The sequence below is a fragment of the Eretmochelys imbricata genome, chromosome 8 (assembly GCF_965152235.1).
Source record: "Eretmochelys imbricata isolate rEreImb1 chromosome 8, rEreImb1.hap1, whole genome shotgun sequence".
NCBI classification, from domain to species: Eukaryota; Metazoa; Chordata; order Testudines; family Cheloniidae; genus Eretmochelys; species Eretmochelys imbricata.
This window is the reverse complement of record NC_135579.1, coordinates 71,548,692-71,620,780: the sequence shown is the minus strand read 5'-3', so window position 1 is coordinate 71,620,780 and position 72,089 is coordinate 71,548,692. Positions and strand designations below refer to the sequence as shown.

Genomic DNA, 72,089 nt, shown 5'->3' with positions numbered 1-72,089 from the left:
TAGCCATTGTATGCATAGCTGTCATGCAAACAGGGCTCTCTAAGGTCTGCTGATATCTGGTCCAAATACCGAGTCTTAGTTGTTCCACCCATGATCATTGCAAAACCACGCTACAAATATAGCTCTTGGCTTTTTGATATGGTTTGAGCTGCAAATATCACAAGTAGGTAAAGAGGTCTGTAACATAGAACAGACCTGAAACACTAAAGAAATCTCCCATGTAAACTTGGAATGAATCCATTGAAGTAAATGGAGTTACACCAGTGTAAAACCTGGGTGAAATAAAAATCAAGCCATAAAATCCACTCTGAACTATTGTCTTGACCAGTTTCCTTTTTTGCCATACTCCATAAAGGTTAAAGCCCACAGCCTTGCGCAACTCTGTCTTCCTCTTCTTTGTAGCTGTCTTTTACACAAACCCAGTCCATATTTGTACCTGTAGCACAAATGTCATATCCAAAAATCTAGGATCTGCTTAAGGTACTTTGTTGATATTTTAACCTTATCAGTTGTACAGAAAATTCTCCCCTGTTGACTGGTGTATACGATATTCTCTAAAACTTCATTTATATAAGGTTTTCTGCTTTGATTATCCACTTGGAATTTATTATAAAAATTTGCTTAATTTTGTATTGCTTCTTTTGAGTGTCACCGTCTTCTTTTGTTCTACCCCTCTAAGAAAATGAAAAGAAATGTCTTCATAACTTTCTACTTCCATATTTGCTTAGAGAATGAACATTTTGAAAATGTATTTTTCTGTTGACAAAGATATGAGCCCCAGGTACATTTGCTGGTCGTTACATAATGTGACACAGCAATATGTAATATCTGATGAGAAAGGCATGCAGCTGTCAGAAGCAAAGGGTGGGGGAGGGGAACCATGAATACAAAGTACAGTTCAAAGGTGTTGATATATTAAAATGGGAGAGAGGAAGATGAAAGTTCTGTAAGTGTTTCCTTTTTTATTGGTATGTATATTCCTCTAAAATGTTGTTTATACTGAAACTACAGACTTGGTAGGGTGAACATATTAGGTGAAAATCACCCAGTTCAGATGGCCAGCATAGAGCCTTAAGGACCACTGAAACCTTGTCTTACGTAACCTCGTACAAACATAAGAACGGCCATACTGAGTCAGCCCAATGGTTCATCTAGCCCAGTATCCTGTCTTCCAACACTGGTCAGTGGCAGATGCTTCAAAGGGAATGAAGACAACAGGGCAATTTATCAAGTGATCCATCTCCTGTTGTCTAGTCCCAGCATCTGGCAATCACTGGTTAAGAGAAAACCAGAGCATGAAGTTGCATCCCTGACCATCTTGTCCAAGAGCCATTGATGGACCTATCCTCCATGAATGTAGCTAAGTCTTCTCTGAACCCAGTTATGCTTTTGGCCTTCACAACATCCCCAGGCAATGAGTTCCACAGGTTGACTATGCATTGTGTGAAGAAGTAGTTCTTTGTTTGTTTTAAACCTGCTGCCTATTAATTTCATTGGGTGACCTGTGGTTCTTGTGTTCTGTGAAGGGGTAAATAACACTTCCCATGCTTTGTTTCCTTGTAGTAGCTTGTCCAGAGAGGTTTGAATCTCTAAGCTCATGGAGATGGCCCTTTTAGCTTAAGCTGTTGAGGCTCATGATTTTTTATCCTGAGATCCTTGCAAACAATCTGGCCAGCTGCATTATTACAAGTGCATAGCAGTTCACATCCCCACATAGAGCACCCCTTGTAATGAAGTCCATGGTTGGAATTGAACTTTGGCTCTAAAAGCATGAGCATCAGCTGCTTGGAGACCGTAGCAGTTTCTTCAGCTTCTATCCATGGCTTGGTCACTGGAAGGGGACAAAGGACCACACTGGGTTAGAATGGGTACACTTTACATTAAAGTTTAAGTGTAGCTTTTGGGACTTGTTCAGGTCCTGTGCACTGGGCTCAATTTCACCCATTGACCATAACAAGTAAGTGAGTTCAGCTTGAGTTCCCCTGGTGATCATACTGCTTTCCTTTCTCGTGAGTCACGCAGAGAGAGCATTCTAATAGGACTTCAGCTGTGCTTGACTATAGCAGCAGATATGGAGTCTGCATCCGGCCAAGGCCCAAACGTGAGACACAATGAGTGACACAGACCTAAAATGAGGGAAATACCAAAAAATCCCAGTTGAGTAGACTTAAAATGCTGTTGGATTCCTCCTGCTAGTGTAAATAACTCTAACTGCATCTTCTTTATTTAAATAGTGTACAGTGAAAGAAAGAAAAGGAGTACTTGTGGCACCTTAGAGACTAACCAATTTATTTGAGCATGAGCTTTCGTGAGCTACAGCTCACTTCATCGGATGCATACCGTGGAAACTGCAGCAGACTTTATATATACACAGAGAATATGAAACAATACCTCCTCCCACCCCACTGTCCTGCTGGTAATAGCTTATCTAAAGTGATCATCAGGTTAGGCCATTTCCAGCACAAATCCAGGTTTTCTCACCCTCCACCTCCCCACACAAATTCACTCTCCTGCTGGTGATCGCCCATCCAAAGTGACAACTCTTTACACAATGTGCATGATAATCAAGTTAGGCCATTTCCTGCACAAATCCAGGTTCTCTCACTCCCTCACCCCCCTCCAAAAACCCACCCCCATACACACACAAACTCACTCTCCTGCTGGTAATAGCTCATCCAAACTGACCACTCTCCAAGTTTAAATCCAAGTTAAACCAGAACATCTGGGGGGGGGGGGCGGGTAGGAAAAAACAAGAGGAAATAGGCTACCTTGCATAATGACTTAGCCACTCCCAGTCTCTATTTAAGCCTAAATTAATAGTATCCAATTTGCAAATGAATTCCAATTCAGCAGTTTCTCACTGGAGTCTGGATTTGAAGTTTTTTTGTTTTAAGATAGCGACCTTCATGTCTGTGATTGCGTGACCAGAGAGATTGAAGTGTTCTCCGACTGGTTTATGAATGTTATAATTCTTGACATCTGATTTGTGTCCATTTATTCTTTTACGTAGAGACTGTCCAGTTTGACCAATGTACATGGCAGAGGGGCATTGTTGGCACATGATGGCATATATCACATTGGTGGATGTGCAGGTGAACGAGCCTCTGATAGTGTGGCTGATGTTATTAGGCCCTGTGATGGTGTCCCCTGAATAGATATGTGGGCACAATTGGCAACGGGCTTTGTTGCAAGGATAAGTTCCTGGGTTAGTGGTTCTGTTGTGTGGTATGTGGTTGTTGGTGAGTATTTGCTTCAGGTTGCGGGGCTGTCTGTAGGCAAGGACTGGCCTGTCTCCCAAGATTTGTGAGAGTGTTGGGTCATCCTTTAGGATAGGTTGTAGATCCTTAATAATGCGTTGGAGGGGTTTTAGTTGGGGGCTGAAGGTGACGGCTAGTGGCGTTCTGTTATTTTCTTTGTTAGGCCTGTCCTGTAGTAGGTAACTTCTGGGAACTCTTCTGGCTCTATCAATCTGTTTCTTTACTTCTGCAGGTGGGTATTGTAGTTGTAAGAAAGCTTGACAGATCTTGTAGGTGTTTGTCTCTGTCTGAGGGGTTGGAGCAAATGCGGTTGTATCGCAGAGCTTGGCTGTAGACGATGGATCGTGTGGTGTGGTCAGGGTGAAAGCTGGAGGCATGCAGGTAGGAATAGCGGTCAGTAGGTTTCCGGTATAGGGTGGTGTTTATGTGACCATTGTTTATTAGCACTGTAGTGTCCAGGAAGTGGATCTCTTGTGTGGACTGGACCAGGCTGAGGTTGGTGGTGGGATGATGATCACTTTAGATAAGCTATTACCAGCAGGACAGTGGGGTGGGAGGAGGTATTGTTTCATATTCTCTGTGTATATATAAAGTCTGCTGCAGTTTCCACGGTATGCATCCGATGAAGTGAGCTGTAGCTCACGAAAGCTCATGCTCAAATAAATTGGTTAGCCTCTAAGGTGCCACAAGTACTCCTTTTCTTTTTGCGAATACAGACTAACACGGCTGTTACTCTGAAACCAGTGAAAGAAAGAGGTCCCCAAATTTTGTGGGAATGTAGGTAACTCAGACTAAAATGAGTGACATCCCTCAAAATGAGCTTTACTTAAGAGAAAGTTTTTCATCTCTTCATATGAAAAGCCCTTGGTCTTCATGAACAGACTGAAGTAATAATTAATAGTAAAATTATGCAGATTTTAGCTTTCAGCATTGCTTCAGAAGTTATACAATTAAAATGTTGGGTGTTTACCTGTTATTACAATGTGAGCAGCTGACAGCAATCTTATTAATGCCAGATTCCTGGATAGGAAGGTTACCTCCAATTTTGGAGTACATAAATAAATAATGCTAGCAGACTACAGTGTCCAATCCCAATGGCATATATATCTGACAAGCTGACAAGGAATTATAGATCAAACATATTGTTTGTCTTTTTTCCCCCCAAGTAAAATGTGAAATGCCTGAAATGTATTTATTGTAAGTAAAACAACCTGTCATCCCCAGGTTTGCTGTGGGAGTGTTGTCAGAAAGACAGTTACAGAACCTTCTAATACGAAGTACTTGTACTGATTCCCAAAACAAGACCTACAATCCTTGCCCTTCTCCCTAAAACAGTGCAAAATGAGAAAGCTCTTACATAGTTCTCTCCACTGGCAGAGTACGAGTAGTCTAGGGTCTTAAAATTCTCTCTCTCCTGTGAGAATAAAACTGTATATCTATTTTAAAAGGACACACTCTTACTGCAAGAAGAGAAGAACAGCATATCTCCAAGCCTGTATACTTCTGTTTTTGCTAATTGCCCCCCCAAAAATTGGCTAGTCACCAACACGATCTGTAAAAATCCATCACATCCTACTTACAGCAGTACAGCAGACTGACAAATTGTGAAGTCTTGTTTTATACGTAGTGTTTCCCAGCAGGATTATAGTCAAGCCTTCTGTCTCAAATAGGAGCAAAAGGCATTTGTGGTTTTGTTTTGCTAAAATGAGCATGTTGCTCTCATCGCACCAGGCCTATTTTTAGAAGGTTTGAGTCTGAAATCTTTAAGTTGTCAGCTGGCACTGTGCAGATACAGTGCTAAGAAAGCAACTGTCACTGCTTCTTTAAGCAACAGTAGCGGCATAGGATGTAACAGCAGACAATTTAGCAGCAGAACAGCTTGCTAATAGAAGCAATTCTCTTCTTCTGATGCAATTTCAAGACTAAAGAAATGTTTTCTGCCAAACTATTGGCTTTCTATGCTGTATTAGATAAAGTACAGCAAAGTCTCTCTGAAGTTAGTGCATTTAGTTCTCGCAGTTCCTATGGTCTTGTGAATGTTGTGAATTTCTCATCTCTCACTCTCATTTTGATAATGTCTCTTCATGGCTTCAGTTTTCCTTTTATAATAAAATCACAGAAATGCCTGCTTTCATTTTCAGGATATCTGTTTCCCTGCGTCACTTCTAAGGTGCCTGGCATCTGGGTATCTCAATGGAAACACAGTTATGTTAAAAGTAACCAACAATACACTAGGTGTTGTTCTTCCCTCTCCCTCTCTGTCTCTCCATAATTGTTATTTGGGGAGGCTTTATCAAAGAACAAGGTTATATATTTAGAGCTGAACATTGTCAGGTTAGGGATCAGTCTGAATCTCCTCTTACAAAGAGTCCCACCATCAGGATGATGCCTCTGAGAACTCTCTGACCCTGGACTCAGAAGTTTTAATTTGGTCCTCCTCTACTTCCTCATCTATCTCAATGGATCATAGATGGTGAAGGCCGTTGGAGGCAACCAGCTCCCTGCCAGTGGTGTAGATTGAGACCAATTCTTTGAATTCAGACCAGTTGGAGTCATTAGAGTTTGTTAGAACTTGGGTGTAATTATTTTATTGACTTGGTTGCTTAGGAGGCAGGCTGCTAGGTGCTGCCAGAAAGAAGTGACTCTGTGCAACAAACATTTTGCAGTTGTCCAACTCCATTCAGGAGGTGATGAAAGCATGGATCGATTAATAGTTTCTCATTTGGGACTACCCATGGGCAACCCTAAATCGTATCTGCACAAACCATGGCAGATGCGGATACTTGCTGCACAAATGGAAAATTAAAGACCCTCCATTATGTGACTGTGGTCACCGAGAACAGACCATGGAACTAGGGCTGTTGATTAATCGCAGTTAACTCACGCAATTAACTTTAAAAAATTAATCACGATTAAAAAACTTGATTAATCACACTGTTAAACAATCGAATATCATTTGAAATTTATTAAATATTTTGGATGTTTTTCTACATTTTCAAGTAATTGATTTCAGTTACAACACAGAATAAAAAGTGTACAGTGCTCACTTTATATTTTTATTACAAATATTTGCACTGTAAAAATGTTAAAAGAAATAGTATTTTTCAATTCACCTCATACACGTACTGTAGTGCAATCTCTTTATCAGTAAAGCGTAACTTACAAATGTAGATTTTTTGTCTCATAACTACACTCAAAAACAAAACAATGTAAAACTTTGGAGGCTATAAGTCCACACAGTCCTACTTCTTGTTCAGCCAAACACTAAGAGAAAAAGTTTATTTACATTTATGGGAGATAATGCTGCCTGCTTCTTATTTACAATGTCACCTGAAAGTGTAAACAAGTGTTCGCATGACACTTTTGTAGCTGGTGTTGCAAGGTATTTACATGCCAGATATGGTAAACATTTGTATGCCTTCATGCTTTGGCTACCATTCCAGAGGACATGCTTCCATGCTCGTTAAAAAAACAATGCATTAATTAGATTTGTGACTGAACTCCTTGTGGCAGAATTGTATGTCTCCTGTTCTGTTTTACCCACATTCTGCCATATAGTTCATGTTATAGCAGTCTCGGATGATGACCCAGCACATTTGTTTTAAGAACACTTTCACTGCAGATTTTACAAAACGCAAAAGAAGGTACCAATGTGAGATTTCTAAAAATAGCTACAGCACTTGACCCAAGGTTTAAGAATCTGAAGTGCCTTCCAAAATCTGAGACAGACAAGGTGTGGAACATGCTTTCAGAAGTCTTAAAAGAGCAAAACTCTGATGCGGAAACTACAGAACCTGAACCACCAAAAAACCACTTCTGCTGGTGGCATCTGACTTGGAAGATGAAAGTGAACATGTCAGTCCACACTGCTTTTGATAGTTATCGAGCAGAACCCATCATCAACATGGACACCTGTCCATGGCATGGTGGTTGAAGATGAAGGGACATATAAATCTTTAGTGCATCTTGCACGTAAATATCTTGTGACACCGGTTACAACAGTGCCATACGAATGCCTGTTCTCACTTTCAGGTGACATTGTAAAGAAGACATGGGCAGCATTATCTCCTGCAAATTATAACCAAACTTGTTTGTCTGAGCAATTGGCTGAAGTAGGACTGAGTGGACTTATAGGCTCTAAAGTTTTACATTGTTTTATTTTTGAATGCAGTTTTTTTTGTACATCATTCTACATTTGTAAGTTCAACTTTTATGATGAAGAGATAGCACTACAATACTTGTATGAGGTGAATTGAAAACTACTATTTCTTTTGTTTTTTACAGTGCAAATATTTGTAATAAAAAATAAATATAAAGTTAGCACTGTACACTTTGTATTCTGTGTTGTAACTGAAATCAATATATTTGAAAATGTAGAAAACATCCAAAAATTTTAAGTAAATGGTATTCTATTATTGTTTAACAGTGCGATTAATCGTGATTCATTTTTTTGATCGCTTGGCAGCCCTACATGGAACATATAACAACTCAATGCCCGATTCACAAATAAAAAGGAGGCATCACAGAAATACAGTCTGCTATTCCAGAAGCAATTATCTGGCTTAACCATTCAAATGTAAAATTATAGTTGTTGCACTACAGTTACATCGGCCATATGAAAAAGAAAATGATTTGGGAGTAGAGGGCTTTGCTTCTGGCCAACCAAAGATGGAAAGCAGCATTCCTTATTACTGATGTAGTGTGTGTCTGTGAGTAATGGGACATGATGCCACACTGAGGCTTTGCTCTGCTTTCACTATCCACGGTCCAACACCTTCAGTCAATGGAGGTGATAGATTATTGGCAATGTCTTTAAAATATTTGTTCTCTTCCCAAAAGCATCACTTCTGCTTTTTCTGGAGCATGTTTCAGCTGGCTGCTGTTCTGCATCTACTTAGCTATTCCAGGCTGTGGAACATTTTAGTGATAGTAAAGGTTTCACGGGACGAGTAAGACTTACACTTGAGCATCAGCCACATACTGATGGCAATGGAATCTCAAGCTGCTCACCGTTTGTCCCAGGAGGTCGGTGATAGACTATTGAAGTGGAGGATTGACAGTAATAACCTCAGGAGACGCCACATGTGTGGGGCCTGGGTAAGGATGTTCAGGTGCCATCATGAACCTCTAGTGACCTTTATGGCAGAAAGAGTGGCTGTCTGTGGTGTCATCAGCGTCACATAGCCGACAGTATCAAAGGCCGCTGAGTGATCTAGCAGTATGGCCCTAGAGGTTGTCTCTGTGCCATGTCTTGGTCTGAAAAATGAATGGCGGAGATCCAAGTAATGGAATGTGATATCTAAACTCCAGTAACAACCATCATATCACCACTGTCTCAGGGACCTGGCTGAGAAAAAAAGAAGTTGGAAACTGGGCACTAGTTGACAACTTTGTTAGCACCTAGTGTGGTCTCCTTCAAATCTGTCTGGACTATTGCATTCTTTGAAAGCATTGATGATTTCAGCTGCTGTTGGGGCCAAGTACTCGGGATTAGTTGACCCCAGCTAAGACACTGATTTCAAAAGTGGTATGCTGGAGTGTTCTAGGGCAGGGGTCCCGACCCCCAGTTTGAGAACCTCTCAGGGGGTCGCGAGGTTATTACGTGGGGGGTCGTGAGCTGTCAGCCTCCACCCCAAGCCCGCCTTCGATTCCATCATTTATAATGGTGTTAAATATATTAAAAAAGCATCTTTAATTTATAAGGGGGGGGGGGGGGTTGCACTCAGAGGCTTGCTATGAGAAAGGGGTACACAAGTTTGAGAACCACTGATCTAGGGCTTCCAGGCAGGTGCTTGGCCCAAGCTCTGATAAGGCAATAGTGAGGTATGCATTGAATCCTGTGTACTGGAACCTGGATATTACTATATATGAAAGCTTGATGATGTGGGGATCATAAGGAGTTTGGTGTCAAAGGCAAAAGAAAAGGAGGCACTGGCCTGAAAAAAAATTATGAGAATCATGATAAATTATTTTATTTCCTAAAAAATACAGTACACAGCAGTGTGTCTCTTTTCATTATTGTTTTTCCACTGAAGAAAGCCAGGGAATGAAGCAGACTGCAGCTGTAATGGTGGGCCAACTTGGGCTCCTCCCACCAGGCTCGGGTGCTGGTATAAGTGTTTATCATATGCCTAAATAAATCCATCTGTATCTTTAAGTAGTAAGTCTGATTTTCCTTTCCTCCATCTTCACTGGTGCCTCCCACAGCATCTAGGTCAACATTTTCTCATTCCTCTTGATTATACTAATGGAGGTGGGCATTATCTGTCCATAAAATGTATTGCCCCTGCTTTCCGCTGACAGGCCACAGGAATACCAAAATCAAATACTTTCTAGATTGCAGAAAGCTCCCTGCTAGCAGAACATGACAATAGACTGCCAAATGCATTGCGGCCCTTGCAAGGATCCAAGAAAGCAGTAGAATTAGGAAGAAGTAACAAATAGCAAAGCAAATTGCAGCTGAAAAATAGTAACATTATTCCCTTTTAATATATATTGTTAAAAATGAACATTTTTACAAGCTGAATAGATGAGAGTCCAGATGCTGTCTCCGTATGTCTTACGCATTTCATGATTACAAACAAAGTGCAGAATCCATATCAAGCCATCTAAAATGGTCTGGATATGAGCCCAGATGGTGTCCCCATATGCCTTATGAATTGCACTGTGTAGGGACACAGCAGAGCATATATAAGCTTGGCAGAATTTGATTTTTTTAAATATAATTTTGAAAGATGTTTATTTTTAAGCATTTTTTACATTTTGATTTATTTAAGTTTCCATATTTGGGGAAAATTGAGGGCTGGGGGTGTTACCAGACAATTATTTAATGATAGATGTTGAGATTCAAAAAGTTTAGGTTTATAACTACTAAAGCACAAAATTATCACATATGAGAACATACAAATAATGTTCCTTAAATTAAATGCTAAGTTCTCCAGCGGTGTCTTTCTTCCTTTGCATAGCTGTAAATTTTGATTATGGATTGAGACATTTTTCCATTGGTTTGTATGTGTTTGGTGAAATCAATGTTTGCTGACATTTTCTGATAAAAATCTAATTAAGTATAGTATCAGAGCTGGTTTCTGCATCGTAGGCGTCTTCTTTAAAACATACAAGTTGGGTTGTTGCACTGAAGTTTTCTGCACCATGATCAAAACAGGCCCATCAAGAGTTCATGAAAATAGTTGCATTTGAAAATAATTGACATTTTACAGTCATCCAGTATATTTTAGTAGGAACAACACTGCCCTAGCTAATAGATTTTCTAGGAGGGTCATGACGGCTACTCAAAATGGAATCGTCAATCCTGCATGGTACCATGTACGTCTAAAAAAAAGCCCTCAGGGTAAACAAACAGATAAATGACATGGTAAAAGTGGTTAGTGGGCAAGTTTACCGACTGCTACCTGAAGTGCAATAAGACCAGCCCCTCTGCTGTACACAGTAGATGAAGACTAGTTAAATACTGTAGAGGTACATCATGGAATTCTAGTGCATCCTATAATAATGAAAACAGTCAGTCAGCATCAACTTTTAAATTACTCAGTCTACAAGTAAATAAGATGAACAATCAACTGACTACTGGCCCTGATCACTTGTCTAAAAAAATACTGTACCTATAAATGAAAAAAAAGTTATTTAAAAATACAGTACACAGGAAAGTGTCGCTTTTCGTTTATCCACTGTCAGTTCACAACAAAAACATCTGATCAATTTAACCCAAATGCTTGACTGGCCTAGATCCCTGAGAGGGGGAGAGAGAGACCAGTTACAAGCTGAATGTACACAGTATGCTGAAAAAAATCTCAACATAAAAGAGCCTCTTGATAATAATATATAAAATCTGCAGGATCACCGCCATGCAAAAAAAAAGTGAAGATTTCACTTTAAGCTGCACATAGAGCAATTTGTAGTGGGTTGGTTCCTAAACAGCTAGAGGAAGAAGGGTAAATGTATTTAGCAGGGTGGCACACACATTTGAAAAATACTACAATTTTTTAAACAATTGATATTTTAATGAACATTGTTGTCAATTGTTTAAGTAGCATTGTGGTGGTGAAGGGCTCTATTCTTGCTTTTTTCACATACATGCATCTTTATTCTGGATTTTCAGTTTAGCTGGATAAGTGTATGATCCGTTCTCTGTTCTACTCAAACAATGTTCACACTGGTGATCCTGCTCTGTCCTCCAGGCAGTGTTTAGGTTATTAGAGATTAAATGGGCATTTCCTTTATTGACCAAATGAAGGGAAAGTATAGAGTTAAACATTTCATATACACTTGACATCACAGGGTCTTGTTTTTTTATATTGGTTGGGCAGCCTCCACCACTGGTTAGTGCATGGAAAACGTGAGGCTTGGCATGCTCTGCTTGTCTCAACAGATCTACCACCACTGCTGTTCTTGATGTGTGACGAGCTGTAGCATTAGATCTGCAGTTGCCAAAGCTAAGTCTCCAGAGATAGGTCAGACATTCACTCTATCAAACAGTTGCAAACTCTTTTGGGCTCTCCACCTCTATAAAATTACTCTATATGGGCCAACTTCAGCATTAACGGAGAGCTGGATTGCCTTTCCAATGGGTAGGTTTGATCGTGAACAATGAGTGAAAAAGAAGATATGAATGCATGAAGTTAAAGACAAGTCAGGTTCTTACTTACACACTACAAAAATGGTTGGAAAATGCATTAATTTGAAATATGTCCCCTATTATGCTCCCAAGGTCAGTAAGACCCCCTTGTGCTTGATTATATAAGTTCTGGTCATGTTAGCCAAAGAGATCGGATGTTTACAAGGTATTTAGGTGCTACACTCAGCATTGTAACACCTAACTAATTTAGGAGCCTAAATCTCATTTTCAAAAGGGATTTAGGCACATAGGAGCCAAAAGGTTACTGACCACCCTGAACTCAGCAGTGCCTAAATATCTTTAGCAATTTGGGCCAAGATATCTGTGATACCTCTTACATTTACACAGCCACGTTTCCCACAAATTCCCTGAAACAAAAACATAGGGTATAGAAATATGTAAATTGCTTGTTAGGCTAGTTCCCTCCTCTAACCCCCATTCACCTTGACACATGCACTTCCAGCATGTCAGTTGAGTGCCCTGAGATGCATAACACATATTCAGAAGGAGAATATAGACTCCATGTAGTTTCAGTGATCTGCAATAGCTGTACTTCTGATGTTAGTTACAGAAAGAAGCTATCCTGGGACTAAGAATGGAGCCCTTAACTCAGAGTGAGAAATCATTACTAAAAAAGGATATATACCAATGGCCAGAATTTCTATATTTTATCATGTCCTTTATCCTAGCTACAATGTACATCATCCAAGACATTCAGGAACTACATATCAACCACTTGACTACACTTAAGTCAGGAAAATATCCAAATAAACTTTTAATTATGATACAATACTTATTACAGTAAAAATTGGCATTTTTTCTCTTCAAAAGCAGAAGCACCAGTCTTACATGTAACATATGGTATGAATGATATCTTAAGTGAAATACAGCATAATATAATGAGCAAATAGCATTTTAGTACAGAACATAATTTTTAAAAAAATTTTCATACACTGAAATCTGCTCAAATGGAAACAATGTCATGCTGAATTAAAAACTCAGATTTTAAAAATCCAAATCAATCAGAAAATGATGTACTGCTGAATAGATATATGAATAATTAAAATGATAAATAGCCAAAAAAAGGCTAGAGAGGGCATTGTCATACAAACATGACTAGTGTTCAGATTCCCTCCCACCCCCACCCCCATAAATAAATACATAAATAATGGTGCAATGCTTTTGTTGGAAAGTAAAGTGACCTTTTAATATTTAAGAAGTATTTTTCAAATGATGTAGTTTTAATGTTGTAAAAATCAAGTTATAAATCAGACAATTTTTACTGTCTTATTTTCAACACACTTCCGTTATTATGAGTGGACTGTGAAAAGAGATGATGTCCAGTGTAGTGAATATACATCAGCTTCATCATCATGTGATTTCTGCAAAGGCCGTGATGTGGTTCTAGAAATTAAAAAAAAAAAAAGCACACAGTTAGCTATGTATAATCATCATAACAAAGATTATTCCTATTTTTGGCTTTTGAAACATTCTTATGCTTGGAGAGTTTTGTAGTATAATGTAAATAAAAATGTTCCTAATTGCAGTGCTGTCCATCCCTTGCCATAGCAAATCTTTTTTTAAATATTGCAAAAATTGCATACATAAGTACAGTGACCAAAGTAACTCAGTGATATAGTTCTACAACATTTTAGCTTGTAATGTATTTTTCATTTAATAATTTGAATACTTAAATTAGTAGTTTTATCGCTGTCTTATTTATAATTAAAAGCTACATTTCTGGGAATGCAAACTGCTGCCTGACAGCTGATAGTATTCTGTTTTAGTGTTAATTACAATTTTAATGTTGTGTTTCTTTTTAAGTTTAATTGCTCCCTGTGAGCCAGATGGCATGGAATGAAGTAGTGAAATGCTAGAATTCACTAGTTGATAGAACATATTAAAAATTGCATCATTTGCAATGTTCTTCTGTTGCTTCCTTCAACAAGTGTATTCTTTAAGCGTGTGTGTATGTATATGTAACAGGTTTTACTTCACTTTTTACTTAAAACACAAAACAGTAAAAAACTGTAGTGTCCAGCATAATTATGTGGTCCATTGTCATGCTCCAGTCTGAAACTACTTATGCAGGTGGGTAACTTGACTACACTTTCCACAGCATACATCCGATGAAGTGAGCTGTAGCTCACGAAAGCTTATGCTCAGATAAATTGGTTAGTCTCTAAGGTGTCACAAGTACTCCTTTTCTTTTTAACTCACATGAGTCTCATTCACATACCTGCTGAAGTGTTTGCATTGGTCCCTAGTGGTGGGATTCTGCAAGGCACTGACAGCCTATTCTGTGGTACCACCTGTTCTCAACTCCTATTGTCTTCAACATACAATCTCTTTTCTAAGGAATTGTTTAAGCCACCACCATGAAACATGTTTTAAACAGACAAAATGAAACACAGTCCTATTGATATAGGTCCCTATGCATCTCCTCCCATGTGAAAATGCATGGAGGAAAATTTAATCTGGAAGTACTGCAGATTTTGGTGTACTGCTGTAGGATCACATCTTTTCTCTTGCCACCTTCTCATATTCCACAGCAGTAGGACCCCAAGTAACGTGGAGACAGTGCAAGGCAAGAAAAATGGGTAAAGGATATGAAAGAAACTCTGTACATGCCTTATCCTACTGTCACTTAGTTTGACTCTCCTAGGTGCTCCTTCCATCATCATCTCTCTTTGCCAGTAACACTCCTAACTGTGTTCTCAATTTCTCTCAGGCTGTGGGCTGGTTTTGTGACTCATGTGATGGGTTTCAGAGCTCACATAAGGGTCATTCATATTGCACCATCCTTACTTTTTAGGAGGAATTTAATCTGTGCAGGAGAGGAAAGGTGCTGTTTAAAGTGCAAATTTCTTAGCTCTTCCTTTAGACCAGTCTCCTATGGGGATAGGGGCATTTTATGGAAGGGAATGTAGTAGTTACCCATCGGAGGTGGAGAGATGGAACATCCTACCATTACACCCTAGGTCCCTCTACCTCTAACCCCAGTCATGCTGGTGACTTTGTTCCTGGCCTCGCAGCAAAGGGACATAACTATGTTTTATTTAGTGAGGTAGAGGGAGGGGAAATAACCTATGTTTTCTATTATGGATTTTTAAAAAAATACTGGAATAAAAAAGAAAAGCTTTTGGATTTCTGTAAAGTCTCTGTTTTAATGTTACTCAAAAAGATAACAAAAATGCTTTAAACAAATGACAGTTGATTAAATGGCTAGCAAATTACTTTCTCTAATGATCATTTTGGATTATGACAGAACTTGATGTGAAGAAGTTTTCAGAGTTTAACAGTGTTAATACTTGGCAGAGGTTTCTGGACTGTCATCAATAAAACAGAAATAAAATTAGATTTCTGAAATGGAAAACAACATATTCAGATGAAGCTCAGGGAACTATTTACGTACTGGGCCAAATTCTGCTCTCAGTTATGCTTGTGCCACCCCACTGAACCCAAAGCAGTTGTAGGGAATTATGACATTTGGCCTAATGTATTTATATTTGACACCTATTTAGACCTGAAAAATGATACTGTCAACTTAATCTGATTGTTATAACAATAGATAAACTATGTTTAGACAGCAAACGCCTCATTGAAAGAGATTAGAGAAAAAAATTTTACTCTTTTCTTTAAGTAACATTTTCAGAAAATGGGACTTAGGTAATTTTGAACATTTTACCCTTTGCGTACTTGATGATACTTTACATTAATATTCAGTTTCTCCTGTTGTTTTATGTGGATTTTTCACATCGCAACAGAGAAAAGGAAACATATGCTGGCAGGTACCCCTGGTGTAGAAGGTGTAGAACTGAAACTGCTTAGTTCATTGTTTTGAAATGGGCTAGATTTTCACTCTAGAGATACAGTGCTCTTCCACAGAAGTATCCAATGGAGGGGTTAGTGGAACCCGACTGGTGGACAACACTGAGTTTCATGGACATCTTTTCCCTTGGGGGTGCGAAGGAAGCAGGAGTTATGGCCTTCCAAAACCACAGATCCTTGGGATCCCCATGAAAGGGAACACAGTCCTGCAGATAATTGAGCCACCTGCACTTCTCTGGTAGCACACCTACTGTGCATAATCCCCCTGAGGGAGTGAGAGAGAGGGAGAGAGAATGCACAGAGTCCAAGTTTAATGCTGTTTCAGCTGACATTACTTTAGGAGTGGATACCTACTGCTTAAGGAAAAGAGAATGCCAATGACAGTAGCTTCATCCTCCTACCTCTAAAAACGAGCTGGTCACCAAACCCCTAGCTCACACACACAGGTGCCTCTGTGTAGGCTCAGGGCAAAGGGTATCCTACTGAAGAGGAATTCCTGCACAAGATCCTCAGCAAGATCTGCTAACTTAGGATCCCTTCCAGTTATGGAGAGGTTGATCGTGTGAACATCCTTAAAACTTGCCCAGTTATTTTTAATGGATTTTGCAAGATGCCATTTTAAATAGATCAAAAGTAATGACTTTCTTGTGCCAAGACTGATTAGTACTGATGCATGCAACTGTGGCACTGTTCGTGCTTTCAGATATAGCCTTCTCAGACATAGATTCTGAGGAAGGATGATATTTAGAGAAAAAATAGACTCCCTCTAGAATAAGTGACTCTTCAGTTGCTTTACCATGCCCTTTTACTTCAGTTTAGCTTTATTATGACAGAGAATTCAGTGTATGAAATTTGCAACAATACCAGCAGTTAAGGCGCACACAGATGCAACAGACAAACAAAAACACATGCATGAGAGCTCAAATCCTCAAACTCCATGGGAAACAGTTATACCACTCAGTGCTCAAAAGAATTAGGATACAGTTGGGTTCTGTTAAATTTTAGCAGTTTTACACATTGGTACACTGTTTTGTGTTATTTTAAATTGACAGTGTGAAGTTTGTGGAAGCAGAAAGAGAAGATTTTAAACACTTCATGCTTTGTAATTATTCCTTCAAACCAATAAAAACTAGAAAAGTGAAATGCTAAAAGTTAAACCTTGAGTGCAGGTTTCTGGGGAAAAATCCCACGTTTTGTAGCATGTTTTTTATGTATTTAATTTTGATTTATAACCTGCTACAGACTGTAAAGTGCATGTTGTACATGAAAAATTCCACATCCTCTTACTTATGTTTTGTATTTTCCTTTACACAGATTTCACATTTTTAGAGTAGGACATACTCTTTTCTGTTCTATAAAAACAGTCTTTACTATAGCTGGGAATTTTAAAAAAAGCCATTTATGCAACAAAATTTCTTTTTTCAAGACACTTTAAAAAAAGTTCCCACGCTGCCTAGAATGGTGGAGTTTAATTTAAAGTTAATAGAAAAATTAAAAAGAAGCAATTCAGAAAAATTCTGTAGTCGCAGAAAATTAGCTCTCTCATATTTAAGTCCCAACACACAAGAATATCTCCTGGTTCTACAGGAAAGAGATGCATTTTTAGAGAACACAGCAAGTAATCCTTCAGTGAAATGTCACTTCTTGCGAAGTTCTCAACCTGCACAGAAGGCTAACATACGTTATATCTGCCTTTGCTTTAAAGCCACACTTCAACACACTAGTGCGCTTCTGCGCACATACGTTTATTGCCTTATGTGAAGATGTTTGAAACGGTTCATTCGTGTTATCCAGGAGAAGAACCTAATGATGTGTGCTTTGAAGGAGTTTTGTTGTAAAGGATCTTCTTGTTTGTTATCAATATCTGGATTCTGTAATACCTACAATATGTATTTTTACAGAAATCACATTAAACATATTTTCAAATTTCTTTTGTTCAACTGCTATTTCACTGTACTACTTACTGAAACTCAGATGCTGTGATCACGTAATTTGCATTTGAAATAAAACTTTCACATAAACATCTACTTCGAGGCTACTGTAGTGTAACAATGGGAAAGGGATGATGAGAACATACATTCAGATGCTTGATTTCAGTAAAATTTGGAGCTAAACTGCTTTCTATCCTTTTTTGAATGTGCTCTCTCCTGTGTTTACTATACATATTGTTGACATACTGAGTGATCAAGATATAGCCATATGGCCACAAAAGGTCAGCAAAATTTCTCATAAGAAATTTAAACCCATGGATACTGGTTAGGTGGCATGCAAGTGAGAGCAGATCAACCCACAGATTCAAATATGCATGTATGGCTACCTCAGTACTTACCTGGACCTCATCTCCACAGCAATTGAGCACCTCCGAATTAAATAGTAATAAAAACACTCCATCTTAGCATTCTAAGGATAAATGTACTCAGCCCTAAAACAGCAGTTTTGCATTGCTGAGCCAGTACTGGCAATGATCCTTCGTGGGGAGACACAGCACCCACAGCTCACACTCACAAAGACCGGATATCTTTCTTTCAGCACTGCTTAATCACCTCCATGCATCCCAATTAAACAGACTTGCTCGCTAATTAATAACCACTCCTTGCCATTAAGTGGTATTAGGCTCAATTCAGCTTGCTAAGAAAAATTCCAGTTAAGTGTATAATGTCTCCAATAGGTGCACACACAAGGAAGCTTGCTCGTTGTTAAGTCATATAAGGGAGCAATACAAGTTCCCCTGTGCAGCTGGCCATCTCTGCCAGCTGGCATGGAGCTGTGGGGAGTGGCAGAGATATGGTTCTCCTTTCTCTCATTCCCCTTTCTGTGCCCCTGGTGATGGCAATCGGGAGCATTCACTGTGGTCACGAGAGCGCATGGACTGGAAGCGTACTGGTCCTAGCACAAGCGGTTGCAGTGGAGAAGGCTCTGTGCACTCACCTCCATTGGCCGCCCAGGAATGTGCTGGGCGCCATCTAGCCTTATGTGAGGAGTATTGCACCCCGGATATAGGTATTGGGCCTGGTAGCAGAACGTCGGGCAGTTTCCAGGCATAGGAAGTGACAGTATATTGTCTTCATTTATGGGAAGAGATTAATATACAATTCTAGGATGGATGAGCAAACACCCCTTCCACTGGGGCAACAAGTGAAGTCAGTTTTAAGCAAGAGAGTGGCTCCATTTTAGGTTTTTGTTTTGTTTTTTTTTATTGACGAGAAACAGAATAATTGAAATGTTTCTCCCCAGCACTGCCTTGGTCCATGGCAACATGATCCTGTCAGAGTTCTAGTCAGGCACAGTAGTGATTTGCTGTCATTAAGTTATCCTGACTACTGCTACAGCAGCATGTAAACTGATAATAAGGAAAAGAGATACTCCAATATTCCAATACACGCAAAGTCAGGATTTCGATTTAGGATAGTCACATTTGGTATATGCTTATCAACAGGTGAGGGAAGGAAAAAGCGTCGTGCATGCCAGCTTTCAAGCTTGCCTTTGTCTCCAGAGAAGACCATATTATAAGAGGTTAGCTAGAAAACAAAAAAATGAGTCGATAATAAAAGCATCTAGCAAGAGATTGGAGTTTGAACTAATTTAGCCATAAATTAGATTAATTTTACACATCTCTCTACTATTTATTATTAATTATGAATTACTATTTGACTGTTTCTCTGGATCCTATCCAGAACTGTAGGGTGCTCCAAAAATTTAAATCACACCACTGAAAATTTAAAAAATTTCAATACAAGACTTTAGTTCATCAATTATTTTCCAATGATAAATCTTCCAGTTAACTTATTTTCTGAAAAAAAGAAAGATGATTTTCCCACTGCTTAAATCATCCTTCAGTCTTCAGCCTCTCTACCTCGGGACCCCTAACGTGCCTAAGAATCTGAAAGACAAGGTGGACTTTGCAGCAAACCCTGGGCTTGGGCTGAGCCGGGAGGGAAATGAATTACAGTGCTGAGGACTCTCATGGAAAATACCTGCTGCTATCCCGCAAACTGAGAATGCACCACAGATCTCAGCTGAGGGAATATGAGTTGGAGAGACAGGCAGTCTCCAAACCACTCACAAATGGTGGACACATTCTCTCAGGCAGAATGAAGGTATTACGCTCGCAAACTCATCCAGTGGCTTCACCCAATCCACCATTACATAAATCTTGCCTGAATTAAGCCTCAGACAGATATTATTGGATGAGATGGAAGAGGGACAGCGAGGAAGAAAACAGTAGCTTCTATGAAATCCTCACCCCAGAACAGCCAGGAGAGAAAGGTTTTAGTGGCCTGACTGGATTTCGATTAATAGGTCAGCTCTGTGCAGAGTTAAAATGTGTGACCTATGATGGCTCCTGCCCTGCCTCACTGGCTTTTAGCCTAGGATAACACAGCACAAAAATAAGGGATGTTTTCTTTTACTAACACAGTCTGTTTTAGGCTAGCTAACATCTTGTTTTGTTTTGACACCCTATAGAGAATTTACTGAATGGAGTATTTTGAAGGTATATATTCATCAGCTAAATGCAAATGAGACTGTGACCTCCTTATAACAGAAACTCAACACAACTGACCTAGACATATGTGGTTATAAAAGGCATGTTACATAATTCTGAAAAGATATCTGCTTTCTCTTCCAAGGAAATGAACCAGAAACTAGGGTCTCATTCAGCAATCCTTACTTGGGGGGGGGGGGGGGGGGCGGAAATCTCATTTTCAAGTGATGGGCATGTGATGTGAATTGGTTTTAAAAAAATGCATTTTTTTCTTATGCTTAATACAAAGAAGTACATTAATAGTAATTTGTACTAAAGTGAACTCCAATGTTTGTAAATGTAAAACTTTGTTTAAGTGTCCTGCAGGATATGAATTTGTTTACCATCTTCAAATGAGAAGAGAAAATATTTTAACAAGTAATGACAGAAAAGCTCATTATAAAAATTAGATTTACTTTAAAATTTGCATTAGTAGTTCAAACTTTCCTTTAGGTAAATATGTCTGGAGTATTGTCGTTCCTTAGTTATGTTATCTGTTTCAATGCCTGCTCGCTAACAGAATTGTTCTGGCATAGCCATACCTAACATTTATATAACAGAACAGCATCTTTGCAAAAGCAAAATTTTTAGTACAGCAAGATAACATTAATTTTAAATACAATGCAATAGTTAATCATGCCAAGCATTCTGCTGTACGCAAGGATCCTGTCACTAGTACGTGCTAATCTAAAATCTGATTTGTTTTGGCAAAAGACCACAGCTTTTCTCCAGTTACTGTGCCACTGGTGTATAATGCATTTTATCCTACATCATCATCACTCTCATTTAGGAGGTATACCTAGTCCTTCCTGAAGCAAAGATATCATTGAACCTGGTCTGCAAAGTTAACATACCCAGAACTTTCACTTACTTGAATGGGAGTTCTGTACATGGGGTGAAAGTTGTCCGAGTATACAAGACCAGTGCTACACCCCCTTGCACCTTTTCAGCCCTACACAGGGATCCATTGGCTGCGCACTCCTATATGTCACAGAAAAGGTCACTGCACTGACCCCACTTAGACTTGTGCTTTTATGTATATAAGTAGCCCCCGCACTGTATGCAGCTGGCTTGAAGCAACTGCATAGCAACCCTACATGTAACCTGGGGCTTGGGTCACAGATTTCATGACTCCAGCTGCTCCGTGTTCCACACAATCTCAGCCTGAATACTCAGTGCCGGTGTCTATTAAAGGATCAATTAGCATAGTTAAGGAAGTCACTGAAATCTTCACCCTCAAATCTCCTTACCTGAAAGTCTTTCGCTGTCAGCATCCTAACACCAGCACTCAGCCCTAAATCTGTGGGATGTTAATTCAACACCCAGTTGACCTGAACTGATGAGATGGAACATGAGAAGTGGATTGGTTTCCGATGTAACCAAACCATAAAGGGCATGAATGGAAAATGCAAGTAGCACGTGCTCCCGCCTTTGCCCATTTACTCAGGGGTGTTTCACAGTCACATTGTACATGACCTGATGTGTCTGCAGCATTACTAGGCATGGCTGTGAGAAGGACACATTGCCGTAATCGTGTCTAGGGGCTGGCAGACTTCGCATCATTCCCAAAACACAATTGCTAGAAGGGTCTCACAGGGGAAGCCTCATGTTCTTTTCCCTGCTTCTAAAACAAACACTCTTTAATGGTAGCATTTCCTGCTACCACTCTACTGAGGCAGTTTGGGATACAGGATACAAGCATCAATGTTCAGTCAATCCAGAAAAGTTAGCAAAATCACCACCACATTTTGGTATTTAAAATGAAACCGTCTGGATAGACGTTACCTTTTCTAAAGGACTTTCTACTCGTGGGATGCTGATCATTGGCATCTGGGCCAGATTATCCATATGAGAATTTTCATGTTCTGGTTGTCTTCCTCTAAAATTATTTACCACACATACAACCTAAAAAGGTCAGAAGGTAGTTAGAATAATGAACAAGCGTTTTACTTATTTGAGCCTGATCCTGAACTCCTTACTCAGGAAAAACTCCTACTGACTTCAGTAAGAGATTACTGTAGGAGAACAGAAATATCAATGAAATAAAATAAAGATACCCACTTTGTCCTCCTGTACCTAACCCTCTAAATACCAATTATTTTTAAACTATCCTGAGTTCAATGAACATTTTACCACAGTGGAAAAGTCAGGAGTGGACCCACTCTCACCAGAAGCAACGGCACAGTAATTCTCGTGAAGGTAACATAGTAAATGTGACTAAATGAACGAGATTGACTGAAAGAATCATGTGAGCATGTTAGTCAGATTCATGTTGACAAAAAGTCTTTAATATTTCAAGAGGATATTATTTTAAACAATATATTGTCCCATGCATTATCATAGTACAAGCGACCTTCCTAAAAGAAGATCTGTTGCTGATGTGGAAAAATAATAGTAATTTAAATCTCAAACTAAGTATATGTTTAAATCAAGTTTTATCAAATAAATGCACAGAAAGCACAGCAACAACACTGAACTCCTATAAAGATTAATAAATATTGAAGTCCATGATAGTGTTTCTCACACAGTATAATTTAAATGCTTATCATTTGGCACTATCCTGACACCAAGATGAGCATTCACAAACACTTCCTCTAGAAATGGGTATAAAAATCAGTTGTTTTATTTTATTAATTGTTTGTATAGTATGTTCTCAACTTGTTCACTCACTAGGCTTTTCAAAATGGACGGCTGGACTTCTGCAGAGTGGAAATTGATTTTAGTGACAATGGACTAGTTTGAAAGACATTTTTCAAAATGTTAAACAATTTGTCCTGCAAGTTATCGGAGTATAAATTAAATGTCTTGATCAAAATTTATTTATATTCCCTTTCCAAAAGCTAATTAATAAAAATGCACTGCACTTTTTTCACATTTATTGTAGAGTGTCATTTATTTTTTTAAATAAATACTTAATCAAATGGAGGGATTTCTACCATGAATGTCTGAATAGAAGGATGATATTCACACAAGTTTGTGTGGCTTGTTTTCCCTTCCCCGAAACAGCTAATGAATAGTCAAACATTTAAACATCACAATTTTTTATTGTTCCTTCTAAGACGTCATTGTAGGCTGGGGGTTTTACCACTGAACCTCCTCCAAAATCTAATTAAATCTAATGTCCCTACCAGTTTTATAAGGACTCATGCTGTATGGCAATAGCAATGAAATATGTAAAACAAGTACATGTTCCTTGTGGTGCTACAGTGGTGCTAGCTGAATAGAGAGCTAGCTTAAACAGCAGGCAAGGAATTCTCTTAGAGTAGAGGATTTCCCATGTGATAGCTCAAAGCCACCTGTTCCTGACTCTCTTGGGTAGGAAGTATATGTGGCCAAGTGTCTTACACTCCCTCCCTTGATCCTGAGCCAACAGGACCACCCCTGAAAGGGTTGGAAGTGAGGGGGAACAGCATTTTAGAGATGCCCCAAGGCTGCTCTCAAATGTATCTCCAGGATCAGGAAGGTTGAAGGTGGGGTGATGGCTTTACACTCTTTGGGTTCTGAGCCCAGCGTAGCTTGGTCATACCCAAGGATTACATCCAGAGTGTTTCTTAGGGGAAAATATATATAAACTTTTGGGAGGATGAATTTAGTATGAGTGAAAGGTGTCAGAGAGACAGACCTATAGGGAATTTGAGTGTAGATCAGCATCTGTGCTCTTTCACAAACTTCAATTCTCTATTGCGATTGTCAATAAAAGTGTTCAAGAGTGGTGGTGGTGTTGTGATATGGACATTTGTCCACATTAACTGAGACCGGAGATCTGGGTACCATAATAAAGTTGCATCCAATTCCAAAAATCTCTCCAAAAGAGAAAGGGCACCTTTTTATATGCAATATACAAACCAGATACCAATTGCAGCATCACTAATGGCTACACTTGCAACAACAGAAAACCATACATTAAATCACTCTGTCGGCTTCTATAGGATTTAAAGCTAAATTAAGTCTTTTATTCTGGTAAACCACATAATTTTCAATTAAATATAAATGAATACAAAGTAAATTTACCAGATTGTTGTTTTGTTTCATTTAGCCACGAAGAGCAGCATTATCAATCAGTTAATACAGCACTTTAATGTTGTATAATGAAAATCAAGATTGGATGTCATTCTAAAAGAAATGCCCTAGCTCAACAAGTCACAGGCTTGATGTATGAACTATGGCATGAAATTTTATGCCCTCTGTTCTAAAATCTATGCATCTATGAAAACTGGCATTTTAGTTAGAAAACTGAGGCCCGCCTCGAAGTCTGGCATTTTAGTTTCCTGTAAAAGAATCTGAGGCATCAATACTCCCATTAACAGCATAAAATTACACATGGAATTCTTTAATGTGATGTAGACATTTGTCCATGTGAACTGAGGCCATGGATCTGGGTCTCAGAATATAGGGGCATCCAGTCCCACAAGAAAAATGGCATCTTTTTATATGCAATATACAAACCAGACACCTGAACTGCAACATCACTAAGGTAAGAAATCAGGGACCCAATGAAGTAGAGGAGAGTTTTGCCATTGACTTCAATGGGGCTAAGATTTTACCTTTTGTCTCTCTCTCACCCACATCCAAACACACACGCACACACACACATATATATGTGCACTTACCAAAAACACTGCTATTGATATTCCAATTATAAATCCTGCTATCACATCTGACCAGTGATTTCGATACTCGGCTACTCTGTTGATACCAGTAAGAAATGCCAAACACATTAAGCCTAAGCACAGAACAGGTTTTGCAAGCCTTGTTCCTCTGGCTTTTATTGTGTTGGTAATATACATCTGAAAATTAGAAAAAATGAAGCATAAGACTATAACCTCTAAGGGAAATCTTTGTCGTTTGGTTGGAAAAGACAACTATGCATACTTTGATTTTTGTATAGAAAAAAAAGTAGGGCTCATTATGCAGTACATACCAGTTTCATTCTCTTTGTACCCAGAGATTAGATGGGTGCATTCTTTACATAGGATTCCACATTACAGACATTAAAAATAAGAGTGGCACATGATATGGCTATTAAAAATCGTACATAGCTGTCAAATGTACATTTTCCTTATTGGTTTCCCTATGTAGTTTACATTCTCATTGCTTTACATTCTCTCTCTCTCTTTTTATTTTATTTTGATAACTCTTAAAATACAGTTAAATGGAAACGTACCAATCTCCAGTTATTTTAAAAACAAAAACTGGTCTTGCAGTGTTATAGCAAAATCTTCAGATTTCATATTGTGAAATAGGGTGGCAGCATTTTAACAATATGCAAGTCCCCTCCCATACCGTGCAGCATATTAAATATACAATATATAGCAAAACCTCAGGGATTATGATTCAAGGCCCAGTACAAGTGCAAAATCCTACCCACAAGACACCTGATGTTCAGAGTTTAGCCTTGCCCAGCAAAGAAATCCCCTTCCAGCTACTGGCATGAACTAGCTCTAAACTCTGTGCATAGCAATAGTGAGGAGGAAGAGAGGGTCTCCTGAGAGTCTGGCCTGGGTGTTAAGAAGACTGGGAATGAGGCTCTGGCTGCAGGGTTGTTAAAGTTAAAGCTGAGCAGGTGAGAGCTCAGGGATTTTGCAGGTCACTCACATCTCCAGAGCTCCAATGCTATATGAGGAGGACCTGGCTTTCCCACCCCAAGAGCCAGCCCTAGCTTTACTTTAGTGAAGCTTCAAAAGCATGCAAAAGAGAACCATTCTCTTGTGCATCTTAGGAGTCAGCGTAGCCAAGTCATGTGATTTTATTGCAAGTCTTGTGATACGTGATGTTCATGGGGTCCTAGGGTTATGCTAGACTCTCAACCTCCATTAAAAATAATGGCAAGTATTTAGTTCTCATGATTGTGGAAACAATCTGAAAACATGACTCTTTAAAGGCTGAAAACCCAGAAGGCAAATAAAAAAAAAAGAACCCCAAATGTATCATTTTTAAATCTCATGATTTTATGCCAGTCTCATGCTTTTTCTTGGGCAGCTGACTCATGATTTTTGAACGCTTGGTGTTGCCAGTACTGGAGACAATGCTTGTCCTGCAAAGCTCCTGACCTCTCAAGGCAATTGCCTGTCCCTCACACACCTGCATGTGAGCAGCTTTAAAGAGGGAGACTTGTCCATTTGCCTGTTGCATAATCTGACGGTACATGGGGATTTACCAACATCGAGAATTATACCACCACCACGACTACATTTTGAAAAAAGAAAGTGTGGCAATTTCTGAAATCCTGGCTGGACAGTATACCTGCACTCCTCAGATGTACACTGAAGGCAATTAGTGACAATAAATCTCATTGGGTGAATAGACCTAGAAGCTGAAGCTTTTGTATTTAACAGCAACTTTGCATGCCAAATTCTCCTAAACTATTTCCACCTCCGATCACCTAATTGTCTCTATATAACATTATCAGTGCTATCACCATTGCAGTGATTTCTGAGGGTGCAGCATGTCTGCACTAGTGGTTTGTAATGATGCAGCTACATCTGTGTAGCTACACTGCTTACAATCCTGATATATACAAGGTTTCAGGCTTCAATAGACCCACAGAAGTAAATTCCAGAGCTGTAAGCTCTCCGCTGAGAAGGCCATGTTTTCAGTCCTCCCCCAGCTGTTTAATGTAGGTTCTATGACTGATTGAAAGCTTTTCATCCATGCTATTCATTGGAAAATTGGGGTTTTGACAAAACAATTTTTTTCAATAAAAGTATTTGCTTTCTGAAGAAAATGTTGATTTTTTGTCTAAAATCTGAAAAACTCCAAACCACAAAACTTTTTCATTTTTGACAAAAAGGTTTTTTTTTTCCTGTGTAGAATTAAAAATAAAATAAACATTTCTAGAGATCTAAGCCATATAAAGCTTCATGGATGAAAGCCAAAACCTTGAATTACACAAGGAAACAGGTAGGCAGAACTGGAGAACTGATGCTTTATATTTCCTATGAATGACAAATGGCTAGCCCCATTCTGTACTACCTGACGCTTCCAACTGATTTTCAGGTGTAGCCTATCACACAGCACTGCAAGAGTCTAGTCAGAAGATAAGACAAGTATTTTATGAGTCTATCATTATGGGAGCAATGGTGAGCCATGACTTCTAAGCATAGGAGATAATAGTCAGACTTTGCCAAAGGCACATCCCCACTCCCATTATCTTGAATCCCAGCCCCAAACCAAGAGCTAGAATGTGCTCACTAAAGACAGAAATCACCAGACACAAAGGACATGTGAGTTTGCCACTATAGATCCATAGAATATGATAAATGCCAAGTACTTTGCTTAGAACATGAGAGGGAGAAACATAATATAGAGAAAAAAATCAACCACCAAATTAGGAAACTTAAAATCATGGCAGTACACACACAACATACTTTACATGCTGCTTAAACTTGCTCATCACTGACCTGTAGCATAAACTGTATGATGTACAGCAAGAAATCATCATACATATAGTTATTGCAGGCATAGAACTGACCACGAGAATAAGCATTTTAGGCTGTATTCCCAACCCCCATTCCTCCTCCCTTTCTCCCTCACTCATTTTAGGAAACTTGTTTTTCCCTTTACTTAATCTTGTTTTATCTTCACTTCTCATATTTCTGTGTGCTACGGTACTGAAGTCAAATATCGATGAGACGATGATTTAAACTTCCAGCAGTCTTTTGTCAGCTATTTTTTTCAGGTACTGAATATCCAAACCCACTTCAAGTACAATGTAGTCTGGGTTACCCAGTGACCCTCTATTTTAGTTCCCCAGACTAACTGGGCATTTTAGTACTTTACAGTCACTGCGAGCCACACCATGTAACACAGGACTCCATTCACCCTGGGATCAGGGAAAATATAGCAATATCTTAAGTGCACAGCAGGACCACAAGAATTCAAACATAGTTTAGATAGTTTTGACAAGAGAGCTGGCAGCAGGTTACCCTGGTTCAACTCTGCACCATGGGGTATTAAGTCAAAATTACTACTTCTAAGCAAATATCAACTAAATATAAGACTTTTCCAAAGGCAAGTGACGGTGATGCAGATCAATTGTCGATGCTCTATTCTCATCGCTCCAGAAAACAATCTTAACTTTAACTCAGGTGTCAAGAACATTACAATCTAAGGGGCCAATTCTGTTGTGGGCCAAGGCCCCTGAAATCCTTTCTGGATTCAACACTTTGCAGGAGGTGTTCAGCAGCACTTTGCACTCCTGAACTCCTTAGTCAGGCAAAACACCCACTTGAACAAAATGAGAGTGTTGCCTGAGTCAGAAAGTGCTGCAGGATCAGGCCCTATAGGCATCCTTGTCCTCCTTGGATAACTAATGATAAGTTCCACCTTCCGGGTCCACTGATAATTACAGTCAAAATGGTAATGCCCCTGGCATTCTTCAAAATGGTAACCTGAGAATTTTGCCAATACGGTCACCATTTTTACCTTATCTTTATACCACAGGCACAACTGATTTTACAGAGGATGAATCGGGGGAAATAGGAACCTGTCTTTAGACACTCCCTTCTGCCATTGGGCATTTCAAATTTGCAATGTTCTCTGTAGACATTACAAACTAGGAATCACAGCCATCCGTTTCTAACATTGATTTCCTACAGTTTTGGAGGAATATAGTCTGATATTTAACTTAGTCGAAAATTAGCTTTGCAATATATTTATATATAATTAAATATGTTTTCTATTCCTTGTCCTGAAGCAAAGTAGCATTAAACAGAGTAAACAAATCGTTTACACGATAAACATGCTGAGTTATTTTGCTATGGTGAATAAAAATGTTAATTTTCATAAATATTAAATTCATCTCAACAAAGGGAAAACAGCTCAGTGAATTAAACCCATGCTCTCATTAGTGAGGCTGAATGATGTTGGATGAATAAAGCTACTTACTGAAAATGTTTTTCAGTTTATTTCAAGGACCAAAAGTGTGGGAAAATTAAAAACAACAAAACCAAACTTTGTAAAGTAATCAGCTTAGCAAAAGGGCCAATAAACAAATTAGTTTATACTTGTAATATCAAGGATAAGTGTCCTGAGATGACCCACAAAAGAACTATCACAGACCGCACTCTTCTCTCTCTCTTTCTGTATCAGTTCCTTGTTAAATCCTGATCAGCTGTACTGCTATTGCTAATCTTGCTTTTTCCTGAACATGGGTCTAGCTGTGTCAGGATAAGATGTTACTTTGCACACGGGGACATGGAGTCTGTAAGAAAGTGACTAGTCATGTGGTGATTTTGTAGACAACCGTTTACTAGACATTCAGTAAAACACTCATGTTGCTTTCAGTCCTCAAGGTATTGGAATTCAGGTTGCCAAAGCCGCTTCATAAACTGAAAGAACTATCTAGAGCCAAGTGTTTCCAAAAATAAATATTTGCTAGTTCATTTTCTTTTGAGTACATTGAAACAAAATGCTGGCATCATAAGCTGTATGGGAGATTGTACTTTTGATACCTATATTCTCAGAACCTGCCAATAGTGTACTATATTGGTAACCTCTCTCCAGAAAAAAAAAAAAAAAACTCCACTTACTTTCAATGAACCAGATTTTTAAAGGTATGTAGGCACCGAAAGATATGGGCCTTAGGTATCTAGGAACTTCTGAAAATCCCAATCCCAAAAATGAAAATGTAGACGCCTTGTTTTTAATCAAGATTCTACCAAGAAAGCTATTTTGCCTTGCATGCTTATATTTTCCAATGGTTATGTCAAAACCTATCAAGTGTTTTGTGACAATCTAAGTATAGCATATTCGTTACTTTTCCCTTGGTCTCATGGGACTGTAATGGTTTTGAGACACACCGGCAAGTTATAGAATGAAGACCTGCCTCTTATAAATCCATAATGCCTTTCTGTAGTCTAATTGTGATTAATATGCATATTTCTTTTAAAAAGAACTTTGTATAATATTCTTTTCCCCCCAAACATAATATATTACACATTTGTTATTTTCAAAAATTAAGAATTGGTTGTAACCATCAGTACTGGTTGGTTATTGAAAATTGGTTGTAACCAGCAATTCATGCTACTGCCACTAGAGGTCAGAATGATCATCATCATTATACCCAATAAAAAGAAAATTGTTAAATGTAATCCTCTGTTAGGGCTGTGTCTTTAAAGATCTAACCAGGAGAAGAATGACCATATATATTGTACATGTTAAGATTTTAACAGGAAAGTTTCCAGCCAACCCTGCCCAATATGTAACAAAATGCTGGTTTTATATATCCTGTACACACACATTATGGGGTAAATGAAACAATCCAGAAACATACGAATGAAGAATAAAAGATAAACCATGTGTCAAACACAGGACAGATGACCTGCAGGGTTACAGTAAGAGCTTTCTCTACGCTTTTTCTTTCAATGATACTACATCCTATTCTCCTTTACCCTCCACACACACACACACACTGGATCAAGATATCCCATGGTTTGGAGTCTCCTCACAGTTGAGATGGTCCTAGACTGTAAGTCAAGCCCTGTGAGGGTGCACAGCCTAAGGGAGAGAAGTACTCTTACATTCTCTTACATTCCTGAGCGACTTCCCCAGATCCTACAGCCAGGTGTGCCGCGGGAAGGATGCGCTGTCTGCCGGCTTATTCCCTCCCACTCCCTCCAGTGCTGAAGCAGATGGTGCCAAGCAACGGTGTGCAGGGAAGGATAGTCATTGGTATGGACCAGTGGGAAATTACTGCCCCCATGAAGCAAGGGTGAAAAGGAAGGGAATCAATGTGCTGTCACTTACTCTGGGCAGAGTTCAAAAGCACAGTCTAGCCCAAGACTGTTTAACATACTGTGTAGAAACAGGCAACTCCTGGACTGTACAGATAAAAGAGATCATATCTGCACCATCTGTGGGACATGCAACCACCATATAGGTTGAATTTGCAAGGAGTAGGATACTCAGATGAAAGAAAACAATAAAAAGGAATGCAAAAGTTTTGTAGGTAAGTAAATGGACTAATGAGCACCATACTGCAGGTTCAGAGAACCCTATTCCTGTTCTGATATTCTTTTGGAAGCTGTCTCCAACTTCTTGGTCTACACAATAATCACTGGGCCAAATTCAGTCCTGGAGTAACTCCATGGCCATGTCCTTAGGGCAAATAGAAAAGATGTCTGTTTTCCAATATTCTGAGTCTTGCCGCAAACAAAAGAGTTGCAAGACCTACAGAAAATTCCTCAGGTCTTCTGTTATGATACTCAAACCTGCACTTCTTACATAGCATTGAAAATATAAGGTGTTATTAGAAATCTTATTTGTCCACTTTAGAGATGCTCAGAGTGTAAGTTCTGGGAACTTTTCTGAGGAAGGCATTAAGTAAAATAATGTAAAATTTCCTAGAACTTGTGCTAATCAATTATTCAGAACCACAGGATTTAGGGTTCAGGATTTTCTGACACACATAGCACTCAAATTACTAATTCTCAGTTTAGTCTCCAGTGTTTTAATTACTGAGTCATGAGATTTATAAAATGTGCTTTTCAGACTTCTAAGACTACAAGCAATACTGAAATACATTAGTGAAATAAACAAACATTAACATGGACTCTAACATCACAGTTCCAAAGAACCACCTCAGCTTCCTCCAGTCCTCCCTTCAGGCAAAAACTTGTGCAGGTAGGTATGCCTTCCAATATGCCTTGAACACCCACAAAGTCAGGCTCTTGTGTCAAAGGGGAGAGCAAGTTCCAGGGTTGTGGGCCCTTCAGAGAAAATGCTCTGCTACAAGCCTTCAGGCAAGTAAATCTGCGGGCTGGTCTACCTCATCTGATCTCAACAGGTGGGGAATAATACAAGGAGAGAGGTGGCCTGTTATGTAGCCAGGACCACAGCCTTTATAGATCTGAACTAACATCTTGAAGTCCACGCAAAATCAACTGAAAGCTAATTCAGACAATGGAGCACAGGTGTCACGTGTTCAGTGTGAGACACACCAGTAATAAGTTGGCAGCCACACTGGACATTAGAAGAAGACTCCAAGTGGTCTTCAGGTGTAGTCCCAACCCCAGATAAACTACCATTGAAGTCATTCAGCCTGAAGGTGATAGAGGCATCTAATATCTGAGGCAAGATCAGTATCAGAGAGGAAAGGTTTTAATCTTCATGCCCATTGTTGGAAACAAATCCCATTTGTGGATACTGCTGCAACTTGACTTCCAAGAGCAGCCAAAGTTTCAAAAGGACCCTTGTGTTGTACACCTTACTAACAAAAGATGGACAGCCCTATCTCTCTCTCTCTCAGTCCTGTGAATACTAATGCCACCATCGTATCTAGATGTTTCCCATAGCTATCACCATTCTTCCATCTTGTCTGGATTGAGCTTCAGACAGCTACCTATTATCCAGACCCCATTAATCAGACAGGGAAAGCTGAGAGACTGCACCATCTGGATCCGATAAGAGATGCACTGAGGTGACTGTTACCATCATATTGATGGCAATGGAACCCAAACTCCCTCACTGTCTCCTCCCACAGCCTTATACATGCATTAAACAGGAAGGATGATGACACTCTCTCAGGACAGAACATCAAGTGCCCAACATTAGGATTTCAGAGAAAAAATGGAGCCACTTTACACCAAATTCAATCCCTGCCTAGAGCACAGCCATGTCAACACTTCACAATCAATGATATCAAATGTAAGCAATGGATCAAAAAGTTTTTCCAGCATCAAGAAGTCAAATAAAATGTCCTGAGATGATTCCTTACCATATCCAGTCTAGATCCAATTAGAAAGGGATCTAGGAGATCTTAACACTCTAGATATTACTGTAATCTTAAAAACTGAATTTGCCTAATGGCCTTCACCAATGCAATAAAAAAAATACAGAACAAAAACCGAACATGGACTGAATATTTTTCAGATGTGTAAGTCCAAAACATTTTAATCTCCCAAATGGAACTAAAATCTCTCCCAAGTTGCAACTTGCAAAGATCAGCCCCTACATTTTCAAAGCAGAGCGACAGTTGTTAGCCACATGACTCTTTAAAGTCTAGGAGAGATCCCAATACACTGTTTTGAAATTTTACCCAAAAGACTCATGACTTCTTATTCATGTGTTCGGTTATGCATATATTTATGTTTTTTCATAACTGATGCATTTTAATATGCCCCCAACTTAATGAGACCAGACAAAATTTCAGCTTATTCTACTAGGTTTTGCTATTTGTTTGCATGTCAAAATTCTGGTGATATTATTTTGTTCTGTTTAACAGACTGACAGTGGTTACCTGACACATCCAACAGTGTTAGCAGGGTTGATCCTGTTGGGAAAGGGTTCTGATGATTTACAGTAGAACCTCAGAGTTACGAACACCTCGGAAACAAAATGTTATGGTTGTTCTTTCAAACATACAGCTGAATACTAACTTACTGCAGCTTTGGAACTTCACTATGCAGAAGAAAAATGCTGCTCTCTTTTTTTTTAGTAGTTTATGTTTAATACAGTTCAGTGCTGTATTAGCTTTTGAGAGGGGGTGGGCAGGTGGGGCATGTCTCTGCTGCTGCCTGATTGTGTACTTCCGGTTCCAAATGAGCTGTGTGGTTGATCAGTCAGTTCATAACTCTGGTGTTCTTAACTCTGAGGTTCTACTGTACTGAGGCAGGTGACTCATTACCACAACTGGATATTAGGGATGGGGAGTGACTCTCTGGAAAAAGAAGGATCTAGTCTCTGGGCTGAGCAATCTTTAAAGAGGAGCCCCAGGCGTAGCCAAGCCTGGATGGAAGGTTTGGATTGGATTTTGTGTTGTTTCATTTTGAGTTTTGTTTTGGGTTTTGTTGTGGGGGGAAAACTCTAGGAAAAAGGGTAAGTTTTGAATCACTGCAATCATCTGTGTTTGGAGAAGGCAGGGAAGCCATCAGGCCACATTGCTATAGTCCAACATTTCAGTTGCTAAGGCCATCTGGAGAAGTCCCTAGTAAAGGAAAGTTCAAATATTAGAAATAAAATTGTTTGAGAAGGCTGCGCTTTCAGCAGGAGGGAATTCAGAGTTGCCATAGCAGCCACCCACGTGCAAAAACAAAACAAAAAACAAAAAAACACACCGCAAAGGAGTTAGCCAAAAAAAGAAGCTATTGTTAACAAGCCATTCTTCTCAGATACTAGGTGACAGGGGCCATAGATGTTTGTCAATAGACCAAGATAGAAGACAGCACAAGTAGGGTTCCTGAGTTTAGGTTTAAACACATACACACTGATTCGTAAAAATCACACCGAACCTGCTTTGTTTACTCCACCTGCTCTTAGGGTGAAATCACTGAAATAGTTCCTTGCCTGTTTATATCCTAAAGTGTATTTAGTGCATAGCTGGCTGGAATGCAAAGGGAGCGAAACTGGGATGCTGCAACAATTCCCAAACAATACTTCTGGTAACAAACAGAAAGCAGAGGGAAGAGTTCAGCTCAGTACTCCAGTAATGCTAACGGCTCATGTCAGCCTGGCCATTACGTACATACCTGATGCGCATAGCTGATTCTGTGCATCCTCTGACTACCCCTGCTAGCAAGGCTCTCATGGAGCCCCAGACACAAATTAACACTTCCTCCCAGATGAGTAACTCTATGGGAGGTCAGCTGACAAGAAGTGGGTACATATAAATATCAGAACAGCCATCCCAAATCCCAGGACATTGCACTTCTTACCTTTACATGTACTAAACTGGACTTTCTAGCTTTAACAATGCGCACCACAAAGCTTTTATAAAATGAATGATGAAAGCAGGAAATATGAATTAAAAATTTAAAAGGACAAGTTTCTCCCTATGTTGTACCTTGTACTTATATTTGTGTCATGACTTAGGGGGTGAATTGCATCATGATCATTCAATGGATACATATGATCCACCACAAGATAATTCAGAGTTCAATTCATGTCACTGTTTTATAGCACTGTTGTATAATTAACTATACTGATATATATACAATGCAAAGACATATGTAGTCATGATACCCATGGGCTCCATTCATTTCTGAAACCAGAGAGAAAAGCGGAAAACATGAAATAAACCCCATTTATTTGGTTCTCTGACCTTGTCACCTGCATACTTGCACACTAACTGCACCAGAAATACTTCAAGCACTCCAACCTTGTTAATCAGTTTTCCCGCACAGCCACCAGTATCTTCTTAATAAACCCTACAATAAAAATGTTTTCTTCTTTCTCATATCAAATAAGAGTAGGAATTGAAAATGACACAGGTCTGAGGACCAGGACTTGTATTACTCAGGTCTGGACCACTGGGAGTTTGCAAACTGTCAGGGCTACAACAAAATGGAAACATTAGTGATATGTGAAATAAAGCATTTATACTTTGCTCTGATGATTCACTAGATATTGGACCTTAAAATCCTGACAATTTTTTTTTAAGGAAACTTAGTCTAGAATTGTTTGGCTTTTAAAAAATATATTAGTACTATTTCTTTTTCTTTTGCTCTGCAGTGGCTGTAGCAGCTGGTTTTCTTTAGTTACTGTGACTCATGGTTACAGTTTTACAGATGGATAAGACAAATATAGAAGTAAGTTTAAATGAGTGAAATGATGCCTCAGGTATGTCCCCAAAGCAAGAGAGATTGCTGAACATGAGTGTTGCTCTTTCCTATAGTTGAGATGGATGTTTTACTGTTTGCGTCCCTAATTATTTGCAGATAACACTCTCCTTGTTGTAACGTTGATCAATGCTCCTAGAGTACTCAAGGAATTTTTTGTAAATGCTACATTTAGTGCTGGAAACACTAATTTATTGGCCCTAACACAGTTTCTAGAAGCGCAAGAAGGTAGTCTAGGAACGATGTCTCAACGTGCGCTGGGGGTCAGTGGACATAAAGGGATGCCTGCCTGTAGGAATTCAGTTGACAAATATAAATTGTCAGCTCACTAAAGGTTTTCTAAATATAAATAAGTTTAAAAAATAAACATATCCAAAGACTACCCCATTTGAAGGCAATAGTTTATCTAACGATGAAATTATCTATTCAGCCCTGTGAGGACCACAGACCTATACATTGCCTTGGTGCTCAGATGTTATGAGCTTAGATTAGACTAAGAGGCTCTAAATTGAGGCCCTGTAGGTGACTATATTCAGAAGAAAAATGTGGAGTTGGCTATGAATTGAAAATGTGCTCTGTGAGCTACACCCTATGCTTTTTAAACTGTAATGTTTGAATCAGCTCCATTGCTACTTTCTCCTCCACTACCTCCCACCACTTCTTCTACGGCCTCTGCAGCAGCTCTGGTGTGATCCAGGTCTACCCAGAGCAGCTCCTGTCCCTGCCCTGCAACAGATGCTCAGCAGTTCCCCTGCTGGCCACCAGCTGTGTCACAGGAGAGGGAGGAAACAGTAGTTCTGGCTATTTCATTCCCTGCTTCCCTGGCCAAGAGAGCAGGGTAAGGGCTCACCTGGCTTCTCCTGAACCCCAGCAGGGGATTTACAGATGCCTTCCCTTTGGCACAAAAAGAGCAGAACAGGACAGGAAATCTGCTCCAAAATATTGACTATGGCAGCTTTGTCTTTCTGAAAGATGTCTGGTCCTCAGGCTGGACACCACTAGATTAGATGCACACACAAAACTCCATAGTAACTCCACTGAATTCAATGGCGTTACTCATGATTTACACTAACGTGAGTGCAGAATTTCACCCAGAGAGGTTCTCTCTTTGATCACTGTTCTATTCCATTACTTAAGGATGAACAGAACTGCCTTTTAAAAACAAACAAACCTGAAACATATTTTCCTTTTCATAAAACCAATTCCTCCTCAAAATTTTCCTTATTAATCTCCCTACTTCTAGAGCCTATGAGAGTTGTATCCATGTAACCGACAGCAGAATTTGGCCTAAAGATTCAAATTTTCGAAGGAGCCTCATTACTTTCACACAGTATTTCACATCTAAGTTTTAGTGGATGAAAAATCTCAGATATGTGACCTATTATTGATAATGATCTTAAATTCAAAAAGTAATAAAAATATCTCTGATTGCTAATATACAGTCTATGCTCAAAATACAATGAAATTACATGGTATGATGTACTTACAGTCAGATACGTAGCTGTATATACACTGAGAGCTGCTTCTTTGGATGGAAATGTTTTTCTGGCTCTCATAATAAGGTCTGGGTTTCCAGTGCAGGCATGTGCACCACTGATGAACTGTGTGAACTGTTGACATCCAAGTGCTGTATAGTTGGGTTTACAAAGTGCAAGAAAATGTGGTGCAAGATTCCCTGTTACTACTTGTCCAGCATTTACAAAGATATCTGTAGCAAACAGTCCAAATGCATAGATTCCTAAAGAGGAAAACAAAGTTAATTTCCTACTCCAGTACATTATATTGTAGCTCTATTATTTATTATTATATTAATAATACATAAGAACGGCCATATTGGGTCAGACCAATGGTCCATCTAGACCAGTATCCTGTCAGATGTTTCAAAGGGAATGAACAGAACTTGGTAATTATCAAGTGATTCATCCCATCATCCAGACCCAGCATCTGGAAGTCATAGATTTAGGGACACTCAGAGCATGGGGTTGCATCCCTGACCATCACATGTGTTATGTGAAGGGGAAAATAACACTTCCTTATTCACTTTTGCCACACCATTCATGATTTTATAGACCTCTAGCATATTCCACCCCCCCCCCCACACACAGTCACCTCTTTTCCAAGCTGAACGTTTCCAGTCTTTTTTAATCTCCCCTCACATGGAAGCTGTTCCATACCTTTAATAGGCCCTACCATTCAAGACAGCTCAAAGCACCTCACACACATACTAAGGGTCAGAGGGTGGCATTAAGCTCCAGGCTTGTGCTGGAGATGGTCCATACCCACACAGCCTCGCAGGGGCACTGGAAGGCACCCGAAACTCCCAGCACCTTGGAGAAGTTCCAAGCACCTTGGTGCAGTATGCTCTTTCCTTTTGAAGGCTGCCTGCTTCACTAGCTCTTACGGTTGAGAAGAAGATCCTAGCTCTACCTCCTTCTAACCTTTTGGGCTAACTAGTGGTACTGGCACCTAGAGCATGGGGACTGCAACTTGCCTGGCCCCTGGGCAGCAGTGCAAGGGACAGTGGGCAGGCTCTTTCAGCTTTCCATCCAACACACCAGCTCAAGAACCAGGAAAGTCTGACATACTAGGCACCACACATTTTCCGACAAGCATCTCTTTTTCCCCTCAACTGTATAAACAGGCTGAAGTGATGAATTGTTTAATATAGCTGTACACAAGCCATCTTCAACTGTCTACCACTGGGTACCTTTCTGTACATGGCATGTTTATCAAAACATCAGCATAGCATGGTAAAGATCTATATAGGAGAAATTTATGCCAAAGGATTTATCATGAAACACATATCAGTGAAGTATTAGCCTTTTGTGTGCATTGTTTTATTAGTGTGAAAATATATGTATCTGCTTATTCAAAGGAAAGGCAGATTTGCTACTATTTGATGTGCATGTCATGTTTCTTACCATTCCTGCTGGGACCAGTAGCTAGCCCTGGAGGGAAGGACAATCTAGTGATTAGAACACTAGCCTAAGACTTGGCAGAATCTGGCCCAGACAGAGATTTCCTAGGCAAGTCATCTAAGCCTCTCTGTGTCCCAGTTCCCCATGCACAAATGGGGACAATATTACTTCCTTATCTGGCAGAGTGTTGTGACAATAAATGTATTAACAACTGTGAGCCACCTGGATACTACAGAGGAGAGGGTGGCAGAAGTACCTATGCTGCTAATGACCACTTTTCTTTTAGGTTTCAGAGTAGCACTCTTCTTTTAGACATCTCAGAAAAGCTTAGAAGAACCAGAATTATTTTTGAGGTGGCTTCGTACCTCTTAACTTCAGCGACAGTAAGTGGTGATGGTTACTGTTCCATACCAATGATCATTCATTTTGGATGGCTAGAAATCATTAAAAGGTGGATTGTGCCTCTGTGGGTTTGCATGGAAGGACTCCCTCAGTCCCCCAGGGGCACGCTGCCCCCCGATAGGTGGGAAGGTGACGAGAATGCATGGCTTTGGCCCCACCCCCTCACTGGCCTTAAAGAACAGTAAAATTTACTCCTTCCTACTCTCCCTGATTGCTCTTTGCTTCTGTGCACTCGAGGGCTCATTGAATGAGCAGGAGTGCAGGCACAGATTATACATGTCCCTACATAAAGAAACCAAGTAGGGGTAGCTTCCTTTGCACCATCCCTTCCCATCCCCATAGATCCATGCAAAGCCCCGGCACAGTCTGGTCCTTAATGATTTCTACAAGCCCAATATTATTGCTAGTACAAACCCGCTAACCAGCTGGAATGACCGGCTCTGATGTAAGATAGCGATGCCGCAGAAACTTTCAGGCTGTAAAGAATGGCACAGCTGTGCCCTCCCTTTACACATTAGGGCAATAAGGGAGGGATTATGCAACCCTGAGGCTTCACCTCCTGCTCAGGGCTGAGTCTTACAGACCCAACTGAGCCCTGCTATGGCATCTCCATATTTATTCAAAGGTTCCAAAAAGTGACATTTGGAAACTATTTTATGGATATTTTAAGTGGTATTTTTTTCCCCAATGAAAGATTACACTGCACTGAACAGCAGCAGTGAGATCCTGACTCTACTGAAGTCAATGGGAGTTTTGTTATTGACTTCAGTGAAGCCAGAGTTTCACCCTAGGGGTATAAAACTGTAATTCAGGCTTTGACTCAGTGAAGTAACTAAGCATGTGCTTAGCTTTAAGCACATGATTAAGTCCCACTGACTTCAAGTTGAGCATGTGTATATGCTTTGCTGCCAGCCAAGGTGAAGGTCCTAGGAGCTGAGATACCTCTGTACTCCCTGTCTGCAGTGGGCCTGGTCAGGCAATCTACCCTGCTGTAAGTCCGCTGACCATGTCTCTACCCCTCACTTGGCCTGCACCCAGTGCTGAATTTGTAATGAAAGAGGCCTGGGGCTCAAGCATTTAGGTTCCAGGGCTCAAGTAATTTTTTTACATTCATAACTGATGCAGCAAGCCCAGAAGTGCTGGGGCTATGAACTGTCAAGCCGAGAGGTGCCAGGGCTCAGCCCTGGCAAGCCCTGGCATAAATTAAGCACGGCCTGCACCCAATTCTTGCTATCTGTGCTGCTAATAATAACAACTGCTCACCCAAAACTCCCACTGGCTGCCCAAAAGAGCATTGCTAAGTCTACAGAGGAGTGCATACATGGGGAAGAAACCTGTTAGGATTATATGTGAAGCATTTGATGTTACATAAAATTTTTCCTCATTTGAAATCTTATGATGACTATTTGCGTTCATTAAACCATAAAAACATTAACTTAGCCCATACCAAGGAATCGGATGGTTCTGCGCACCAGTGGATTTATATAACAACAGTCTCCAGTTAATATGGTTTTTTCTTGGTTTTCAAAATCCCTTGTAGCTAGCTGTAGACAAAACACTGCAGTTTCTCCAATGATTATCTAAGGAGGGAAACAAAAGGGGAAGACATGGTACATCAGAGTTCAGCAAGCATAAATACGAATGATGTAGAGATGATTGTTTGTTTGGTTTGGGGGAGGGTTACAATAGGACAATACAAAAACAGAAACCCACATAAGTGACTCAAGTCCTGCACAGTTAATCTACTTGTGAAGGAAATATGCCATATAGCTTGTTTTAATTTATTTGCATAAAAATAGAGGTTAACTTTTCATAACAGAGACTTGGCACTTATACCCAGAACCCAGTTTTCAGGAAAAAAAAAATTGTTAGTCAAGAGCCATGAACTACATAATATCTGAAATATGCGTTAAAACATCAGGAGTGAAGGGCTGATGCCATGAGGTGCTGAACACTCAAATCCTATTGATTTCAATGGGCACTCAGCACCCCACAAGACTGGGCCCTAAATCATTTGATCACAGAGGAAACACTCACTCTAAAGCTTCTGTTCACATCAGGAATTGTTTGGCCACAGTAGTTATTTAAGTCTTACTGCCTATTTTGCTAAGTGAGTTTGTCAAGTTCGATATTAATTCAACAAAATGTAATTGCTGATATCTGAACACTCACTGGGTCCTGTTTCACACTTTACAGTCTGTACACGAAAGTGAATTTATATTTGAAATGCTTTTAGATCACACACTTTTCAGCTCTGTCAGTAAAAACTGAAAAACATTCAGAAACACTAACAAATGCCAAGTTGAAATTTAAAATAACCTTCATAAAGTGTACATCATTTTACTGTATGGCTATACACTGCTCTTGATTTGCATGTGTATATACAACTGAAGTTTTGTATACAGAGAACTGAAGTTTTATACCATGTACAGTATTGTGGGGGTAAGGATGGTCTAGTGAATGAAGCATAGGGTTGAGATACTGTAGACCAGTCTGCCAGGGCTCAGTTCACTATGTGATCTTAGGCAAACCATTTGACCTGTTTGCCCTCAGTTAACCCAGCTACATTAAGGGGATATCAATACTTATACCCATTTACACAGCACTTTGAGAACTTCGGATGAAAAGCAGTATACTGAGTGCCTTGCTATTAAATTCTGGAAACACAGCAACCCTTATTCAAAAACAATTCTGTATTATGGCCCAAATTTTTAGAAATCTTCACATAGGAAATAATCTTTTTTAAAATTATTCACAAAAGCATCACACCAGGGTATAAAGAAAACTGCAGGCAAATGCAATGACCGAGTTGAAGCCACAAACTAAATGTCACATTATCTGACTCAGTTATTATTTAGATTCCCTCAGAAAACTTTTGGCTAGAATAGATTGTGACATGGACCACTTACCCACACAGGGTAAGAAATGGCCTGTTTGTAATACTGTAGTCTAAATAACAAACAAACAAACAAACAACTCAGGAAGGCTACATGATTGGAATGGAGTGCAAAATTTGGTCAAATACACTGAACTTTGATTCTCTCTGATTGTAGAATCATAAGCCAGTCCAACTGCATACCTTTTAGATTAAACACAACAAATCCAGTACACAAGCTACCAAACTTCCTTCCTCTCCATTTTGATCTGATCCAAATTTTCTGCATCTGGGAAGTAAATTCCTTTCTATACTCCTTTTATCAAGTTCTGATTCAGAAACAGTGAAGCCCACGTGTGAAGTTTAACTCAACCTTGAAATCTAAGTTCATCAAAACAATGGCAATGATAAGAACTCAGCTTAACTCCTACAGCTTTCATGAAAAAAGCTTTAAATAAGTGGATGTGATGGCTGAAACCTCTTAAGATCTGTTATGTGCTTCACAGGTTTCACCCCACCCCCATGGAGAATAGAATAATCTAGGATTTAATATTAGACAGTTTGAACATATTGTACCAGGTTCTTCCCTCCGTTGTACCTGTGCCAATCCAAAGAGCCTCAGTGGAATTACTCCAAATTTCCACATTGTAACTAAGAGCAGTATCTGGCCCTTAGTATGAATTCCTTACATGTGCATGCCATGAGAAAGAATGCAGAACCTTCCGCTACTGCTTACAATGTCAAAGTTGCTTAGCATCTCCGAATCTGCTAATCCATGGGAGGCATAAATATGGGTTCCCCTTCTTGGTTTACAGGAAAACTGGGGCTTCTCAATGGGACAAACAGGCTTTCCAAGTATCTCATGTTTCTATGTGGGACAGGCGCCCTTGTCCACCACTTGCCAGCTTGCCTCTATTGGTTGTATCTGAGCCCTGACAAGCAGCAGTGATGGTTCTCCTGTTGCACCTCCTATCTCTGTTGGTAGGCCAGACAAAGACAAGTACTACCCATGGCATATTATGCAACAGTGAAATAAGTTATTCTGGTACTTGATGTGCCGTTTCGGGGGTCAGAATGTTTAAGCACTCTGCTGTAAGCAGAGCTGTTGTTGTGCAAGGCCCTGCTCTGTGCCCTCAGATATAACGTACAATGAGTGGAATAAGTCATTGTGCACAACAGGCAACCATGTGTGTTCCTCCAAGGCCTGATGCTGATGGATTTCTCCCAGAGTTTGGTGACAGAGCTCTGCTGGCAGCTCAGATAAGCTGTTCTTCCCTCCCTGCAGCCTTCTACATGGGCACGATTCTGCCCAGAATTCAGCCTCTAGTTGCTGCTAGAAGGTAATTCTCCTCTCAGATTCTCACAGCAGATCCTGGGCCAGATTCTGTTCCCCACTGCATCTTAGTACTGCACACATCCCTCGCCCCTACCATCTCCATGTGGGTAGCATCTCTACAGGGAAGGGGGCAAAGGGCCCATGACCTCACCACCTTCCTGCCTCTTTGGTGTGATTTGAATGCCCAGTACAGACTAAGAAGGAGCAATCACTGCAATCCCCGTAGTACAGAGGCTGCTACAGTGCCTAGCTTTGCATGGAAAAGATGTGTAATGGGAGGGTACGACAGAAGATTATCCCAAGTATATTGAATTAAATGTGATTATCTGTGTACTTTTTTTCCCCCAATAACTCCCCAAACGAAATTATTTTCCCTGATATTGTCCAAAGCCCAAAATGAAAAATTATGTTAAATAAATTAGTAATCCTGCTGTCCATGGGCCATGGTAGCATTGATACACTTATAGGGATACAAACATACTGAGAGTGATGAAAAAAATGACAGAGAAGATAGTAGCAGTATTCATTAGGTTGTTTTGTCTGAGACATGCTTGTTAGCTGGGACCACTAAAGGGAAGAGCACATTCAAGAATTCAGAGGTCAAGGATGGATTCTATAATTATTATAGTTATTGAAGAATGAATCCCAGATTTAGAAGAGACTGTTGAGATAAAATTATAATGTATAAGGTATCAGAAAAACAAGATGTGAATTTTCCAAACATAAGAAATTGTACACTAAATAAAATATTCACCATATATACATCTTTAAAAACCTTTAAGTGAAAATGCGGTTTACCTGGCTGTCTTAGTAGGGTTAGCAGGAGAAGGATGGCGCAAGTGATTAAGGGAACTAGCCTAGAATTTAGGAGACCTATGTTTAAGTCTCTTCTCTGCCGCAGCCTTCCTGTATGATCTTGGGCAAGTCACCCAGACTCTGTGCCTCAGTTTCCTATCTGTAAAACTACTTCTTCAACGCTTAGCCAGACAGTCGGCCATAGCGATTGTTCACCCTTTGGTCCATTACTGAGCAACTGCAAAGGCTTGACGGCCTGAGAATCCAACATTAGAACAGACCTGATGAACCCATGTAATAGTGGATCTGCCTCTGGACTCCCTTCACCCCTCAGTTGGTGGAATTTTATCCCAGATGTTACAAGCCACCCAGAGAACGGCATTTGCTGGAATGTCTTGTGGCATCCTTGTGACATGTCCAAAAACGTAAGGCGCCGCCTGTGGACAACAGCCCCAGTAGTCAGTAGACCAGAATGACCATAAGCTTCTGCATTACAGATGAAGTCATTCTACTTTATGCCCAGTATATGACATTGACATTTTGTATGGAAAGCCTCCAGCTTTGTTCAGTCTGTGTGGTGTACTGTTCATGTTTCGCAGCCGTATAAAAGTATGGGAAGGATACAGCTCGAATAAATCCTGAACTTGGTTGTCATACTAAGATGATGTTGATTCCATATCGGTTGTAAATGGCTCATGGAAGATGCTGTGATGCAAATCCGCGGGGGGAACCTCTATGTGAAAACTGGAGGAGTTGGTAAGTATAGAACCCAGATAGCAAATGCTGGAAACTGATTCAACGATTTCGTTGTTTAAAGAGATTGGAATCACAGGTGGACCTAGTCCTAGATTTTGCAGTATTTTCTTTGACCATGAAACATGGAGACCAATCTTATCTGATTCCTCCTCCATATGCTGGAGTGCCTCACAAAACCTGTTGGGGCTCTGTACTAAGAGAACAACGTCATCAGCGTAGTCAAGGTCTGTGAGCGAGAGATCACCAATCCCAATGCCTATGGACATGAAGGAATGCTGCATTATGAAATCTATTGCCTGACAAAAGAGTGCAGGGGCCAAGATGCAGCCCTGCCTGACACCAGGTACTGATTTAAAAGGTGCTGACATCTGGTTCCTCAGACGAACACGGGCAGTGGTTCCATTATGCAGCTCTCTAATCAAGTCCAGCACAGTGGTAGGGACACCTACACCCTTTAAGGTCTTCCATAACGCGACACGGTCTGCTGAATCAAATGCAGCCTTAAGATCAAGATACATCACGAGTTCAGGAAGCCCCTGCAGGTAGTGTATCTCCAACAACAAGCAAAAGGCCAAAATGGCATCTAATATGGACCTGTTCCTTGTCAAGCCTGACTGTTGGGGATGATGTTTCTGATGTAGCAAAGGCTCCAGGCATGCCAGCAGAACATGTACAAACACCTTCCCTGGAACTGAGAGCAAGGTGATCGGTCCGTAGCTCTTATATTCACTCTGTGGTCCTTTGTCTTTATAGAGTGAGATTACAATACTGTCCTTCCAGGCGATTGGCAGGGTTCCAGTTCTCCACATCAGACAAAAGATGGCCAGAAGTGATTCTGCTATCTGTAAAACTGGGATAGTGAGAGGGTGACCAGATAGCAAGTGTAAAAAATAGGGACAGGGGGTGGGGGGTAATAGGTGTCTGTATAAGAAAAAGCCCCCAAAATCGGGACTGTCCCTATAAAATCGGGACATCTGGTCACTCTAGATAGTGATAATTTCCTACCTCAGCAAAATGTTGTAATTAAAGGATTGTGAGGTACTCAGATACTAACATAATGAGAGTGATATAAAGCTGTAAGATAGATTGCAGAGGATATGTACATTACATGTTATGTTGCAAGCTTCATTATGAATACTAAGATCTCCACAAAGAGAGAGAGGCAGAGATATACATACTCAGGAAAAGAAGAATCAGCCAGAGAAAGGGCACCAGATGCTAACCCACAGGAACTTTGGAACAACCCACAAAGTTTCCTGCGGTGTGACCCATACTACGTCCAGTTCTTTAAATTGAGAGGAGGGAAGTCTAACAATATTACTTTCATTTAATATAACTTAATACCTTGTCTGTTTTCATGGCTGTTATGCACTGGTCCCACAGATTCAATAGTGTTCTACAATGTAAGTCCCTTTTCTGTTCACTTTTCAGGATGATTGTAGCATTTAACACATATTTCCTAGACTGGCTCCCACTGCCAAAATTATTTCCATTTTTTCTGCAGTAGTCATCTTCTGATACTATCTCCTAAACAATCCAAATCTTCTCAAGTCAGGTTGCACTGGTGCTCATCTGTCTTTCAGTTTTAGCATCATGTGTACATTTAGATATCTATTTTCTGTATCACCTTACCATTCATATGGTATATTCCGAACAGAGGTCCAAAATTCTGAACCCCTTTCTAACTTGGAAATATCACAATACACCTAGCTCACTCCAATTATTAGATCTAGACAGCTGTGACCTCGCTGGTTCTTCAATGTATTGGATAAAGAAGTAACCTTCTGCTAACTCCATAAACACTCACCCTTCTTTAGCATCCTCTACTGTTTACAACCTTGTAGATGAATTACTCTAGCACTAGGCTCCTGACATTCTAACAGACAGATTTTTCATGGACCACCTCCCCTCTCATTCACAGTTATTTGGTACAATCTCCTCTCTCATTCACGATTGCATAACACCCCTGGTTATACTTAGCAGGATTAAAAGAAGATTGAACATGTATGCAGATAAGAATATCTAATTATAATATTAGGAGATTAGAAGGAAATGGTTCTAGGAACAGAGTCTCCTGTCACTGCGTACTTTAGGATTTACTGAACCTCCCAATAAAGCATCACACAGTACCCAGTGTATGTGACAGGACACTAGACTACACAGACCAATGTTTTGATCCACCATGTCAATTCTTATGTTTATGTTCCAATTACAGCAATTGCTCACATGAAAAAATAATTCTGGGAAAATATTTATGTAGGTGACACGTTCTTTAATGTGCTAAATGTTTTGTCCTTCCTGAAAATATGCTGTCTACTTCTGCTCCTCATTTCATTCCTCTCTCCTACCAGTTCTGTTTGTCTCAGCTGGAAACAATGGGCCTGATTCAAAACCCAGTGAAGTCACTAGGAGCCTTTTCATTGACTTCAACAGGAGTGTACCTAATGACAGACAGCACCACATGGTCCACTAAGAGCTGCTTGCCCACCTGAAAGAGTTCCCCAAATCAACCTGGTCCAGAGACCAGCGCACAAGAACCTCATGCCTGAATTCACAAGTCCTGCTTTTCTTCCAGAAAGAATTAATTTGTGAGAGGAAAAAGCCCAAGATAAAAAGTTTAAGTGAAGATGGATGAGAGGAATGTTTCTCTCTAGTATGTTTTTTGTGGGAGAAATAACTTCAGCAAAATGTGAGTCTTATTGAAACCAATGTGAGGGCCTGCAAGATAAGAGTTTTTCACAGAAAGGGCTGCAGGACTGAGGGGTTTGTCTTGTTGCTGATCTGCCTTCAGATTTGTTTCCTTAAAATAAAACAAGATGGTGTTGCATTTCTGGCCAGCATTCACCTCCAAGTGACATCAACATCCTATAGAGCATGCAAAATCTAGCAGCATAAGTTGTGGTGCTTAGTGATTTTGTAGACTAGCTCTACAATCTCCTTTAAACTAAAATTGGCTTATGAGGTGACAGCCCTGGCAGGAAAACAGTAGCAATATCAAGTTCATTATGCAGAGCTTTCCCTTGAGGCCATTTTCTTTGTGGTTTCCTCATTCTCATTCCTTCTTGCTTGTTTAAGCTGACTGAGAAAGTCACCGCTAGTTTCCTCCTAAACACATTTTCTATTGTAAATATGACCAAAAGGTTGGAGAAAAAAATCCTTCTGAAGGAAATGTATCTGTTGTTAATTACACAGAGAATAATCCACCTGGCATTCAGCATGTAGAAATACAATCACATTGAGTAACCACTCAGCATGTTTTGTGAGAGGACAAAACAGAATGCAACAATTTATCAGTAAATGAGCAGCAAGGAAAACTTGGAAAATATCCTTAATTTTCAGTGTGGTTCCCTATCCATAATTAGGAAGGGGGTCAGTTCAATGCATTTAAAGTTACCACTGACAAAACAGTAGTATATAAAATTAGATTTGTAAATATTAGCAGCTTTTGCACAATTTTTATAATGTAGAAAAATGTAGGGTGCATGTCCGTCAGTAAATTAGCTATTTCTAACACTATTAAATGCTCTTTATCTCACTTTATGATAAATGGTATGGTTAGTCATTATGTAAAAACAGTGAAAGCTGTTCATTTCATACAAATTTTACTCCTGCTTATATGTGAAAAATGCATATTAATCAGACATTTTATAACCAGACGTCTTCAAGGGAATGCTATGAGAAAGCACTTTATAAAATAAAGTAACCAGCTTTGTCACTCAGCCCTCAGCCTTTGAATTACAATAATTTGTTAGGCTTTTGTATTTCAGCAGCACGAAACAGAATCTTTTGAAGGACATTGTGGCTAAAAGCTTTCTTATTCTGATCTTTTGTACTTATCTGTGAGTACCCTCCCGTTCCCTATGGAATGTTTATATGGCCCCAGAGGTGAGTCCTCTGCATAGTAGATTATGCTTCCAACACGGGAAATGCATCACCTGGGGCCAGAGTTCAGACACATAAAAGACCGTTTTTAGATATGGTTATGGGGATTTAGATTTAGGCTATTTCTAATGCCGTTATGAGAATCTCCTTTACATGACCATCACATAAGGGAAGAGTGTAAGTCTTGATCTGAAATGTACACAACATGGGCTAGGTGTTGAGATGCTAATGCCTGATCATGCAGAGGTGGAGAGGTGAACAATACGCCCCTGTGTGCAAGGAGCAGCCTTGGAGAGATTCTGCCTGTCTGAGGAATAATCTCTCTGCTACTCCTCTTCCAACAGTGTAGCTCTGCACTACCTCCCCTACTCAAGGCTCTGAATTAAAAGGCACAGTCTAGCCCTCTGTAGTGTTGTGTCACAAAAAAGGCAGCATCCAGTGGTCTGTTTTGCATGGAAACTCCTTGGATGAACAGGAAATGGATAAAACACTATGGAATCACTATGGAGATGCTCCTACTATTGCTATTTGGGGCTGCTCTCTTAAAATTATCACTGGTACAGCTGCATGTTGCTGGGACAAGGAGCATATTCGGCAATGTCACACTACAAGCGGCAGAATAGATCATCATGCCACTGCTCACCTTCCTCACCAGTTCTATTTGTAGAGGGACTTGGGGTTGATTATCAGTTGTCATTACCACTTAATCAATGTAAATGGGACTCAGAGAAAGGCATGAATGCTGCAATTCATTGCTACACCAAGTTAACATTGGGGGATATTGGGAAACGGGGTGATTGAATGCAAAATTGGTAGGATGCAAAGATTTGTTTGTGCCCAATAAAGTGCATTGGTGACATTGTTCTAGACATGCTTAACTATGCAAACCTATCAGCCATGTAATATTAACAAGCTGCAGGCTAAAACAGTGTTCAGCAATTGGAAAACTGAAGGGCTAATCTCCTCCAGGCTCACAGATGTCTTATAAAGTTGTCCATGTTCAATCAAGTATGAACACCTCATCCTAAATGTAAAATATCAGTAAAGACATTAGATTAGTAGTGTTGGCTTTTCAAAGGGTTTCTGATATTTGTAAAGTGATGTCAGTCTGGTTAGGCCCCACAATGTATCTTTCTTATGAGAAGGTAAATGCCATGCAGTATAGCTGGAGCATGCCTTTGGGTCTGATCCTCAGTCCACTGAAGTCAATGGCAAAGCTCCCATTAAGAGAGCTGATGCAAGATCTCCCCCTTTACCTGTTGGGCCAGATCCTTGCCTCCAAGACAGCCCCTTTGTGCTGATTTGACTGTGCAGAGAAGTCATAAGCTTTTGTATCATATGGGGCAGTAGTTTGTCTCCTTATGTCTCTTGCACATGGTGTAAGAGACATTCATCATTAAGCATAATTCCTACATTTAGGATATTTACACACACACACACCCCGCCGTAGCAATTTCCAACAGCTATGTTCCTTTATATTTCCTTAAACCTTACTTGATCTACACATCTGTAATCCCTTATTTATGCTTAAATTTAAATGGCAAAATTCATGCTATACTATCTTCCACAGTGCCTGAGCTGTCTTAACAGGTACTGGGCATACAAACAGTATGTCTTTGAAAATCGTGGTGACAAATTAACTGGGGAATTTGTAACTTACATGCTGCTGCCATGTTCTGTGTGCTCTCAACGTTTGGTGGGAGATAGAAATTCTGAATCTCCTGCCTCTCATCCTGTCCTCAATTCGCACCAGCTTCTCCCCAGTCCAACCAAAACTGAACAGAAATCATGGGGTGACAACTTTCTCTCCCCTCCCCATGAGTCCTTGTCCAATGCTTTGATAATGGTGGTACTTCCTGCTTCAACAGTGCCATTGACTTGCAGCTTGCCAGAAACTAATTTCAGTAACTCTGCAGGATTTTGGACATTGCCTATCCTCCACCTGTTCTAATGCTCCAATTTTCTCAAGAAGAGGAAAAACAAAGCACTTCTGGGATTCCTGAATATCACTGCCTAGTGTGTTTAAGAGGGTAGAGCTGGTGCCTCTAGTGATTTACCTGGGAACTAGTGAGTCTCTGGTGTGACCTTTCCTGGATGGAACTGCTGCCTGAACTTATATATTTTGCAGATTTTGGGCTAGATCATCTCGTCCTTACTCAAGCCATTGAGATTGAAGGATCAGACCCTGTATCATTATTAACACATTATGCTCTAATATTGGAATTAAACAAATGATGCTGCCCATCTGACTGATGTTTGTCACTAGTGTTGCTTTGGCTTTTCATGCCAGACAAATGCATCTGCAAAGCCTATATTTATACTTCCTCTTGGCTCCTATTTGTCACTGTAAGTTATTATTTGAGCCACGATTGCAAAGAAGCTTAAATAAAACTAAATAAAAAAAGTCACCATTTTGCAAAATGTCGTCTCTATCTTCTGAACAATGGAACTGCTTCCTTTGAAGCTACGCATCTAGCACCGCTCTAATTATAAGTGCCTCTGTATAAAACTCTCTCCTTTCACACATATCTTAAGGCTACTGTCTAATTACCAACCCAATATATCTATCTTTCTCCTGTGAAGTCAACGATAAACCTCCCAATGAGTTCAATGGGAAGAGGATTGGCCCCTAAATCATTTTGCAATTAGGGTTGAGATAGGCACTTCAAATAAAATGTGGGGTTGAACCATGAATTCTAGAAATGAATGCTGTCCCAAAAACGAGCTGAAGTAATGCCAGCAAAGCATACTGATAAAGGGCTACGTATAAACATATGGGAAAGGACTTTAATGGTTCATATAAATCAAACAGAAGAGATCCGACAAAAATGTGAGGGTTGCCCATGATCATTTGTAATTATCTTAAAATATTTCCTCAAAATTCTAAGCAATTACTGCATAAGGACAAAATACAACTAGAAATGAATTAAAGACACACTAACATCCCTAATGGAGAAATACTTGATGGCATGGAATTATTAGTCTAATCTCAACTGTAATGTAATTTATCTTCTGTACTTTGAGCATATGCTCAAAGATACTATATCTTGAGCACAAAAGCAGCAGTAAAATTATGAATACCCCAACACTGAAATAAATTACATTATGTATGCAGAAGACAGAAGAAAGAACCCTGAAGAGGGACTGGGATTGCAATCTTTATTGGATGTTTGATACACATAGAAGGAGCCCAGGTGAAATCCTGGCCTCACAGAAGTCAAGAGCAGATCTCCCATTGACTTAAAGTGCACCAGGATTTTACCCCAGAAATCATCAATAGCCAAATCTGAGGCCCAGAAGAGATGCTACAAGTGTGTACCAATCAGCAGGGAGAGGACTAGAAAACAATAATCTAGCAGCCCAAAAATAACAGGTTCAGTGGTAGTGATTAATAAATATAAATACAACAGTGTAAGACCATCGTCTTGCAGTCCTTTTTTCCCTCCACACTTGAAGAGCTATAATTTTACTGTGTCCAATTATTTCTCCTTGAGAATGTTGTTATAATAAATGAGTATATGGAAGTGATGTTTATTAGAGATAAAAATTTAATGAAGGCTCAGAAATGGGAGCAAAGAGTTATTTATAACATGAATATTAGAGATTTTAATGGTTACTTTAACTATGTAACGGTAGTTAGCTAATCCATACAATAAGTCTTTTCATAGTACAGTACATACCAGTAGCATAAACACATTTGGTATTTACTTTAATTTAGGAGTATATGATAAAATAGCATGGCTCAACATCATTTTTTTCCATAGGACAAAGAAACCTAAATGGTGTATCTACACTAGGCTTTTTTGCCAAAAAAAAATCCACACTATTGCTACCACCGCTTTAGCTGTACTGGGTGGTAGATTAGATAGCGCTCCAGATGGCTACTGGTATTATAAGCAACATGTTATCTGACCCAGTTTAGGAGGTCTCCATAATACAATGCTTAAAATGCTAGAGGTCCCAAGTTCCTTCATTATGCCACTGGGTGGAGCAGAACCAGTAGTAGCAACAGTGGGCAATTTTAGCAAACATTTCTAGCATAAAAAAGGCCTTGCAAAAAGAAAATCATGCACTTTACTGCCAAGACAGTGGAGTATAAAACAGCTTTTTCTAGGTATGTGAATTTACAGTAAAAATATTGTAAAGACTATATACTAAGGTGAGCTGAGTAAGTCTTGTTACTTTTCTTCAGTGTTTGTGTATATCTCTATCTACTTCATGAAACAATGCAAGTGGTATTTACCTTTCAAAGAAAATACATTCTGTATTTAGCTGTAAAATAACAGTAATTAGATGTGGTTGAGTATATCAAATGTCTTGAGGAAAAACTCAACAGTTGTATAGAGACTAGTATTTTAATGAAGACCTGAATATATATGTATTAGAATACTAGGGCTTGAAAAGTTGTAAAATGGATGGGCTTCAATGCAGACGTTATTGTGGCTTGTTATTCCTCTCTGTGAAGATAATAAACAGATATTTCGTTAAAATATGTAATTGCTATGTGTGTGTACACAGCATTTAGCCCAATCTCTCATACTTTGGACAGCCAGAGCTCTCATTGGAAAGAGGAGTTTCAGGTGTGCTGGGAATGCAGAGTTGTGCTGCTGAGTGTATATACATGTTCAGTGATATTATGATTTTTTTTCAGGTGTTTAGGTTTCAGGAGTAGTGTTACCATATGCCTGCCACTTTGAATGGTATCAATCACAGAAGATTTATTTCTTTGTTGGCATTCTAGCCTTGTCACTCCTTTTCCATCTGGGTGACTATATGGCTCTTTCATTGTCCTTGGCTTTCACTAATTCCAGAGGACAGATTCCATCAGGCCCAAAATCTGTTTCTCAAGCTTTTTGCTATATTTCCTGATGTGCATTCTGCATCTCCTCCTCCTCCTTAGTCGTCTTGTGCATCACATTCTAATATTACAAACTCATGACTTACATGCAAAAGATGAGACAACTGCCCTCGCCCCCTTGAAGAATTACAAACACATGTAGCTAGAATTATAAACAGTTTTAGCAAATTGTGACCTAACTATGCTGCTGCACAGGGAATTGAGGAACAGGCGGTGTGGAAGGGAAAGCCGCCACAGGCCCACTTCTTTCCCTTCTGCGTATGTGAGTGAGATGTAGCAGGGCAGGAAAGTGGACAGAGCCTTGGCTCCCCCCTTCCTTCCCACACAATGCTCTAATTAACACAGCTGAGCTAATGCATCAGAGGAAGTAACCTGTGCCAGTGCTGAGCCAATGCATCAGAGGAAGTAACCTGTGCCAAATGGTGCAGAGTACTTCCCCCATCCCAGGGAACCAGCAATCAAATTGTGACTCTCAATCTGGTTCCCGGGTAGCTCCTAAAAGCTACAACAAGGATAGCTACTAGCTTCCCCTCATATGGAGCTCAAGGAAAAGCCACAATTTCTTTTTTTTTTTTTCTAGGTTAGAGCTCACTCTGATGGACAAACAAAACCACATTAAACCTTTTAGGGCTGTTTGTGAAAAATTATTCCAGTTACAAAACTGTCCAGATTCCTCCCTGCTCCATCTCTTCTGACTTCAGTGAAGCTACAACAAGGATAAATGAGAAAAATGTTTCCATGATATAACCATACAAGTATGCTGTTTTCTGTCAGGGAAAATGACACTTTACCTACATATTTATATTCAAAAATGTTGTTTTGAAAATTTGTTAGAATATATACTCATTTTTCCTACTAAGGCTTATCCTTTGAATTTTGCAAGCTAGCAATTATTGGACCAACTTCTGTTGGTGAGAGACAAGTTTTTGAGTTTACACAGAGCTCTTCTTCAGGTCTTTGAGCTCTGTATAAGCTTGAAAGCTTGTCTCTCTCTCACCAACAGAAGTTGGTCCAGTAAAAGTTATTGCCTCACCCACCTTGTCTCTCTAATAGCCTGGGACCAACACAGCTACAAGACTGCATACAATCAATGGCATTTTATTCCATTCCATTTAATTGTAATAGTTTCACTTTCACATAAATACATTGTTATTTTTCTCAGCTCCCAGAAGATGATTTGAGGAGTTGGTTTCACCTGAGAACACTGTCTTATTTAGAATGTTCAAGACTTCAATATCATCTAAACCAGGGATCGTCAACCTTTGCCACGCGGCCCATCAGGGAAATCCGCTTGTGGGCCTGGATGGTTTGTCCTCAGGTTCGGCCGATCGCAGTTCCCACTGGCCACGGTTCGCCATTCCAGGCCAATGGGGGCTGCGGGAAGTGGCGTGGGCCAAGGGATGTGCTGACTGCCACTTCCCACAGCCCCCATTGGCCTGTAACGACCAACCGCGGCCAGTGGGAGCTTTGATCGGCCAAACCTGAGGACGCTGCGGGTAAACAAACTGTCCCAGCCTGCCCGCGGATTTCCCCGATGGGCTGCATGCCAAAGATTGATGATCCCTGATCTAAACGATTGCACTAAAGATCAAAAAATTTTTGATTTTAATTTTAATTATGCATACAAACAAAAGAAACAGCTCTCTAATTGCACATAATTAAGTAATAAGGACAGAGTAATAAGCAAATACTCAAGTGTGTTTTCCTGAACTAGGACCTTAGTTGCTATAGCTGTGTAACAGAAATCCTTATTACAAACCAAGACAACTATATATGGAAAAAGTTCCACTTACTGATTCCAACATCACTCTTGAATAAAAAGAGAGACAGGCTACTAGTTGATTAAAGAAAATGTTCAGAAAATTATTCAGAGTTTGAGTGACAATGAAATCATGAGTCAGATTCCTTTAGTGACTGCATGCCACCCACATGCCTAGCACCACCAAAATGGTGTTTGAGAATGTTATGTAGAGAAGGAAGAATAATCAGCAAACCACATTAATGGGCTGATATCAATTCTTGAAAGGTTGTGTATTATGATTTCTATCAAAACTCCCAATTACCTTTTGAGAGAAGGTTTGCATTCATTCTCCCTAACCCCATAAACAAAAAGAAAAAAGTTTACCTGAGTAAGGACCACAGGATTAGGCTCAATATGATCACAGTACAGGTATTGGAGGTTTATGTTGCATATGACCCTGAAATCATATGAAACAGCATGTACATGTGGGATCAGGACCTTATTTTTAAATGTACTCATTCAATTTATCAGACAAGTAGACTAAATGAAATTGAAATAACCAAATCTCAGATATTTTACATAGTGATTTTCAATTGTAGATCTCAAAGTACTTTTCAAAGGAAAACAAGTATCCCCATGTTACAGATGTGGAAATTGAGCCACAGAAAGATGAAATTACTTTCTTAAAGATACACAGCAGGTTAGTGATAGCCAAGAATAGAACTCTGATCTCCTGACTCCTACTCTGATGCCTTACCCACTAGACCATGCCACATCTACATAACTGAATAGTAAAGGCTGGGTTACAAAAAATGTTCACAGATATTATTCATTTTAAAAATAGGACATCACACAGAACTGTTGGGTTTTGGAGAAGTGACCTATTGGCCTCAGCTAGGCTTTTATATGCATCCCCAAAATATATTATTCATTATTTGTATTAGTATTGTTTATGGTGGAAGCATATGTGAAAACTGATGGTGTTCACTGAGAATGTACCCTGTGGGGTTAGTGTGTAAATTCCAAAATTTCAAACATATCACACCTTTTCAATGCAGAACAAGAATAGTAAAAAGCTATGTATAATTCGATTTTGGCTGTCATTTATTACACATCATACGGCCATATAAATCCTCAATCCTGAATTATGTACAATGAATAAAACAGTTACTTAGCATGGTAAGTAGTTTTCACTTTCCATTTTAGATTATAAACAATGTGCCATGTGATTTGGGAATTTATACACAGGATTAGTTGAACTAACAACATTCTCCCTTAACCATAAGTGCATCATTTAAGGACAAACAGGCATTCAGCTGTTGAAAACAGACTCCTGACCCATCCCATAGAATGAAACACATGGCCCAGAGTTGGCTGGCATTCCTAAGCACTGCATGTAGTGAACACAGTGGGCATTATGAATTCCGTTTTTGGTATACATACATATCTTTTGTGGTGTTATGGTGGTTTGGATTCCCAGAAAATGTCAACAGGAGGAGAAAACACACACAACTGAATGACCCCCAATGAAGAAAGGTTAAGGTCCTGATTTACATCCTGTATTTACAGGTTACAACTTCACTGGCCTCTTTGTTTTACCCAGGGGTAAATGAGAGCAGAATGAGATTCTAAAACAGTGTATTTGCCCTGACATCTGTGACAACAATCCAAAAGGTATAACCCTGTCTGGTCAATAAATTAGTACTAAATAACTTCAGATCTGGTGGGATGAACCTTAAGATATCTTGAGAGCAGTAAACTAAAAAAAATAGACGTTTTCGATGCAACTACTCTTTCACACAGAAACTGATGCAGTATAGATTTCCGCTTTGCTTTACCATCAGGCACCAACAAGAAAAATGGAGACTTTATAGAACTCATTTTTCTCACAGGTAAAAACTGACAGCATGTTATACATACAATTTGTGGAAATTAGTTTCTTGTGAAGCATGAGGATGAAGGAAAAAATCTCACACAGAAAAGCTGAGATGGCTGGTTCAAATGGAATCCTGAAAGCATTTTGGGGAAAACCTCTGTGTGAAAATGGAAACATGTTTTGCCCTTATAGAAGACTATAAAGGTGGAAGTACTGTAGAGACATAAGGGCTTGGAGCTGAATAACTAGTCTGGATGAGACAATTGTTAATAGAAAAAACAATTTCAGAAAATGAAATGTAGCAGTCATTCACTGATTTGTTTAAATATTAAATTCAGCATATGGAAGTTAAATTCATATCCCATGGTTGCATTTTGGATTTAAACAGGATATAAAGATGCAGGGGCCCTTCGGGAATGATTTGATTAGCTGGTGAGAAGAGAGCTTTATTGGCTAGCTTTTCATGTCAAGTGTTAATAGCTGTCAAAAGTACCATCAAAGGAGTCACTTGTAAATCAGCTTTAGCTAATCAAAGATGTTTCAGAACTACAAGATAGGTCACATATCAGGAAGGACGATTTTTCTCATTATACACGTGAAAAAAACATTTCCATTTGATGTGAAAGGGTAGATGCAGGGTTTATTTAGGAGCTGGGTATCCAACTATAATGTGAGGAAAAACATTTATTTGTGGAATAGCACGCAGAGGAGTTCAGATATTACAGCGATGGGTGCCAAGTATAAAATCCATCCCGAGAGAACATTCGGACTGATCCAAGCTTTCTTGGATGGTACCTTTAAATGACTTACTGTCTGGAGGACTCTCAGTAATTAATATTTTGCCACACAAAAGATGATCTTACCAGGACATCAGAAATTAGAGACTTATTGCCCTGCTAGAAGGAGCTGTGGGTGTGTATGCCTTCCTGCCCCAATTATCCAATTTCCTTGATTTCTTGTCAGGAGGGATCAAATGAAAGGAGTCTTTCTAGTCTCCTTAGGACTGTACAGAAATCACTAAGTGTATGTCTACTCAGCAACTAGACACCTGTGCCAGCTGACTCGGGCTTGCGGGGATGTTTCATTGCTGTGTAGACTTCCGGGCTTGGGCTAACACCCAAGCTCTAGGACCCTGTGAGGTGGGAGGGTCCCAGAGCTTAAGCTCCAGCGAAAGCTCAGAAGACTACATTGCAATGGATGAGCTCTGCAGCCCAGCTCAGCGAGTACAGGCCAGCAGTGGGTGTCTAGTTGCTGCGTAGACATACCCTTAGACATCTACTTTGGAATCACCATAAAGCAGGTCTGAAGAATATTTCACCAGTGTTTATAAAAAGATCTATGGAGGAGGACATAGCTATAGTTATATAGGTCACATGGCCAAGTGTAATCCTGGAAAGGGTCCAAGGAAGCAGCTCTAACTGAAGCACATAGCACTTACATAGCAGAAAGACTCAAAGGAGGCAATAACATGGTGAATGGTGAATATGAATCCTAACAGAAGGTCCCTGGTGTCTGCATCAAGACAGAACATCAAAGGTGACTTCTGTATTTTTCAAGGAATGAAAAAGATCAGCCTGTCTCAGTTCTGACCAACTTATTGAATATTAAGGTGGCTATCAGGATAAGCCTTGGGAAAAGCTATGAGTTCAGTGTACATGTGCCATGAAACCCAACGCTGTGGACACACTTAAATGTTAAGGGCTTTAGCGCCACGCTCAAAGGCATTAAAGTATCTTAAAAGATCTGTCATCAAGCATTCCTTTTCTTTTGCTTTGATCTTTCCCATGGTGCCAAAGCACACAGAGAAACAAAACCAAATCCACTTGGTACCATGGATGAGCATGGAATGATTGACCATGCCAAAGTGGATGGAGGACTCAGTGTGAAGGTGCTCTGCTTTCTGATTGGGTTGAGAAGTGAGTAATTGATGGAGAAATTTTTTCCTGTGCATGGCACAGTGAATTCACTGAGGGACGTCTCCAGGAAATATTTTGTGGCAGAACTTGAATCCTTTAAGAAGCACCAAGAAGAATAAAACCAAAAGAAAACAAAAATTCTGACACCTCCCCCCCCCCGCCCAAATGTAACAATCCAGCAACTCTTCTTTTTAAAATGCACTACACTAAATTACACAGGACTAAACCTATAACGAAGTGACTAGTGAACTAAAAACTACACTTTTGCAAGAATATTTTGAACACTCTTAAGTGGGTGACACAAGAGCAGTCCCCGGAGCAATAGCACAAGGAATCAATCATAGGTATAAGAAGGAGAATGTATGAGACCTGCAGCAGTTTTGAAAGAGGCATCAGCAGGATGAAAACAATTTTGATAGGATGCCATACGACTCCTGTATCTCCCCCCCACACACAAACACAGTAGTTGTGGCTCTGCACAGAAAATAGGAACTGAGGTGCACATATGCACAGGCCCACAACTTTCAACCAGTCTTAACTAAATGTAGTAGTCCCAGGTCTGATGAACTCAGACAGCGGCAACCTGTAGGGGCAAATGTGCTGAGGAAAGAGCAGAGATCTGTGAAAGCTGTGGTGATACTTTCTCCTTGTTCTCAATGTGGTCTCAGTTCAGGTCTTTGTAAACCGTAAGTGTGTATTAACTTACCCACATGGGCAAGCATACATATGTAATTTGACATAAAGAAAAGTGAAGTTTTACAGTGTTTTTTCCAGATCATAAGAACATAAGAATGGCCATACTGGGTCAGACCAATGGTCTGTATAAGCTGGATAGTCTGTCTTCTGATTGTGGCCAGTGCCAGATGCTTCAGACAGAATGAACAGAACAGGCAATCATCAACTGATCCAACCCCCATCATCCACTCCAAGCTTCTGGCAGTCAGAGGCTAGCGACATCAAGAGCATGGAGTTGTATCCCTGACCATCTTGACTAACAGCCATTGATGGACCTATCCTCCATGGACTGATCTAGTTCTTTTTTGAACCTTATTGTAGTTTGACTTCACAACATCCCCTGGCAAGGAATTCCACAGTTGACTGTGCATTTTGTGTACTTGTTTTTCTTTGTTTTAAATCTGCTGCCTATTAATGTCATTGGGTGACCCTCACGTTCTTGTATTATTTGAAGGAGTAAATAACACTTTCTTATTTACTTTCTCCACACCATTCATGATTTTATAGACCGCTATCATATCCCCTCCTCTGTCATCTCTTTTCCAATCTGAACAGTGCCAGTCTTTTTAATCTCTCTTCATATAGAAGCTGTTCTAGACCCTCAATCACTTTTGTTGCCCTTCTCTGTACCGTTTCCAATTCTAATATATCTTTTTTTATATGGGATGACCAGAGCTGCATGCAGTACACAAAAGTGCGGAATATCATGGATTTCTATAGGGCATTATGATATTTTCTGTCTTATTATCTTATATTGTCTTATAGCAGGGGTGGCCAACCTAAGCCTGAAAAGGAGCCAGAATTTACCAATGTACATTGCCAAAGAGCCACAGTAATACGTCAGCAGCCTCTCATCAGTTTCCCCTGCCCCACTCCCAGCACCTCCCACCTACCGGCAGCCCTGCCCATCAGCACCTCCCCGTCCCACCCAGTCAGCTGTTTTGTGGCATGCAGGAGGCTCTGGGAGGAAGGGGGAGGAGCGAGGACACAGCCGGCTGAGGGAAGGGGTAGGAAGGGATGGAGTGGGGGCAGGGCCTGTGGCAGAGCCAGGGGTTGAGCAGTGAGCACCCCCGGCACATTGGAAAGTTGATGCCTGTAGCTCCAGCCCTGGAGTCGGTGCCTAGACAAGGAGCCGCATATGGCTCCGGAGCCACAGGTTGGCCACCCCTGGTCTTATAGGTTCCGAACATTCTATTAGCTTTTTTGATTGCAGCTGTATATTAAGGGGATATTTTCAGAGAACTATCCACAATGACTCCAATATCTCTTTCTTGAGAGGTAACAGCTAATTTAGAGTGCATCATTTTGTATGTATACTTGGAATTATGTTTTTCAATATGCATTACATATGATGCGGAAGTCCTTGCTCCAAAAGAGCAGTGAGAAGGGAGTTTCTGCATCTAGGTTAGCCCAAACAGTATCTGACTTTGACATCGGTTACTTCTTTAGGTTGCAACAATGCAAAAGTTCATGCAGGCTACCGAAAAAACCAACACAGTGCTCTACATGAAACTCATTTTTTCAATGATATTAAGAGGATTATGCTAAAATACAAATTACTAATTGATTTAGAGGGAAAATATGAATATGCTAGGAATCTGCCTAAACAAATAGAACTGTGAATGTTTTATGCTTATTACTTGGATATAAAAGCAAACAACATTAGCATGAGGTAATTCTTAGTGTTTACACAATGTATTAATGAAAATGTGTCATCTCCTCCTGGTTTATATAAAGCAGTCAGTATACATTATAGTTCCTATCATCCATTGTTTTACACTGATTATTTGCTTAAATAATTTTGTCAAATTCAATCATATGCAATAGTATGTGGATCCACTAAAGTCATTCTTTTGTTCAATTAATCATTTTGACCTTACAAAACACTACTAAGGTCTACCAGAAAGAAATGGAGCAGACCGGATCATTTTGTAGCTTTTGAAAACATGAGCAACTAGATGAGAATTCTACAAATCATTTCCACTGGAAGCTAAAAGATTAGACTGACGTATATTTCTCAAACTACATCTGTCATAACAAATCTAAAAAAGCAACCAGCCTGCTGAGCAAAATCTGGCACTTTGGGAAAAGGTTTAAATAGCACCGAACAGAAAACTTACAATTTCTATGCTTCTTTTTTCATATTTTTAAATAGAATGAATCAAGACCATATTTCTTTTCACCTTTACATTTGACTTCAAGTTATAAAGAAGGTTTTTATAATTTCTCAGGATACAAGTGTCATTCTGGACATTTTTTTCTTCAACCAGGAAAAATAAGGAGTCTCAGCTAAAGCTGCTACTTCATCCTCAACTCACATTAAAAGTCAGGAGGAAAAGCCAAGCCTATGGATTCTACTGACAATCTATTGGATCTTCAGATCCATTGATCTTGACCTCACATCACTGGAGCCATTTAAATTCTTCTACTGAGATCTCATAATTTCAACTTCTTCCACATTTTGCACTGCACTGTATTCTTAGTGTGTTCTAAAAAGATATGACTTAATATCTCCCAGTGTAAACAGTATGCCTGTGTGCAGCTACGTCTTCTTGTATATGTCATGATTTTATATCTAAAGGCATAACTAAAAGTGGGAAACATTTACAAATAATATTGCAATGTACATTGAATAGCATGGAGCCTGATCTCAAAATGACACCTCACACACTTTGCTTTCTTATAGTATGTCCTAATAATATGAAATTCATATCTCCCAGCAAGAAGATCACATAAAACAGGTATAACATTGGAGTCTGAATTTTCCCTAACCCGCAAGCAGGCTGTTAGACTTTACCCCAGGCCTTCCACAGCTGCTGCTCCATTCAATGGGAAGCAATAGCAGCTGCAGCCCCTCCCTCTACATAGGGATTTCTAGTCACTAGATGTGTATAAGCATGGATGATGAGTTGCTTATTATTGAATTGAATAGGTCTTTCATGGAACTTCTCATTAGCAGCAACATGTTCTGTATAATATTAAAATATTATGTAAATCACAGTATATACTATGATAGTTTATGTTGCAACTCATCCAATTCAAAACAAACATACACGTTACATGCTCCTCCATGAACTGACTCTCCCCACTTATGCAGTCTCCAGGAATTAGGGAAGAGAAAAGTCACTGGGAAGCTCACTCATTCCCCCACTTAGCACAGTTGCCCCCAAGTTTGATACACAGAGGCCTTCACTCACACCTATTAAGAGAAGCTCCACCAGCGTAAGACATTATGGCCTAAGGCCCCTCCCTCAAAAAAGCAGCTGTCCTGCCCAACAAATCTGAATCACAGTGGCTCCTTCCCAACACTCCTTAAAGGGCACTTCTCCCATTTCAGTCAGAAATGTTCTTCCATAAAAAGAAAGAACAACCTTCTCCGCAGAAATACCTTAAGCTTCCCTCTGTTGGCTCCCCCCGTGTTCTCCAGCTCATCTGGTACCAAAGTGGGTCAGAGAGCTTTTCCTGATGCCCTCCCATTCTTGGTCAGCGTAAGTGGAAAATAATGTGAATTTAAGGATGAAAACATGTGCTGATCAGAGCTGTTTGGAAAACGGGAGAGAAAACGTTGCAAGAATTTGTGATCCCCCCGTTTTCATCAAAATATTGTTTTTGTCAAAAGTTTCCAACCAGCTCTAGTATTTAGCATTAATAAGAGTAATGTTTGGATTTTGTTTCCTGTTTATAACTTTTCAGGTGGGGGGAGATTTTTTTTTCCCTACACACTTCAAAACATGATATTTATTAAACAGTTTTTCCATATCAAACATTTTAAAAGGTTAATATCTCTATTTGTGGAAACATAACTTCCTGTTCAGCCTACATTTTCAGCTATGCATGCAGAGATTTAGCCATGTGACGTGTTTTAGATCTTCCCTGCATTTCATTTTTAAAGACTGACTAGTTCTCTTGCACACCAGAACTACAAAGGTAGAAAGAAGTGCTTAGTACAGTAGCAAAGACCCAAATTCATCTCTAGGAAAATTCAAACAGTGGAGTTCAACCATGATTTACTCTGGTCAACAGCTTATAAATAGTTCTGGATTTGGAAAGAACAAACAGCTTTACTTCTTCCACAGAAAAGAAACAAGCCAAATCAACAAAGTAAAATAAAAGAGCCCATCCATATTATGCATAATGGGCCTGGAAGTGTGCACTAAAATACATCCCCTGAAAATCCATTGAGTTCAACAGGATTACCCAGGGTGAATCATAGTAGAATTTAGCCTGTGGCCTGCCCAACATATTTTCTTTATTAATTTCATTTAGTGTTTGTTACAGATGCCAGCTTGACATCCCCAAAGGCTGAAGTCTTCTGTTTATCCAAGGGAGAGGTACAGGATAGGCAACTTCCGTGCAAGCTTCCATGCCCTGACCTGCCAATGTGTCTCAAACCCTTTTCTAGAGGGGCCTCTGCTAGGGGAAGAGAGCAATGGTGTAGTGGTAAACAAAGAAATGGGCAAACTAACCTAAATTAAACTCCATATTCCCCAAACGAGAAGTGGGTAAACTCAATTTATCTGTGTTTAACTTCCACAGCACTACCAATTCAATAAGTAGTTTATTGTGTTGAGACTGTCTTTGACAAGGGTGCCAACGAATACCAATTGAGATGGTGTTTGTGATGCAGATATATAACTATTAGAAAATGGATGGAAACCACCCATTTATTTTACCTAAAACACCAAGTGGCTGTCAGACATTAATAATTTTTGGTCACTACCATCTTGGCTATAGCAAATCCTACTATAACCCCAGGAGACATCAAATTGTTGCCAAAGTTTAAAACAAAACACAACAAAACAGACATTTGGGCATTGAAAACAGCAAAAGAATAGTCCAGACATACAAAACGTTTTTTCCTACAACCTAAAAAATGACAGAATTGGTTGTTTTAGTAACACTTGTTAAAATCAAAATGAATCCTGGACTAAAAACCTCCACAACACATACTACCAGAGGGTGCAATTTCAACCCTAGAAAACAAGGACCAAATCCATCATAATTACACCCATCCAACCCCAATGACTTCAATATGAGGACAGAATTTGGCCCTAAGGTTTTGTGTTGGAGGATCTGACACAATCAGAAACATCATGGTGATACAGGGGCATGATGAAATTAGATTTGAGAGATTACTGACAGAATCTAGTTGATGAGAAAGCAATTGTGTTTTAAAGATAACTTGCTGAAGGGGAATATATGTGTAAAATAAATAATTTCAATCTGGAGAGCTCTTTTTCTTGCCTGTCAAGCTCCTTCTGGTCTTTAGTGTTGTGGAAACAACAGCAGCGCGTGCCTGTGTACCCCGCCATCCCAAATGGTTAAATACTCCCCTGGCTGATCCTCTGACTCTTTCCTCCACAGCATGATCAGGGATTATTATATGATGCCAATGTCCCTGTCATCTCACATTACAACTTGTACATTCATCAACTTAAAGGCAGATGTTTTATTATGGTTCCATTTGCATGCTTCTAAACAAAGAAAACCACTGAAATTAACCTTACATAAACCTTATTTACAGAAGCTCACACCAAAGTAACAAGTGCACAGGTTTATTTCCCACCTACCCAGTGCACTAAGGAGAGCACTGTCTACTCCAGTTTGCATATCAACTTACTTTCAGAAAATGAATGCACAGAAATATAGCTTTTGATGACTAGTAGCTGAAATATTGGCTTGTGGACGTTAGCAGCATAGGCTCCCCGAATATAGCCCACTGATCGGTGACTAACCCACATGCTTTGAAAAAAATAAAATCACACACTTTTTTTTTTTTCTTGAAAGGAATCGATTTGTGGTTTCAAACGGAAAGGGGCAGGTTAAGACATCCGTGATAAAAATGAACTTCGGAGCAGTCCCCTGCAGACATTAGGAAATGGCCCCGGGCGTTGGGGATGGGGGGAGGTTGGGGGGCTTTGTTGCCCCTGGTTTCCATTGCCACTGATGGGGTAACTTGCAGCCCAAACACACGGGTATCTGGGAAAGCAGCAGGCCCCTTCCTAGAAGGGACTGAAAGGGAAAGACCCCCCCGGCATTTGTCCCCCCAAGAAATCGGCTCTCTCCTGCTCTCAGCCACGGCAAATGGTGGCTGCTGATTCATACTAACCAAGGAAATACCCCGTTATTCTGATCCTCCGCCAAGCCCTCGCCCTGCACCAAAGCCCGCAGCTGCCTCTCAGCAGGGTCCCCGGGCTCGGAGGGTGCCTTGCCAACCAGTTCACTCACTCGCGGGCGCCGGCTGGGCAGCGCAGCCCAGGGGCCGGAGCGCCGCCTGACTGGAGAAGGGGAGGGGAGGAGAGAAGCGGCTCTTGCTTACCACCAGCACCGGGACCCCTGCGGCCAGCGCGTAGAGGAGCGCCGGGGGCACGGCGCTGCTGTCCTCCGGGCCCGGGTAGGGCTTGCGATAGGAGCCCTCGTAGCAGAAGAAGCCCTGCACGTTGACCGTGAAGGTGTCCGTGTACTCGAAGTAATAAGCCAGCATCACGGTCCCTGCCATGATCACCATCTGGAAGTAAAGCATGCTGGTGAGCGCAGAGGGCACTGGCAGGCACTCCGGCTCCGGCGGCCGCGGCAGCCCCCCTCCCCGGCTGCGCGCTCCGCTCGCTCCCCGGCTGCATCCACCGGGGGAGGAGGCGGCTAGTCCGAGCCAGCAGCGGCGGCGGCGCCCGGGCGCAGGCTGGAGCACATGGGCAGCGCAGGAGGCTGGTTAGTCGCGGGCAGCGGCTCGGCCCATGGGCTAACGCCGGGCAGCTGCACCAGCACGGCCCGGGCACAAGCCCGTGCCCATGGGCTGCTCCTCTCAGGCGGCTGCGCCCGGGCACAGGCTCGTGCACTGGGGGAACAGGCGGCGGCTAGACCCGGGCAGCCGCGCCAGCTCCGTCCGGGCACGTGCAGGGGGAGGCGGGTCCCCTCCCGGGAGCAGCCCCTGGCCGCCGGAGCGGGGAGCCCGGCTGAGAAGCGGATCCGAGGGTTCCCCTCCAGTGGCGCTGGGGCCGCAGCGTTCGAGCCAAGCCCGCCCCCGGGCAGGTGCCTGACGCCTCTGCCCAGCGCCAGCCTCCCGCGGGAGGGAGGGAATCCCACAGTCACTCCGAGTCCGCCAGCTCAGTCCGCACGAGCCCGGCTCCGGGCAGGCAACGCAGCCGCCGCTCCTGGGCTGCCAAATCCGCCACCCTTAGGATTTTGTGTCTTTGTCCAAACAGCTGGAGCAATAATTGCCGGTGCTGAGCAGCCTTGCGCACAGCCCCTGCCGCCGCCTCCTCCACGCTAGCTGCTTGCTAGACTTGGCGGTGCAGAGCTCTCCTCCACAGCAGCCCGTGAGAAACGCACGCTGTCAGACTCCTCTTGCTCATCATCTGCTTTAACCTCGCTTTCCAAATCGCTGCACGGGGATTCCAGGGAGTTTAGCCTTCCCTGTCCCCCCAGACCCTGCCCCAAACTCTGCCCTGTTGCAGTTTGTTTGCAAGACAAGCACATTGATGCTGCCTCTTTAGTGCCAACGCTAGGTGCAGCTCGCGATCAGCGGGCAGCTCCCTAGAGGACCCTTCAGAGAGTCCCACCTGGAGCACTCCAGTGGGCAATGAGAGGGTGGGACAGCAGCAGAATGGACTGAGAGCTCCCCAGAGCCTGTTTCACCGCCGCTTATCGAACTTTAATTTAGTTAACCAGGTTGGACTATAAGAGGCTGATCCCAAACCCACTGAAGTCGGCAGCCGTCTTTCCGTTGTCTTTAGTGAGGCTCTGATCAGACCCTAACCACACACTTTCTGTGCTCTGCTTCTTATGTGAAAACAACTTAATTCCTCAAACAAATATTTAGGCAGATGGGCATTAAGAATGTTTAAATTTCTAATAAATTCTCAGAAACCACAATATACTTCTCAATAGTACTATAACAATGCTATCTTACAGCTGTATAATGGTTAAAGGCTTTTACTGTGTTATTGTTAATCTCTAAGGTGCCTCCTCCTTCTTTTTGTGTTATTTTTAAATGCTTCATATGTATATTTCCTTTATATAAGCTGCTACAGCACATGAATTGGATCTTACCTGAAAGAGGACAATGTATATTTAACTTTGGTAAAATAAAACAAATAAATACTCCATCCTTTGGGGAAATCACACTTACAGTATAAATGGGAAAAGGAGACTTCTCATTTAAAAATGGAAGCTTTTTAAAGATTAAACAAAAAATGGTAAATTCTTTTACAGATATACTAATATATTCTTCAAAAAGTTATGCTCTGAGATCAGAACTCAGAAACAAATACAGATAAGTAACTTTAAGGTTGTGCCCCAAAAGGACAAAAGCCAGAGACTGTAATCAAAAAGCTCAAACGGTCTTTTACAAGGCCACACTGCTAACCTTAAATTCATTTAGAACTTAACTTGGCTTTGTTACTGCAATCAGGAAGTCTGATCTCAGTTGTGAACCAGATTTGCTTTCTCTGTTCATGCAGTATATGAGTGTTTTCCTACTGGCCGTACTTGAGACTTGAAAAATTGGTTTACTTCCCAGGTTCAGGAGCATTAACTTGGTATTATCATGGTCTTGTAAGATGATGTTCATCTACATGCACTCATTTCTAACTACCGCATGAAAGAATATGTTCTTTATAGCTGTGGAGCAAACCAAGTCTAGTTTTGTTCATTTTGAACTTATTCTCCAAAAGAGGCCTTAAAAGAATTTGTTTGTATTTATCAGATTTCATTAGTTTGTTAGATAAACTGTTAATATACAGTGAGACATCTAGTGGTGAACTCTGCTCTGCCCAAAAATAGTTTTTATTTTCCTTAGTGCAGCTGCCAGGAGTCACTGAAAATGACCTATCTGTGTCAAAATCGCTCAATGTTAAGTGCATTGTTAGTTAGCTAAAAATATGCATAAGTATTGTTACAGGGCCTGATCCAATGCCCTTTGAACTCAGTGGAAAGACTCCCGCTGATAGGCATCAGTTCAGGCCCATAGCTTCCTCTGTACTTCACTGGGAGTGCTACAGGAAAAGTGGCAACATTTGATGTTTAATATATGAGCATATGGTGTAGTGCTGTGTAACAAGGATTTTGGTCTTTTACTAATGTAAAATTGTTCCTTGTTGGGGGTACTAATTTTAAAGTAACTGAATATTTATTTCAGCAAATGTGTATTGGAGCAGGACAAAATCACCAAGAGAATGTTATCTTTTTAATTTCTAGTTAATGCAACATATGTGAACATCCTACATTCTGGAATACCTGCTGTGTGGCAAATTCTCCTCCTGGATATGCAAACAGAACTGCCATTGCACACACTCATTAAAGGGCAGGAAATGGTCTTTCTTGTGCTGATAAAATGAGCCTGTTTGAAGCTTGTACAGAGGGTCATCAGTAGCAAAAAAAAAGTGATGCATGTTTGGGAAAGAACAAGTAAGCTAAGGCTGCTGGGTCTTCATTGTTAATATGAGTGATTAATGTATTATCTGCTGTTTTTAAGTTCAACATAGGGCCTTTAAAGAAATTATTAAAAGCTTACAATTAAGAGACTTTACTCTTGTTTTTCTTTTGCTCTATAATGCTGTCAAATCTTAGCTGGGCACTCTAAAGTATGTGGCTTCCAGAAACATTTAAATATATTGTACAGCAGACTGGAATAGATGTGATTCAGCATATTAATTCCTATACATTTTTCATTTGAGTTCCCAGTACATCACAAAATCTAGTCCCCACTAAATCTCAGAAAACACCATTACACAATTAGCACCCTGTTGGTTATCTCCGTAGAAAAAACAATGTCCGAATGGAAAATGAAAAATGAGCCACCCACTCCAACCAAGAAAACCTGGATTTTAATGGAAATATTATCAAGTGGATAAGTAATTTACTAATAGGTTTACCGAGTTAGAGTCTGATCCCGTGCCCCTAAAGTCAAATTGGCGTTTACAATCATTGTCACTATGATAGCTCTTCCATGGGGGGGTTATGATTCCAAAAAGTGGAGAAATTATATAGAAAAATCTACACATTTTGTTTTTCATTGAGAATAATTGTGCATGATCTGAGCAAATTTTATTAGTGGAATACCAGTGGAAAATTGTACATGTTTAAATGGAATAGTCACAGCCACAATTGCTTGTGGTTCTTAGTATCAGAATCCTGATGCAGGATCTGACCCAATATAGAATAATATTTTGAAAAAAAGTGTAACAAGACTTGTGCAGCTGCTGCCCTTGCTATAGCTATTCTGAGAATCCTTAGAGGATTTGGTTCTGTAGGACTATCAATCCTGCATCTTTGACAAGCCAAAATCAATTTTAAAATGGATGCATATTTTAAATTACAAGAGGATAAGCAAGCCTCCAGAACCAAGGGATAATGTCCCCCACCCCTTTTTATTCATAATTTAAAAGTCACCCTTTAAAACATTTTTATGCAAAAAAGTATAAAAACATAAAATAACTTTTAAACAGATTTTGAAAGCAAAGTTTCAGACTTGAATGAATATTTATGGCTGTTTTAGATAATGTTTTAAGAATTTTATAATATAAATGGTGACAAACAACCTGAACTATGGCAGTAAACACATAATCAAAAACCCTACGGGAAGACTACAGAATTATAGATATTCATGCCTGTTAAGTGTGTTCTGTTAAATCAGAAGCATCTTAAAAATGAAAGAAATACATTTCCTGATTAAAATCACTCAGATTACTTATTTTATGCTTGCTTCTTGCCAGTCAACAAGCTGGAAAAGTATAAGACTCCAGCAGCAGCAGCTACCACTGAGTTCTGGAGGAGTACTAGAGTCCACTATTAATATACAGGGACATTCTTGTGGCTTAAGAAGTATTCAACTCCCATTGAAATCATCCTGGAGTTGAGGACCGATGTTTACCATCCTAGGAGCACAGGGTATCTCAGAATTGGCCCCCCACAATTCCATTGTTTCAAAACAAATCAACATGCCACTTAAAAAAAAAGTAACTTTTAAAATGTATTTGCATACTGTGAAATAGTTGCTTGAACAGTCCAGAATATTTGGTATATTGTGAAACAAGGAGCAAAGTCCAAATATCTTTGAGTGTTTGACTAACAAAATCCAGTGTTGTATTTAACAGACACAAATATATTGTAACTCATTTTTTAAAAATGTAATTGAAGAAAAAAAGTGTTCTAGAATCCTAGCACAATAAGATCTTCCATTAATCTGTTTCTTCCTCTCATTAGGCCCTCTAGAAGTTGCTATAAACCAAGGTGCAGGGCCACCTTAGTCCACATAGAAGAAGTTGTAATGTTGACAATGAGATTATCTGCATGAGCAAGGATTACTCACATGAGTAAAAGTGGCAGGTTAAGGCCCAGTGATTTAATCTAGTATCTGAAATTTAACCAAAAATTCTAGAAGAGTGTTTGCTATGGTTTATCTCTAGAACTATGAATGTTTCAATGTAGTAGGAAACTATGTGATATGGCAAAGTTTACAAAAATGCTTGGGGATTCCTTTTGGAATACAGCATCAGACTCTGCAAGAATCCAATAATGCCAAATGTTTGGGTTTTCATATTCATAAACACTCCCCATTTGTGCATACAAACAAACATCTTGTACAGAATTAGCTTTATTCTGTGAATACACTGTTGGCTGATCAAGTGAAACCACAGCTACACATTATATTATGGGATGTAATATTTATTGGCTAAGCAGTTAAATATGCAAATGTTTGATTTAATAAACAAATACATGACCAAGGACACAAACCCCAATGATTAATGCTATCTGCTAAGTATATTCTCTACTTACAGCATTCCTTTGATTTATACTAATAACATGCAGTGGCAGTTTGGCAGAGAAAGGCCAAGGGCCAACAGTTTCACCAGGTGCTGCAAATAGCATAAAAAAGTGAATTGGTCAAATTGCCCATCTAATCACAGATAAAAAGTAGGTGGCAAAACCTATGTCAAAGAGTATCTTATTCAGGAATAGTCTCATTAATTTCAGTGAAATATTTCCAGTGAAGGGCCTTATGGATTCTTGTTTGTTTCCATAAATAGAGCTGAAGCTTCACTCTCTTGTAATATTTTGAAATAGTGACCTTCAGACTGAGGACACTGTTCCATTCAAAGACTTAAATCCATTTACCTTCAGGTGCCTCACATAGTTTGACAATATTTCCCAATGCAAAACATATTATCCCTACAAAAAAGTGGGAAAGAAACAAAGCCAATAAC

At 40.1% G+C, this 72,089-nt stretch overlaps 1 protein-coding gene across 1 annotated transcript; it reads right to left on the bottom strand.

Moving 5' to 3' along the window:
• Nucleotides 1–13,260: 13,260 nt before the first annotated feature.
• PLPPR5 (phospholipid phosphatase related 5) lies at nucleotides 13,261–66,409 on the bottom strand. Its single transcript, XM_077824691.1, has 6 exons — nucleotides 66,206–66,409; nucleotides 40,564–40,696; nucleotides 37,284–37,534; nucleotides 24,853–25,029; nucleotides 22,028–22,147; nucleotides 13,261–13,293 (listed from the first exon to the last, which is right to left on the bottom strand). The coding sequence occupies exons 1-6, from the start codon at nucleotides 66,407–66,409 to the stop codon at nucleotides 13,261–13,263; spliced, it is 918 nt and encodes a 305-aa protein (XP_077680817.1).
• Between the last annotated feature and the right edge of the window lie 5,680 nt (nucleotides 66,410–72,089).

What these genes read in the sequence shown, in the direction of transcription:
- PLPPR5 (XM_077824691.1), bottom strand. Translation starts at nt 66,409, where the DNA reads ATGCTTTACTTCCAGATGGTGATCATGGCAGGGACCGTGATGCTGGCT. An exon ending in CAGGGGTCCCGGTGCTGGTG is followed by an intron (nt 40,697 to 66,205) that starts GTAAGCAAGAGC and finishes TTCCCTCCTTAG; the next exon opens with ATAATCATTGGAGAAACTGC. An exon ending in TATCAATAGCAGTGTTTTTG is followed by an intron (nt 22,148 to 24,852) that starts GTAAGTGCACAT and finishes TGACCTTTTTAG; the next exon opens with GTTGTATGTGTGGTAAATAA.